Source organism: Zalophus californianus, chromosome 7 (genome assembly GCF_009762305.2).
Source record: "Zalophus californianus isolate mZalCal1 chromosome 7, mZalCal1.pri.v2, whole genome shotgun sequence".
Lineage (NCBI taxonomy): Eukaryota > Metazoa > Chordata > Mammalia > Carnivora > Otariidae > Zalophus > Zalophus californianus.
The window spans coordinates 130,025,380-130,093,062 of record NC_045601.1 but is presented as its reverse complement, the minus strand read 5'-3'; the positions used below and the strand labels follow the sequence as shown (position 1 = coordinate 130,093,062).

The 67,683-nt window shown below is 47.2% G+C and overlaps 1 protein-coding gene across 2 annotated transcripts; it reads left to right on the top strand.

The window, feature by feature from the left end:
- The first annotated feature begins 25,247 nt into the window (after positions 1-25,247).
- TFAP2A (transcription factor AP-2 alpha) lies at positions 25,248-43,977 on the top strand. 2 transcript variants are annotated; one of them, XM_027602681.2, is made up of 7 exons: positions 25,248-25,335; positions 30,034-30,468; positions 33,578-33,629; positions 35,711-35,942; positions 37,849-37,967; positions 39,934-40,075; positions 42,117-43,977. In XM_027602681.2, exons 1-7 carry the CDS (start codon positions 25,285-25,287, stop codon positions 42,403-42,405), a joined length of 1,320 nt encoding a protein of 439 aa, XP_027458482.1. In that variant the 5' UTR covers positions 25,248-25,284; the 3' UTR covers positions 42,406-43,977. The 2 variants fall into 2 exon arrangements, with proteins under 2 accessions (XP_027458482.1, XP_027458483.1); XM_027602682.2 differs by lacking the exon at positions 25,248-25,335 and adding an exon at positions 27,960-28,784.
- Positions 43,978-67,683: the final 23,706 nt, after the last annotated feature.

Below are 67,683 nucleotides of genomic sequence, written 5' to 3'. Positions count from 1 at the left end.
GGTAAAGGGCCAGTCCAGGCAGTGAGCTGCTGCATTGGGCAAACCCCTCAAGCTCCCAAAATCTTCCACTTTGAGCAAAGAAAATGTCAGCATTCTAATGCATTCAACGGATCGGGGCATTCCATGCAGGTTATCTGATTCCAAAGTTTGAACATGTATTTTTCACTTGTAAATGTATTGGCATATGTGTCAGAGTGCAGGTACATCATAAAGGAAAAGATAGTAGTGCTAAAGAACAATGATTTCATTTTCCCCCATGGGGTGGGTATTTCTCTTCATTCTTGAAAATTCTTATCAAACCTCATCTTGGCTGAGAAACACGTGTGCTAGCCAGATAGTCATATGAAGGGGGATGTGAGTCAACTGAAACCAGACTCCAACTCTTTTCTTCCCAGTGGGCATAATGAAAACACAATCATATTTCTCTGTCTTTTCTTCCACTAAAGAGATTTCATCTCTCCTTTCCACTTTATTCCTTCTGGGAATATTCTAGATAACAAAGCAGGTTCAGTGTAAAATCTCCAAGTCAGATGTTTTTTTTTTTTTTTTAAGATTTTATTTATTTATTTGACAGAGAGAGACACAACAAGAGGGAATACAAGCAGGGGGAGTGGGAGAGGGAGTCCTGATGCGGGGCTCGATCCCAGGACCCCGGGATCATGACCTGAGCCGAAGGCAGATGCTTAACGACTGAGCCACCCAGGCGCCCCAAATGTCTCTTTTTTTACTGAGATGTAATTGACAGATAACATTGTCTAAGTTTGAGGTGTGCAATGCATTGGTTTGATATATTTGTGTACTGCAATATGAATCCTACATAGCATTAACGGACACCTTTTTGCATTCAAATTTTTCTTATAGGAGAAACAAACATCCTATAAAATTCAAAAGATACAAAACGGGCAGTTGCAAGAATGTTCTCTGTTCCTGGCTTTTCTCTCAGTCGGTTCAGGTCTTTGCAAAGACAATATTGTTGCTAGGTACTTGTGTATTTCTAGATATTCTAACCTTTTCCAAGCAAATACATATACATGTTATTTATGCCCTTTCCCACACATAAATGTTAACACACCAAGGAAGAGACTGCAAGTGCCTGTCCCAGCAGCCATTCTCCTGCTCTTCTTACAACAGCACCCCAAATTTATTCGGGGCTGCTCATCGCTGTGCAGCTGAAAAACTATATTTAACAGCCTTTTTTTAAGCCAGTTAATGTTGGCCATGTAACTCAGTTCTAGATACTGGAATGGAAGCCCAAGTGTATGTTAGACTTCTCGAAAGCTTTCTTTCTGCAGGCTGGACGGTGTACTTGATGACTAGAGCTTGAAACAGCCCACTCAGGATGGCAGGTCAATGCAATAAAGAAAGCTCATCCTCGGCGCCTGGGTGGTTCAGTCGGTTAAGCAATTGCCTTCGGCTCAGGTCACGATCTCCAGGTCCTGAGATCGAGCCCCGTATCGGGCTCCCTGCTCATCGGGGAGTCTGCTTTTCCCTCTCCCTCTGCCTCTCCTCCTGCTTGTGCTCTCTCTCTCTCTCTCAAACGAATAAATAAAATCTTAAAAAAAAAAAGTCATCCTGAGGTTCACCAAATCTTATAAGCCATGACCTGCTTATGTCTGGATTTTCTCTTTTCGACAAGAGAAGCCACTTAAACCTCTGTTATGAGGTTATGATTATTTGCAGCAAAATACAATTCTTAACAGATGTGAATACCCTGCACAACGCTCTGTACTTGACTGTCTTCCTTAACAGTATGATCTTGGAGATTCATCCATTTCAGCTCAGAGAACTGCCTCCCCCTGGTAACATAATGGTATTCCTTTATATGACTATACCATAATTTACTTAAAACATCTTACCAATAGCATTTAGATTGTTTCCAATCTTTGCTATAAGAAAAAATAATACACCATTATCTACCCATCATTTCACATACTTGGAACTACATCTGTAGGATAAATTCCTAAAAGTGGAATCACTGAGTTACTGGGTTACAAATATGCACATATTTGTTTGGATACATTTCACACGGAAGCCATACCATCTTACTTTCTTCCCGGAAAAGGCAGAGATTGCTGATTTTCGCTCACCCTCGACAACAGTACGACCAAGATACTGCATTATGATGCCAGTTGCATTTCTCTCAAGAGGCTGCTCACCTTTTCCCCAGCCATACAGCCTTTCTGAACAAACTCTGCAATATTAGAACTGGGTCCTCAGAATCAGTAGGTGCGTTGATTTGTTAGCTCAAAATCTGAAACCCCAGGGGCACCTGGGTGGCTCAGCCAGTTAAGCGTCTGCCTTCAGGTCAGGTCATGATCTCAGGGTTCTGGGATTGAGCCCCACGTTGGGCTCCCTGATCAGTGGGGAGTCTGCTTCTCCCTCCCCCTCTTCCTCCCCCCCACCCTGCTTGTGCACGCGCTCTCTCTCCCTCTCTGTCAGATAAATAAATAAAATCTTTAAAAATAAATAAATAAATAAATAAATAAATAAATAAATAAAATCTGAAACCCCATTGTCCACTACCAGGCTCCTGAGAATAACCAGCCTTCTTTGTTCATGGATTAAGTGAGCCAGAACATCAAACATGTTATAATTTACAGATAAAACTAAAACTAATGTGAGTGAGATTTTTAATTGTCTCCAAAAGCAAACACTTTCCATCTATACCTTCCTGTCCACAGCTTACCTTTGTCATGTCCAGAATGGATCCTGAAAGTAGGAAAAAACCAAATTTATCATGTTAGAATCTTTACGTATTTCTTCTAGTGGGATTAAAGTGAGAACAAAATCATCCAATTTTACACTCATTAGAAAGAGCAAAATGAGCGAGGCACCATATATAAAGTATGAATAAATTAAGTCCAACAAATGAGCTTTGAACAAAATTCCAGTAGATGGCAGTATTGGCCAACTTTTTTCTTACAGTTCATTTTCAAGATGCTAATTAAACTTTGGGCAAGTTAGATTATTTTTTAAATTTTTAAATAAGAACTGAATTAAATATGAAACTAAAAATAAGAAAAACTTTTAAGCATTAATAACATAAACAACAATACTAGAGTAAGTGAGATATAAATTAACTTTTTTTTAAGTTTATTTATTTTTAAGTGATCTCTACAGTCAATGTGGGGCTTGAACTCACGACCCCAAGATCAAGAGTTGCATTCTCTTCTAACTAAGCCAGCCAGGCACCCCAGGAATTAACATTTTTGAGTACTAACAAGTGTTAAGGGCTTTGTAATGGACTGAAAGGTGCCTGCCCCTCCCCCAATTCATATTTTGAAGTTCTTACCCCAATATGACTGCATTGGGAGGTAGGGCCTGTAGGGAGATAATTAAGGGTAAATGAGGCCATAAGGATGGGCCCTAATCCAATAGGACTGCTGTCCCTAGAAGAGGAAGAGACACCAGGGATCTCTTTGCAGGAGCAAAGGAAAAGCCATTCGAGGCTGTGTCCGGAAGGCAGCAGTATACAAGTTCTCCAGAAATCAACCTTGACAGCACCTTGATCTTGGACTTCCAGCCTCCAGAATTATGAGAAAATAAATTTTTGCTATTTAAGCCACACTGACTGGTATTTTTTTTCCTCCAGACTCTGTCCTGCCCCCTTGTCTCTGGAATTTTTTATGACAGCCAGAGGACTCGAATACATGCTTCCTTAACATTATCTTTTTATTTTTTTATTACTTGTATCCATTTTATTTATTTTTATTTTTTATTTATTTAAATTCATTAGCCAACATACATCATTGGGTTTTTTTTGTGTTTTTTTTTTAAGATTTACTTATGTATTTGTCAGAGAGAGAGCACGCAGGCCAGGGGAGTGGCAGGCAATGGGAGAAGCAGGCTTCCTGATGAGCAAGGAGCCGGACACAGGACTCGATCCCAGGACCCTGGCATCAGGACCCGAGCCCAAGGCAGACGCTTAACCGACTGAGCCACCCAGGCATCCCAGTACATCATTAGTTTTTGGTGTAGTGTTCAATGATTCATTAGTTGCATATAACACCCAGTCATTATCTTTTCAGGTTCTTAGCACTTTGAGGTAGGAATTATTATACCTCTTTACCACTGAGAGCACTGAGGGATTAATAAATAGCTTAACAGTATCCAGATATTATGTAGTGAATCTGGCTAAAACTGGGGGCCTTTCTGATTGGGGTGTCTGTGTGTGTTCTACCACAGACGGTGACCTCTCTGTGACTACGGCCCAGGGTCTACTTTCTGTCTACATCATGCTGAAACTAGCAGCAGCATCTGAACAGGAGTTCACTCCCTCTTCTGAAAATTTGGCTTCCAAGGTCCATGCTCGATGGATGTTCCTCCTCCTTCTTTGGTGGTTCCTTTCTCAGGTGTGCTTTATTGGTATTCCTGCATCTCCTTGACACTACATGTTGGAGAACCCCAGGGCTCAGTCTTGGGCCTCTTCTTGTTTATCTGAAAGCACTGCCCAGGTGACCTCAAGCAGGCTCCTGGTACTTGCTACAGGCTCCAAACTGGTTTTCCTGCTTCCACACTTGTCTCCCTAGGGTGACACAGCAGCCAAGGCATCCCTGTCAAAATAAGAGTCAGATCGTGTCGTTCTTTGGCACAAACCCCTTCAAAGACTCTCCTCTACCTCAAAGGAAAAGCTCAGGTTATTAGAGTGGCTCAGAAGGGCTTTTGCCATGAGCACCTCTAGCTCCCAGGCCTCCACCGTTTCGCAATTTCTCTTTGACCTGATCAGTTGCTACTCTTTCCTTTGCCTACTCACTCCAACCACAGAAGCCAGTCACGTTTCTGCCCCAGGGTCTTTGCACTTGCTGATTTCCCTGGTGATGCAGATGTTACCTTATCCTTGGGGGCATCCCTATCTAAACTGCATATCAGGCACTCTCCCAGTACTTCCTAACTCCGTTCCTTCTTTTAGATTTCCTTTAGCCCATACCGTTGCCTAATATACTATATATTTTACTTATTTATCTGGTTTATTTATTTACTTATTTATCTGGTTTATTTATCCCTTTAGAATGTAAACTCCATATGGGCAAGGATTTCTGTCCTTATTTTCACTGTTCTACTCCCAAAATCTAGAATAGGGCATGGCACACGGAAGATACTCAATGAGTATATGCCGAATAATTGAAAGAACCAGACCATGTTGCCTCACCCAGAGATAATTGCTAAGAATGAGAAAGGTTATTGTACAAAGAATCCCAACAGCTGTCTACATCTCACAGAGACAACAAAAAAATTTGATGTAAACCACTAACATAAAGGATTATACAGAATTTAAAAAAAAAAACCACCAGATAGTGATGATTCTTAAGTATTGCAATAAGCTCTAAAGAAAAACAACCAAATCTGAAGACATTGGAAAATAGAACAATTTCTAAATTTGCTGATATTTCCCATTGCTGTGTATAAAGGCAAGAAGAAGAATCGGCTGGCTTCTCCTGGTCTTCTAGGCCCACGTACCCACAAGTGAGATACATGTATTCTTTTTCTTTTTTTTTTTTTAAGATTTTATTTATTTATTCATGAGAGACAGAGAGAAGCAGGCAGAGGGAGAAGCAGGTTCCCCGCGGAGCAGGGAGCCCGATGCAGGACTCGATCCCAGGACCCTGAGATCATGACCTGAGCTGAAGGCAGATGCCTAACCAACTGAGCTGCCCAGGTGTCCCATGAGATGTATTCTTTATTTGTCCTTTATGCATTTAAATATTCAAATGCAGCATTCTTACATGCGTAGAGGATTTTATAGACAACAAATAGCTTTGTAAGACTAACTCTGTTTTTATTTTTTTATTAAAGTTTTTTTAAAATTTATTTAAGCCATCTCTACACGCAGCATGGGGCTTGAACTCACGACCCTGAGATCAAGAGCCACATGCTCTACAACTGAGCCACCCAGGTGCCCCAACTATTTCTGGGGTTTGTGGGGGTTTTTTAATGGTAGTTCTCAAGATTTTTTTTTTAAGATTTTATTTATTTATTTATTTGACAGAGGGAGACACAGCGAGAGAGGGAACACAAGCAGGGGGAGTGGGAGAGGGAGAAGCAGGCTTCCCACTGAGCAGGGAGCCTGATGTGGGGCTCGATCCCAGGACCCCAGGATCATGACCTGAGCCGACGGCAGACGCCTAACAACTTAGCCACCCAGGTGCCCCCTATTTCTGTTTTTATAAAAAATACAATAGCAGAGTTGCCTGTAAAGATTATTATACATAATATATTCATAGGCTGGCGTGAATCAGCTCCCTTGAGGAAATGTCATAATTTTTATTATGTCCCTGAATATTCTTGGCATGTGTTTATACAGCTTTCTTCAGTGGAGCTAATAATGGGATGAAGTGGCAGAACTTACCTGGATTTTGTAAGTTAGGGTATAGAATGAGATACCATAGGCAAAAACGTCTTGCCTAGTAACAGATGAATCTAAAATAGGATTGACTCATGGGGCGCCTGGGTGGCTCAGTCGGTTAAGCATCTGACTCTTGATCTCAGCTCAGTTCTTTTTTTCTTTTCTTCTTTTTTTTTAAAGATTTTACTTATTATTTTACAGAGAAAGCAAGAGAACACCAGCAGGGGGAGCAGCAGAGGGAAAGGGAGAAGCAGTCTCCCTGATAAGCGAACACCAGCAGGGGGAGCAGCAGAGGGAAAGGGAGAAGCAGTCTCCCTGATAAGCAGGGACCCGGATGTGGGGCTGGATCCCAGGACCCTGGGATCAGGACCCCAGCCAAAAGCAGATGCTTAACCGACTGAGCCACCCAGGCGCCCCTCAGTTCTGTTCTTGATCTCAGGGTCGTGGGGTTGAGCCCTGCGTTGGGCTCCGTGCTGGGCGCAGAGCCTCCTTAAAAAAAATTAAAAAATAAAAAATAGGATTGACTCTCGTGTGTCCTGAACTGTTTACTTCACTTTCCTCTGAAGGGGCCTGAATGCAATAGAGGATTCTAGTTGTTTCTTAGTTGTACGTTTCACTTCCGGAACCATGATCTGTAGGCTGCTGTTTGGGAACTCACCTGACAGACACGTGAATCTGACTCAAGGGGCTTTTAGACCAGGAAGGGGCCTCAGAGATCATCTTGCTTTCCAAGTCAGGAGATGTGACCTTAAGACATGGAGCAACTTGCCCAGTGACATACAGGTAGCTTGTGACAAGGCTGACATTAGCATCCCGTTCTTTCCATGCCAGGCTGAGTCTCTTTCCCTCATCCCATGCTGCTCAGAAAACCCTTCCGAGTTCCAACCCACTGCCAGTTGAATGTGGCCTTACCTGTGACAGTAGCCCTTTGTAGAAGGCTAGGTACTGTATTTAAACAGATCCTACGGCTTTGGCAAACAATGGGCACAGCACAGGAATGTACGGCTTTGGCAAACAATGGGCACAGCACAGGAATGGGGACTGGCGTTACAGAAATGACAAAACCCTTGTAATAAAGAGCGGGCTGCAATCAGACCCAGCACTTTGTTCCTCCACCAAACAGAACTTTGGCTCTGAAGGTCGTTACCTCCTGCCCGTCACTCTGCTCTGAGGACACATAGTACTTCTGTGGCTCTCAGAAGATACTTCCGGTTATAATTGGTAACAATGTCTATAAATTTCATTGGTTTCTTGGTACAGAGGAAGAAGTGCAATAACAGAATCATTATTTAGATAAGAACACATGAATATTTCCTACCCCCATTTCTGTTTTCTATTCAGTTATATATTAAGCCATCTGGTAATGGAGAGAATGTTTGAAAACCTGTGTAAGTTTAACCTGAAATGTTACATTTAATGTCTTTGGGGCTTTGGACTTTTTTAATTTCACATTGTAATAGATGGCGATCAGGTTAAAAGTAATACCTCTCTTATACATAGGCACATGTTGAAGTCAGGGTACACGTGCATATAATTCACATAGCAAGACACATGCTTTACTAATACGCCGATACTGCTCAGGAAACACAAGAATGCGAGACCAGAATCAAGTTCCTCCAGGCAACTGAGGGTACAATCACTTACTGTATTGTTTTGTTAGGCATAGCATGCTAGCACATGAATATTCTAGCACTAATATATGTTATTCAAAGGAGGGCTCATAAATCTGAATATGACTTAGAATCCTGTGCACTAGATGCATAGCTATTGCATTAATGTTTCATGTGTGCAAAGAAGAAGACACACAAAAAAGTTAAAGGGCTTTACAGTACATCAAGTGGTGATGTGTACATTAAAGATGAACATGAAAACAAAAGCTGAAAGTAAAAAAAAAAGCGGCCAGATTCTTTAAAAGAAAAACAGATTCGAGTAGTTTTCAAACACTTCAGTCACTAAAGCTAAGCAATTGTTCAGAAACAATCGGCAAACCCTGGGGCGCCTGGGTGGCTCAGGCAGTTGAGCATCTGACTCTTGATTTCAGCTCACGTCATGATCTTGGGTCTTGAGGTCAAGCCCTGGATCCGGACTCAGTGGGGAGTCTCCTTGAGATTCTCTCTCTCCCTCTTTCTCTGCCCCTCCCCCTCCTCATGCTTGCTTGCTTTCTCCAAAATAAGTAAATAAATCTTTATTTATTTTTTTAAAGATTTTATTTATTTATTTGACAAAGAGAGACACACAGCGAGAGAGGGAACACAAACAGGGGGAGTGGGAGAGGGAGAAGCAGGCTTCCCGCTGAGCAGAGAGCCCGATGCGGGGCTCGATCCCAGGACCCTGGGATCATGACCTAAGCCAAAGGCAGACGCTTAACGACTGAGCCACCCAGGTGCCCCTAAATAAATAAATCTTTAAAAAGAAATAAAAGGAAACAACTGGCAAACCTTGATATAAGGTAACATGTTAATGACTTACAGATTCAAGGTAAGTGATAATGAAGTTTATACCACTAATAATTACTCAGAAGATAATAGTAGTAAATTACAATTGTACACATTATGACGGTTTAGGGATTTTGTATGAATTTAAGAAAAATATCTTTATCTTTAGGTTTAAAATCATCCAGGTAAATAAGAAATTTTCTACTTGTAGGTTATCTCTGCCCCAATCTTTGTTTTATATTTGCAAAAGAAGACTGCTTTAGTTTGAAGACAGAAGTCAAAGGAATACATTCTAACATTATATCTTCACACATTTTACTATGTAATGACGTACATACCCATTACAGAATCCTACTTTCAAAACATCCCTATAGAATACTAGCAGAATTCCATGGGATCCCAGGATTTCCATGTACATGGTTCAAGGAACCTCATATAAAATAAGTGTGCCTGCTTTTTTTTAGAACCATCAGTGTATCAGGATGATTACAGTTCCAATTAAATTAAATGTCTTCTACTCACATACATATTAAGTCCTAAAGTAGGACAACTACAGGGTCAGTTAATTCAGCAGCTTAACAAGATCATCAAAGACTGGAGATATTTCCGTCTTTCCACTCAGCTGTTCCTTGCATGTGGGAGCTTCCTTCATGGTCACAAGTTGGCTGCAGCAGCTCCAGACATCACATTCCTTCTATCCTCAAACAGTACCAAACAAAACCTAGAAGAGAAAATAAAGACATAACCTCATCTTCTGTTCCTTTCTAAGAGTGAGGAAAACTATCCCAGATGCATATTTGAAAATTGCTAACAGAACTTAAAAGTTGTCATCACAAGAAAAACATTTGTAATTATGCATGGTGATGAATATTAGCTAGACTCATAGTGGTCATCACTTCACAATACGTACAAATAGCAAATCACTATGTTGTATACCTGAAACTAATGTACGTCGATTACACCTCAATAATAATAATAAAACAAAAACTTCTGAATAAAAAAAGAAGGCAGTGAGAATCAGTGAGTAGTCTAATTCTTAAATGAACCAAGATTCATCCCCTTGGGTAAGGGAGGGACCTAGACTTTCTTGAAATACATGGTTGCCTGATCACTAAATAAAATCAGCGTTCTGTTATCAAGAAAGTAGGGAAAGAATAGTTTTTTTTTTAAGTTGACCATGGTGTTACATGGAAGATTTAAGAACTAGCTAGAGCAGTAGAAGCACCTGTTACTAATACATACTATAAACAGTGAAGATGATTTTCAGGTTTCAAGTCACAAGCAGTCTGCTGCATAATTGTTGGTCATTAAAGAAAACGAAATCTTTCTTGTCTCCTTAGGCTCAGAGCTACTCAGACATTGAGAAGCAGGTTTGTCAAGATGACAGAGGACCAAGGTAATGGATTCCAGTGATGAAACAGGAAATTCATTCATGAGTTTTGGGCACACCTCCAAGTTGACTACTTAGCCAGAAATGGAATAACTAGGTTTTCATACTTCTGTTTTATTATCCTCAATGAGAATGACCAAATATGAAGCTAGACAGGACCTTAGAGAAAATCTGGCTTGCAACATACCCCATCCCGCCAACCTGCCACCCGTATTAATATTTTAAAAAGCAGAGGCATAGAGAACTTATATAATTACTAGAGATTACATCAGGAGTCTGGGCAAAAGTAAGACCTTTTCTCCACTCTTCTCCAGCCCTGTCTTAGGTGCTTCTTCTTAAAACGATTTCAGCATTTCTCTGATTGTAGTTCTGTGTATCTAATTGAATGCTGTCTAGGTGCTAAATAAACAGGATTTCTTGTTAACACTCAGTTTTCTAAAGGAACACATGGGGGCAGCAAATGTTTAGGGAAAACTTCCAGATCTACCTGATGTAGGCTATAAAAAATATATGTATATATTTGGAAAATGTTTGGAAGAAGAGATTTTTCTGCGAAGGGGCTTGGTTTGTTTATTTGATGGGATTGAGATAGCTTCTGATCCACATGCTTCAACGTGGTACTGGGGATTTCAGAGAAAGGGGTAGTCACCATGATTCAATTTTGCTTCCAAATATGCCACTGCTGAGAGATGATCAAAAGCACTCCTTATAAATGGAATGGGTCTTCTTCAGAATGTTTGTTAATATTGAGCTGTACCTTCCTTAACGAAGTTAATGAAATTTTATGTCACATGAACTTACTGGTTGAACTTTACTGGTGAAGATTTTCCTCAGCTGTTATCATAACCCATTTTCACTGTTATGATTACTGAACGAATCAAATATTCTCTTTTGGTAGGTACTTCTGTTTTTTACTTTCCTACTCATGTAATGTTTTCTTTCTATTTTCCCAAAAGCTTGTTTCTTGTTGCTCTCCAATAATTCCCAAATAGTGACTCCAGAGGGATTAGTCCTGCTTTCTTGCCATCACTTATTACCAAAAGTGGGGTTCGAATACTAGAATTGTGCACTATAAAATATCAAGCATGTGTCTAGACAATTTTCCAGACACATTGATGAGACAGGTAACTACAGGCATAGTCAGACTAGAAGTGTTTTACATTTTCTGGTTTTCTTGTAGCTTTTGGTGGAGGTTGAGCTCATTCGTGGGAAAGAGTCACCAATGAAACATCAACATTAGAGCCAAGAGCCATCTCTCTAGCACCACCAGAATCAAAACCTTGGAGGTCATTTCTATCAACACCTGACATTCCCCATCTGCAATTAACAATGGATACATAGGTCATACTTAATCTCAACTCCTTTCAGTTTCGATACCTAGGTTTATAAATGTTTACTCAAAAAGGTATTTGAATCAGGCCTTTAATCCTGAGCACAGTCTAGGACACGGTATCATTGACTAACTCAGTGGGGCAACAGGTGTGGTGAAGGAAAGGCCACCAGCCTGGACACTTAGTCCTGACTCCCTTGGCTACCAACTAGCCGAATGGTGTTGGGCTCAGTACCTGTACCAGTACTGGGCTCAGAATACATGCACCTGTGGTGAAGGGCATTGTGATCAAATTCTGTGATTCAGATTGTTTCTCCTTTGGGATACACCTGGGGCAAGGATCTTGAATTCACTCTCTTTGGGAGGTTTGAGCCAGGCTGTTGAAAAATCACAAGTCAGATTGTTCCTATCTAGTGTTGGCATTTAGACACACCAGAGTTGCCAGGGCCAAGGAAATCCTATTGTTTAAAGAAGTGTTGCTTTATTAGCTTCTCTTTCTAGCAGGAAAAGGAAAAGAACAAAAGATGCTAAAAATCTTGTCAATTTCCTGGGGGGGGGTGTAAATATTTGAACACAATAAGAATATGTAAACTGGGTATGTATTTTTTTACATGTTTTACTTAACCTGAATTTTATATAGAGTTGCTCGAGTGCTCCAACAATGAAAGGACAGAATATGTATTTAAATAGTTTTTAGGTTTTATCCTGTATTCATACACTTGAGAGGTTCCTCTAGCTGTAGTTTTAAAATAAAAAAAAAAAATTTGAGATAGCTGGAAATTAAAATCAGTCAACTGCTATTGTCTCTTTGTTCAAAAGAGTGTCTTAGATGATTTTGCCTTTAAAAGTTCCTGAAGCAAATGAAAACAAGTTATTCGAAATGAGAAATACAATATTTAAACTGAAGACCACAGTTAACTTAGTATCCCATAACTTCGGTATTTTAAATAGTAATTCTCAGAGAGGAGGATCAAGTCAGAAAGGGAACTGTGTGTATAAATTGTCAGGTTCTGGTGTTTGTTTGCAATCACTTCCCGAGAAAAAACTTCCCCTCCATTTTTTCTCAGCACCACACTTCAAAGGAAAATTGTATAATTCTTATATCCACAACATAAGGGCTGAAATTATCCAATTAGAAAGGTTGTACCATTTACATTGTAAGATTTAGAAAAAATACATTTTGAGTTTGGAAACAGATGAAGAGATGTGTGTGCCCTGTCAATTTTCTAAAAACCTCACATACTTGTTTAATTATCAACTTAAATTTCCAATGCAACTTGCCATGTAGAAATAAATACAGAAAAACACAATGCCATTTGAACAATGCCTCCCCCCAAGTTTCCAGAGCCGTGTTAAGTATCGTTTTATTTTGAAAACAAAAAAATGACTTCCAAAAAACTTTTTTTTCTTTAGACTCAAGAAGCAAGATACACACATCTTTGATTTTGAAATATGTAATTGGAAATCCAGAGGTAGCTGGCCTGTTACTTGGAGATCCCTGATAAATAGTCCTGTACAGCCTCAAAACACGCACAGCTGAGTACCTTCACTGTGGTGCAAGCCTTCGGGCAGCACGTGAAAAGCAGTAAGACTCCATTATTAGGAAATTGCGTGAGATCCAAACATGGAAGTCTGGCAGGTTTTAATGGCAACTGAAGTTTGCTCTTTTAAAGTCTGTGGTCGCGTGGAAAAGCAGTGGAGTTTGGTGTCTCCCGGTCCCGTTGAACCCATCATCAGGAGCTTCCTCGAGGAAGGCAGAAAGGCAAAGCTCGTGAGCTCCACTTTTTTAAAATAAGGCCTCACCTCGATTTCTAAATTAAAGTGACAAATCGTTGAGAAAAGCTCAGAGCACGCAGTGCAGCCTGTTCTGCCATTAGGCAACTCAGACAAACTGAAAGTAAACGGAGCCTTGTCAGAGTCCATCCGCGACCGCGGACCCCTCCGGGCAGCGGGAAATGGGCGAACATTTAAGCGCCCCGCACAAAGGGAACCAGGACCGAGCCCTCGGACAGCCCCGGCTTTGCATGCGTAAAGTTTTGAGGCTTCCTTCCCAGACTTTCAGGAGACTTGCATCAATTTAGGAGACTCTCTGTCTCCACCAGCCTCTAAATTCTGAATGGGAGGGAGCCTGATCGGCTCCCCGCCCCCCGGCCCGCCGGGGTTTGGCGCCAGAGCGCCCTCCCGGCCGAGGCCCGCGCGCAGCGGGGACCGTCCGCCCGGCGGGGGCGCCCAACCCTGGGAATGGCGCTGTCTCGTCCCGCAGCCGCCGCCAGGTCCGGCCTCCGAGCCACCCCCCGCCCGGGCCCCCGGCACCCCAGAGCAGATCCGTTCGGTAGCCCCAAGTCGGAGGGGGGCGGGGGGAGCGGCGGGGGAGCCTGGGCTTGCGGCTCCCGCGCGACCCTCCACGCCGCCTGGGCGCGGTGCCCACCTGTTTGCCCAGATACCGCCCTTTCTAAGGAGAGACATTGGGAGCCCGGGTGGTGATCAGGCCCCAGCCGAGGCGCGGCAGGGCACCCGGGCGCGCACCCTCCTTTAGATTGCGTGGCCCGAGGGGCAGCTGCGTGGGAAGCCCCAAGGGCAGGGCGCGCTCCCCGAGGTGCCAGCCGCAACCGGGACCCAGCCGCGCCGGCCGCCCGCCGCAGGCAAGGGCGCCGAGCCGCTCCACCCGGCCAACCTAGCGCCCTTGAGGTACAGATCCGGCAAGCTTGCCCTAGGAACCCGGCCGGGGGTGTCAGAAAGGGCGCGGCGACTGGGTGCGCACCCGGTCAGCAAACAGCCCGACCGGTTTGGGGGCAAGATGGAGAAGAGGGAGATTTCATTCCCCCAATGCAGGAAGAAGTCGGAGAAATGAGAATAGTTGTGGTCGGACTTCGGATTCCCAGGACCAGTCCCAAACACGTGGCCTGAGCGAGTGAGACAGAAGTGCCTAGTAGGGTTCCAGGAGTTTGGGGGGGGGGGGGAGGGACAGGGAGAGGAAGGGAAGAGGAGGAAAGACCTGGAAAGATAAACCCAGAGCTCAGAGGTTGAGTAAAAGTTCCATCTGGCCCAAAGTCAAACCCAGGTGTGGTTCTAAACTGTAACCCGCGAAAGTGGCCGACGCCACGGAGAGAAGTGGGGAAACGCTGAGTTTGTAGGCTCTTGTTTAGCAGTGATGTCGAACTTGTTCTTAAGTTGGTTAATTCTAATGCAGGGCAAGTTGCTTGAGAGATTTACACCCCTCCTCACCTAAAGCAGAGGCACGCCCTGTGTTCGCAAAGGATGGATAGGTAAAAGCCCGCGGGGGGGGGGGGGGCGGGGGAATCGTAGTTTTTCACGAAGACAAAGATGAATAGCTGCGGATTGGAAAATTGGCCCCCAAACTCCGCCTCAGAGAGAGGCACACAATTCCCTAGGTGAGTGGTTCCCAAATTTGAGCGTGCACTAACAGAGGTGGGAGGGCTGGTTCCAATACTGATTGCTGGGCCTCACCTTCAGAGTTTTCAGCAGAGCTAAAGTGATGTCTAAGAATTTGCATTTCTATTAAGTTCCCAGATGATGTTCATCTTGCTGTTGTCTAGACCACCCTTTGAGAACCACTGCTCTAAGCCATTAGTTCTCAAATTTGGCTGCACAGTGCAATCACCTGGGATACTTTTTAAAATATTTATACTTGGGTCCTAACCTCCAAAATTCTGATTCCATTGATTTGGGGTGCCACTTGGGCATCAGGATCTTCAAACTCTTTAGGTGATCCTAATATTGAGCAAAGGTTGGACACCACTGCCCTAAGTCATTTATTGTCTCAAGACAACTTGTGTGGGGGGAGAGGGGACAAAGACCTTCTCCTATCTTGCTCTTCGCGATTCTGCCAGCACTGGATCTAGCTCCCCAGTCTTGGGAAACACATGTCCCTCGCCTTACAGATGTTTTGCACAGTGATGCAAGCACTATGTTGACTCTCTGTTTTCAACTATACAGGAATTATAAAGGATGAAACAATTCCCCTGAGATTTTAAAAATACAAATGGTAATTTCACATTGATAATTCTGCCTGCCCCAGCTCAGAATATCCCATTAGGAGCCAAAGTGATCTCTCTGGGTTAGTGATTGCAAGCGTCATGGAGCCCAAGAGTCCCAAATCTAGGCTAGATCACAGGCACTTGGATACAAATTCACCAGATGCTGTCCTGCTGCATTAATGTTGGTTGCAAGGGAAATTGCACCCTTGGCCAGGGGAGTGGGGGTAGGGGGAGTACTATTGGATTTGGAGGATCACCTATGCCAAGCCCAAACTCTGGTTATATTATGAAGTCGTGAATTACTGATAGCAAGACTAGAAAAGTCTTCACAGTGGAAGGGAAATGGGGAGGGTGGGGTGAGGATGGGAAAGCCAGCTTTCTTTGCCCTTCCAAGGGTGACACAGGGGCAGAGACACCTACAACCCCAGAGGAAGCCCCCAGAGGTACTCTGCTAGGAATAGGTTTGATCGCCTGAAGAGTTTCTCATCTCACTCGAGACAAGCCAGGGATGAAGATAACCCAAAGGGACTGGACACCCACAGGGATTGCTTATAACTTCCCAGTACTTTTGCACCCCTCCCCCAATTTCCAGACCATTTGGTCTGTATTGCCAGACGACCTTAACCATATCCTCCTCAGCAACAAGTATGGGGGGTGGGGGCACGATGGGAGTTAAAGGGAGCAAAACCCTCTCCCACTGGTTGGGAATTACTGAAGACTGTCTTGTGGGCCCTGCAGTGCCCCTATAGGGAAGGAGATCAAGAGGGACCTCGCAGTTTCCAAGAACTCACTTTTTTCCCCTCTCTGCCCATCTGTGGGGGTGGGGTGGGGGTGGAGCATCTTTGAAGACCCTAGAAAAGTAGGCATCCGGATGGAGAGCTGCAAATGAGTGGATTCCAAAAAACGAAGAGAGTGATTCGGCACTCTGCCCTACCCGGTCCAGGGCCGGACTCCCCTGTCACACTCTGGTGCCAGGGCTGGGGGCTACCCTCTGTCTTTCCCCGCCTGGAGGGACACTTGCCTGTCCAAGAGATTTACTCTGCAAGAGTTGGGAGAATTCCCCTTTCCTTTGCTGTCCCCGCATCCCCTGCCCCACGCGCGCATGCACACACACACACACACACACACACACACACCTCGCGGTTCTTCGCTAGGGTTTCCCTCCAGGGCAGATTACTTTATGACAGGGTGTGATAAGTGGTGATTTTGTTCCTCTTTTGATGGCAGGATTGCTTTGTAAACAGAAGCGCAAACTCGTTCCGATAGTGGTTCCGCACCAGTGAGCGGCGGCTGCCCTGGCACAGCGGGCGGCGGAGGCTGTGGCTGCACCTGTCGCCTGGGGCCTGGAGGAACCCGGGCCACGCGTGGAGGGGTCACGGTCCTGTGGCCTACAAGGCACCTCTAAGTTTTGGGCCTCTGGGCCTCCTGTCTTTGCACCCATTGGGCCTTCTGTACCCACTACTCCAAGAACTCCCAGTTCAAAGTGCATGCCCTGGAGGCACCTAGGGGAGCACAGCTCAGAGGCGCGGTGCCTCCCTTCTGCACATTCCCTGGGCATCTTCGGTAAGAGGTTTGGCTTCTTCTGTGGTTACTGGTAACCCTATTCCCTTGCCCTAATCCAATTGGAGAGTTGAGAGGGCTTTTGTGTGCTGAAGGAATCGCTGGAGGGTCCTGGCGTGGCAAGTCACCGCTCAACTCCCCTCGCTTTTCCCCTGAGGAGTCAAACCTTCTCCCTTCCCTGCCCTGAATCCTGGGGGCCACTCTACTGCTGAAAGGGGCCCAAGAATGACCCAGAGTTGACAGACTCTGCTGGGCCCAAGGGCCAGAAAGATGAACTTCTGCCGGAGAAGAGGAGCCAGGTGCAGTGAGCGGTCACTCCATCTGTCCCCCCAAATCCCGGACTCCTCTAAGGGAAAAGCAAGCTGGGGCCACCACAGGTATGAAATTCTGAGTTAACCCATGGCTCAGACTTAAGTTGAAATTTCCAAGTGCCTTAAGGAGCCTCCAATGGGTGGGGTGGGGGACGCTGGAGAGTGGCACATGATGGTGAGTGAAAAAACAAAAGGGTGAGGTAAGTCCTGAAAGTTCTGGGGTGGGGAGGAATGCAGTTCGAGCAGAGCTCTACCCTAAGGGAAAGATTGTTCACGCTGCAAGTTTGGGGCTCAGAGAGCTGGGAGGCGGGCGACAGGATAGGAAGAGATTCCACCTGGATACCTCCAGACACTGGGGGTCTCAGAGAGCCTGAGCTGAGCATTACCTGAAGCTGGGAGGTCGGTGCCATGCGACACCAAGTCTTCCAGACCCTTGCCGAAGCTCCAGTCGCCTGCACTGAGCAGCGCAAAGAAAAGCTGGCGGTTGGGTCGAGAAGTCCCAGGACCTGTTAGCCCCGGAACCTGCTTTTCGGAGGCAGCGTCGGGAGAGGGGAGGAGGATTCCTGCTGATCTCCCTTCCCTTGACCCAGCAAGAAAAAAAGAACGAAAAAAGTCCCACTTTTCTCTCGTTCGCAGGAGGCCTGAGGCCGCAGTTCCAGAGACTGCTAGGTGCTGAGGTGGGTCGCCAAGAGCAGTTAGTGGCCTTGGGACTGCCCTGGTACTGGGTGCATCTGAGTCACTAGGGTGGCTGACCCAAGTCTGGTTGCGGGGCGAAGTTGGGAGGTGTCACCCCTGCCTGGCCCCCAAGGCTCCCTCCTCCTGGCAGAGTCAGGCTGATGCTGAGCTCCCGGCAGAGGTCAAGTGGGGAAAGGCTGCGAGGCGAGGATCGGCTGTCTGGGGAGCAACGGGGAGGGCCCACACCTGGGGAAGAGGAGGGTTCTAAGGAGGGAGTCCCTGGAGGCACAGTTGACCACAGTGGTTGACTGCAGTTTGCCTAAGGAAGGACCAGTGGAGTTGACTGCTTCTTGAATTGAACCAGTCTCAGGGGCTCTGAGGACGGGGGATGGGCAGAGTAGACAGTCCTTGACCAGGCTCTGCTGCTTTCCTTGAGAGCGCAACGTGGGCTAGTGCTGTGCTAAGCGCTTTGCGCACATTCCTCTAGTGAATTCTCACAAATTACCCATTTTACAAATGAGTAAAATTGAGGTTCAAACAAGCTCAGTAACTTGCCCTAGGTCCCTCAGCCTGTAAATGTAAATGACTGAGCTGAGTCTGGACCCCGAGTGGTCGTACTCCAAAGCTAAATACTAGCTCCTGGCGGCTTCCGGATTCCTCCTTCTCTGCCCTCTCCCCACCCGGACCCCAGCCTCAATCATCTGAGCAGAAACCCTCATGCCCAAGGCCTGGCTGCTTCGATTCCAAACCTTCTTGTCCACTTCCATCCAACCCAGCGCAGCCGCGTGGTTTCGCGCTTAACCGCGCCGGCGGCTTTGCCTTCTCTTTCCCGCCCACGCCCTGCCAGCCACCCCCCCCCCCCGCCCCCAAAAGGTATCAAAATTGGAGACGGCACTCTTCACGCCCCACCTCAGCCCTAGCACACGCCCGCCGGTCCTTCCTGAGCTCGGCGTGGCCCAGCCAGCCGGGTCCCTGGTCCCTCCAGCTCTTGTGCCACGGTGCGCGCGAGTAGCGAGGCTGCACGGGCCTGAAATGGTGTTCATTTTTAAGAGAGCACAGCGCCCCCCGCCGGAATCTCCAAGACGCGTCTTCCGCGTCTGTCTTGGGACTTCAAAGAATTCGAAGTTCACCAACCTACTTTGACAGGGTGGAGAAAGCCGGGAAAGTGAAGTGGGGATACTACGGGTTAAAAACGCCGTGTTTTTTAATTTAAAATTCTCACAAGGAAGAAAAAAAAAAGGGACCCACAAACAAACACCATACTTGCTGAGCAAGGATCTAAGGCAGGTCCAAGAAAGTTTCAAATCCACAAGAGAATCGGCACAGGGATGAAAGTCCCGCAGCCCAGGGAAGACTCAAATTCCTAGGCGACACGGGAACTCCTTGAGAGTCACCAGCCACACCATCTCCGCGCATGCCAGGAGAGTGCAAGGCCAGTGGGGCAGGTATGGAGGCTGGGGCACAGGGCTAGAAAGAGGCAGTTTGGGTATGGGGACAAGTGTCACTCCTCAGCTTCTGAGCTGACCTTTTACACATTTTGCCTGACGTGTCGTAGTGGATTTGAAGCCCGTTCTTTGTTCATTCTAGTCCCCCAGACTGCAGCCAGCCAGGGAGGGTAACTGGCCCTGTCCCAGGGCCTGTCCCAGGAGTTATAGGCCCAAGCCCTGGATTCTCGGATCTCGTGGCTGCCGGAATGGGGCTGGCAGGGTCTCGGAGGAGCGCGGCCCGAGGCTAAGCTCCTCACCCGGACCTCCCTCCCGACCAGGTGTGGTTCCTGACGGGGAGATGAGCTCCTCGGGAGCCCCAAATCCTGTGGCTTCCTTTAAATCTCCCTTCTAATTAGAAGCAGCGGTGAAATCACTTGAGTGATTTTATCTGTCATGGGAAAGCAAACCCCAGCCCAAACCTCAGTTGCCTATCCCAGAACCACCAACGCCCCCATTCTCCTTTAAAGAGTTGTTATTGGAAAAGATAAAGAGTAGGGAAGTCATAGAGGAGTGGGGGAGGGGCTCACCTTAAATAGAAGTGTGAGTGTATGAGTGTGCAAGAGAGAGAGAGAGAGAGCGTGTGTATCTGCGGTGGGAGGAGACTAAACTAGAAGCCAGAAATGAAACAGAATCGCGAACGTTTTCACCTACTGAGGAACACTTTGATCTGGGATCGGACGCTGAACCCCCTGGGGGTTGCAGACTCGGATCCGGGAGGGCCCGGACTGTCCTGAACCTCGAGGACTAGTGGGGAGGCCCGCCCCAGGATCTGGCCCTACCGCATGCATCCAGGTGTGAGGGACCTATCGGGTCGGGCCCAATCTCCAGGCCTTGGCTCTCTTCTCCCCCGCCCCCCATCCTCCCCACCTCGGGGTGGAGACTCTCCCAGCCCCAAAGTTCCGAGGGGGGAGGAGAGTCTGGGGAAGAGCGCGGAGATGCCCCCATTGCTTGAGTGCGAAAACACACCCACTCACACTCGCATCGCGCCCTGCACACCCCAGCAGGCAGTCTGCCTCTGTTCCCCGGTCAGGGACTGACCGGGAAAGCGGGTTGGGGCTGTTGGGAAAAGCTGGAGCTGATGGCGAGATTGCCGCGGCTATAAATCCATCACTTCCCAGGTCAGCTCTGCGAGGCGCTGGGACTAGAGCTGGAGGAGTGAATTCCTGGGCCAGCGCGCATGCGTCGGCAGGTAGCAACCCAGCTCTTTATGACCAGGTGAGATGTTGGTGAGCAGGTAAAAAAGGAGGATTTGCCTAAGCGATTCCAGGGAGCGGGCCCGGCCGAGCCCTACAGCCCATGCCCGGCGGGGACCCGTCGCCAGGAGCGCCGAGCCGCGATGTCCATACTTGCCAAAATGGGGGACTGGCAGGTACGGGGGTTTGCCTTGGCTGGGGCTGAAGTGGGCGGGGGTGGAGCGGGGGAGGGGGCCGGGGGGGGTAGGCGGAGAGGAAGAGCCTTGGCCCAGGGCAGGAGAGCCGTAAGTGAGGCGCGCCTGGCAGCGCCCAGGAGTGTTCCCAGGAGAGAAAGGGCAGAAAAAACACGCGCTGCCGGCGGGCCCGGAGCTGAGGAAAGTCCGGCGCACGCTCCACAGGTGGCCCCGGGGGTCACTTGCGGTTTGCGCTGCGGCCTTTCACGCCCCCCTCCCCCGTAGAAACAAGGGTGGATGACTAATTCGGGAGGGGGAAGGGCGCGGGGCGGGGGTTGCAGCGCGTGGTAAGGAAGGTTCACTACTCCGTACGCCTCCGTTCTTGCCCTAGAGACCCCAGGACTACGCATGAGGTGGGGTTCTGGTGCACCTGTCTCTCTTTCTGTCTCCAAGTTTGGGGGACCTAGTGGGTGTGGAGAATGGAAAGGGGTCCGGATGGACGGGTCGCGCCCGCGAGAATGTTCTTTGGGGAAATACTTAAAAGAGTTTGCACAGAGTTTAGCCTCTCTCTCGGTCCGAGTCGTGAAGCCAGTTTTCGCCGCTTGGGCTATAGATTGGGGTGACTGGATGAGGGGTGAATGGTGGGTGATAAGGCAGGTCCAAGATTTGCCGAAACCGACGTCTGCCGAACTCGGCCCGGCTAGGCCTCGGGTACCACAAGGCCAACCGGGCCCTTGATCCTGACTCCCTTGAGTCCTGACCCCACCCCGGCCACAGGAGCATTCTTCCGGCTCTCTCCTAACTTCCAGAGATTTCCCCTATGGAAACCAGGGCAGCTCCCGCCAGGCTGGTGAGGGTAGAACCTCTCCTCTGTCGCCGACTTCCTAATGGGAACCGCGGGACCCTCTTCCCCCCACCCCCCACCCCCTGGCATAGGGAGGCCTGGTTAGGGCGAGATTCTGTGTGCCTAAAAGCCTTCGGGGCAATTTGAACCGAACGCAGGGAACTTCCCACAGAGAAGTCAAGGCTCTGCCGTTTCTGGGACGAGTTCTTTTTCGTGTTTCAGATTTGTGCCATTAGGAATAAAGTTCAGAGAAGTCCTGTCTTTACTACATTCTTGGAGTTGGGGAAAGGAAACTGTCTTGCAATTTTTATTTCTCTCCTTGTATTTATTATTTTTGTTAACCCTGAACTCTTTTATACCTCTCCTCCCAATTAAACCTCCCTAAAATGCAATTTCATTCCCAAAGTTAGACTAACTTTGTTGTTTAAGGATGCAAATCCCACACCAAACATAAATGTTGGGAATCCCCACTTTCCCCCCCTTGCCCCAGTGCGCCTCAGGGCCCTTCTTCCTTCTCTTCTCCGGAGGGTGTAGACTGGGGGAGGTCTTTAGCTGAGGTCTTTGCAGTTTTCTCCACAAGCCGAGTGGACCTCTCAGCCGAGCTCCTCGGGTCTGAGAAGGTACCAGTAGTGCAGGGTCAGCCTGCGTCTGAGCTTCTAAAGGGCCTACGGTTGGGTCGCAGTGAGAATATGGCCCAAAGGGGAAAGGAGTGAACCCTGGGCCTGGCTCCTGCGGGCTCACAGTTTGGCAAGTGGTGGGAAGCCTGCCTCTCGGGTGCGGCACGTAGATTTGGGGCCTGGAGGGGCTGGATCCTTCAGGCTTGGCCTGTTGGGCCCTCGGGTCCCACTGAGTGGTGACAACCAGAGAAAATAGTCATTCAGGCCCCTTGCTGTCTCTTTGTTTCTCTCGGTGTCTCTGTCTCACACTGATACTCATTTTTCCCTCCAATGGCCTCTCCACACCCCCACTTCAGGCCTGGACCCCCGACCTGTAGCCCCAGGCCTGGCGCTACTGTCCCGGGGTGCTGGTGGGGATGGAGCATTGACATGCAATGAAGAGACTTGTCGTGGTAATGACGTTCCCACAAACGCCGCTCGGCTGGCTCCAGGGTCTACTGGGGCGCTCGCCTGGGCCTTTCTTCATCACCCAGAACTCCGACGGTGGCGCAGAGTTCGCAGGCGGCAATCTGCACCTCAAAGGCACCCTCGGCGGGAATACAACAACAGTTTAGCAGCCCTGGCGGGTGTGGAGCCACAAATCTGCAGGGCATGGGTCAGCAAGGGGGTGGGTGGGGGGGTGGAGAAGATGAAGGGCCTTGAATGCCTTCCCCAGCCCACAAACTGAAAGAAAGCGAAACTTGAAGTTCCCTTAAGCACAGTGTGGCGACGTCTGAGGGTGTAAAAATCCCATGCTCCCAGGCCTAGGATTTGGCCTACAGATCAGGCTCTGCAGCTGTGGCCACTTGCTGGGAAGGTGTAAATGCTCGAGGCGGCCCATCTCCCGACTTGAAGACACTGCGTTGGGCAGCGGGCCCAGGGGCAGCCCCTCAGGTGCTTGGTGCGAGTGCTGGAAGTTGACCATTTTCTGGGTGGAGCGTGGCTCCTAACCGCGGGCTGTGTTTAGCCAGAGAACTGTGCTAGTGTTCAGGTGGGGAAAAGGAGTGTAAGGCAGTGCCCAGGGGAGGGTGTCCCTCATGCTCTGAATCCCCCTTCCATCTCGAGTCTTTTTCCTAAGTTTTGGGAGGGCCTCTGGACTACTCTGCCTGGCTTGGGGCATTTGCTGCAGTCATCCGGAAGGAGAATTGCTCTTCTGCAGTTGGGGGAGGGGGAGGAGGTGGTCCTCCCTCCTCTTGCCTTCCTTCCACCTGTTAAGAAATGCTCGGATTTGCAAGTGCCTTTACCCCTCTGCAAGGACACACCATGGAGACCTGGGAGGCCTGGAGATTTGCAAGAAACAGGCCTAGATGGAACCAGAAGTCGTTCCTAGAGCAACTCTGAGGCCGACCTACTGTTGGTGAGTTTGCAGTATTCAAGAGGGAGAAAGACACACAAAAACTTTTTTATGGAGGACAAATGAGAAGCTCAGCCAGAGAAATTAATTACTCTGTATTTTGAAGGATTACGTCAGGTCTTTCTTTTTAATTTCTTCTTCAAAACAATTCACTAAAACAGAAGAAAAAAATATTTAACGTCCCGGTGAGGTGAGCAGGTCCCTGTATCGAGCGGGAAAGCCTGGACTGGCCAACCTGGACTAGGGGGTGGCCCCCAGGCCTCCGGGTTCTGCGGCAGCCGGGCCCTGCGCCGCCAGCGCGCCCGCTTTAGTAACATCACCAAATCATGAAGGAACTCTCCCTGCTTTAATTAAAAAGGGGGATCTTGGGAAAACTGGAGCAGATTAGCACAGCGAAGAGTTGGTTCCCAGCGATTTATTTTGATGCATGCATGACACGGAGCACACATGTCGGTGTTTCCGCACAACTCCAGGAGCGACTGTGAGTCTCCGTAAGGAGTTCTGTTATTTTGTCCACATCGCACCTAGGAAACCCTTAGCCCCAACACCACGTTGAATTATCAGTCAGCCCTAGCTTCATACAAATGAGAGGAAAATCATTTAACCCCTGGAGCTGTCAACTAACCTCTTCAGGGTACAATTTTTATTTTACACGCGGCAATTAAAGGATCGCAAACCCCAGCCGAGCGACTGGAGCCGTTTGGCAAAATCTTCAACCTGGGGGTGGGGGGGGGCGGTAGGGGGGTGGGAAGCGCAAAGCCAATAAAACTCCCAAGGCGCTGCGGCCCGAGGTGGTGGCTGCCGCGAGCGGAGGCGATCTCTTGTTGGGCAAAAATCCTGGAGTGACTTTGCCGGTCTTGGTTTGATGATTATATTTAATTGCGAAGGGGATAATAATTTCTAATAAAATTGGACGGGGCCGCAAGGACAGCGCGGTTAGCGTTGGCAGGGGTGAGGGAGAGGTGCTGAAAGCCGGGCCCCAGGCGCAGCCGCTTGGACCCTGCACGGTGCCGGGTTTTTGCGGAGGGCATCTCCCTCGAGGAGGAGACGGAGGGGAACAGGAGAGGGGTGGAATGGCGCGGCGGGGGGCCTGGGGGTGGCTGGGGCCGGGGCGCGCAGCTGGTCTCAGGGGAGATTTGGTCGGCTCACGGGCAGGCATGCTCTCTAGGAGCAAGTTCGCGGCTCGGAGAGGCCTTTATACCTGGGTCGGAGCGGCCGGCCGCGGATTGCGGTGCTGGCGAGCAATTGGACTATTGTTGATATGCTAATGAGGCGATTAGGCTGTTGGTAAAGAGCTGGAAAAGGGAAAAGTTTCTACCATTAGAGGGAGATCTCCGAGCGCACACGGGAGCTCGTTCGCTTCTCGCCTCCTCCTCCTCACCCTCCTCCTCCTCCTCGCCCTCCTCCTCCTCCTCCTCCTCCTCCTCCTCCTCCTCCTGCGCTCACCGCCGGCAGCCGACACTTTGCGCTTACCCAGAGAGTAGCTCCACTTGGGTGCGAGGCGGAGAAGGGGGCAAATCCGTTCACGCCGATCCATGAAAATGCTTTGGAAACTGACGGATAATATCAAGTACGAGGACTGCGAGGTAAGCGCGGCGCTGGTTATCCTTGCGGCCGCCGGCTCCGAGCTCTACCTCCCCGCGCCGCCTCCTCTGCTCGCAGCCAGCTGCGAAATGCGGGTGGGACAAACTTTCCCCGGCTCAGCGCCCGCCTCTCCAATTCTCCCGGAGAACGCAGGGGAGAAGCTGGAGAGGAAGGATGTGGACGCCGTCTTCTTTCATTTCCCTCCTTCGAAGCTGGTGTCCCACTCCCCCCCACCTTTTTTTTTTTTTTTTTTTCTGGCCAGTTTTGGGCTTGCCCAAGAGTGGAGCGAAGAGACGAGCATGGGTCTTTGAAGCAGTTCCTGGCAATTGGGCACGCGTCTGTGCACCCTGCGTGTGTCTCCAGCGAGCTTCTGGGGGCTGAGTCACCAGGAAGAGAAAGGAAAGAGCCCATTTCCCTCCTTATACTTCCTCTCCGATCTTTAAAATTCCTTATTTTATTTATTCATTTTTTTCCTTCCTTCCTATCTTCCCTCTCCCCCTTTCTAAAAAGGAAGGGTCTTTTCTGTTTGGAGAAGGAGCCTGCACACTTCGCTCTGAGCTGTGTTGCACCTCCCAGTTATTGGGTTCAGTCTGGAAGCACCCCTCTCCCAAATTGCTGCGGGGCTCGCTCCAGGTATCTATGTTTTTGAGAAAGTTCTAAGCAGCTTCTCCCTCTGAAGGATACTCTGAGAGCATCCCCGGGGTGGAGGTGGGAGGGCTGCCACCGCGTGGAGCCGCCTAGTCGCCGGGTCCTCAAGGTTCGGCCCCTGCAGCGGCCCGGCAGTCGGCTGCGTGACCGTGGGAATCCTGGCGGGGCTGCACACGACCTCGGGTGCGCGGAGCCCGCGGCGCTGGAGGAGCGCGCCTCTTTGGAGCCCATTTTAAAAACCCAGGGTCTCCGGAGCTCGGCTTCTCGGGGCAGCCGGCGAAGCTCCGGCACCACTGACCCGCCCGCGGGAGGCGCTGGGAGCCGGCCTGGCTGCCGCGGCCCCGAACTCCTTCACAACCCCGGCTGAAATAAGCGGAGGAGTCACAGGAGGGGGAGGGGGCCCGCGGCCGATTACCTAAATAGGTGGTAATCCCGGCTTTTGCTATTTTTTCTTTTCTGTCCTTTTCTTTCTCTTTGGCATTTGGAGCTGGAAATGTTTGGAGCAGAGGTCTGCGCGGGCGCAGCTGCGTGGGTCTTGTCTTCACTTGAAATCAGAACCCGGGTTTGTGTGAACGATGTGTCACCGGTTCCCTTCCCCCCTCTCCTCTCCGTCGACTATTTTAAATCTTTCTCTTTTCCCGGGCTCTTTCTTTTCGCCCTCCCCTCACCCCATGGGGCACGGGTGACATCCCACGGGGACGGCGCTTCTCTCGGGGCTCCTGCTGTGAACGGTGCGGGGCGCAGAGACCCCAGGGCACACCAGCCGCTTTGTTTTCAGGCCCGTGGCGGGGGGCGGGGGGGGGGTTTGCTCTGCTAACTGGTCCGAGTGAGCTCCTCAGTCTCCGAGAGTGAATTATCCCCGCCAAGGCTGTGGCCCGAGGCTCGGGCATTTCACTTTCGCGGAGGCGGAAACCCAGCTCCCGGCGCCAGGCCCTCGGCGGGCGGGGTCCGAACCTCTGTGCGGCGCTGGGCGCCGATGAGACCTGGGTGGGAGGCGAAGAACTTGAGGGACCCTGTGGGGGCGCGTGCGAATGTGTGTGTAAGTGAGGCAAAGAGAGAGAGCGAGCGAGAACAGAGTGCGGGCTGTTTCAACAACTTTGCGGTGGGCGAGCGCCGGAGCAGGGATTTCGGGTTTGCGAGCCGGCCCAGGGCTGTCTAATTATGTCGGGGCTCTGCAGGGACACGCAGGAGGCGAGGTGCCGCTTGTTCTGACAACCCAGCGGGCGGACTGGCAGCGGCGGCAGCCTTGCCGCGCTGGGAGAGAGCGAGCCGTGTCATCCGGGGGGGGGGGCGGGGGGGCGTCGGGCGGGAGTGGCCCAGCCAGTCGGACGGGTTTGCGCCGGGAACCGGGAGCTCGTGCCAGCGGCGCCCGAGCTGGGCCGCCTAGCGTCTCTGCGCGCCCCGGACCGCGTCCCGGCTCCCTCTTCCCGAGCCTCTGCCCCGGAGAGCTGAGGGCGGGGCGGCAGCTGCGGCAGAGCGATCGGCCCGGGCTGTCCGAGGGAAGCTCGAGCGGCCGCCGAGGCGAGGGCCGGTGGAGCGGGCGGGCGGGCCGGTCCCGGGCGGGGCGCCGGGCCATGGAGGAGCGGCGCGGCAGCGGGCAGCCGAATCCCGAGTCCCAGGCCCGGCTGCGGAGCGGAGTAGCCCGCGGCCCGAGAGGGCCGGGCAGCACCTCCCGCGCCGAGGGCCCGATGAATGCCCGGACGCGGTCCCCGGCAGCTCCTGCCCGCGACGCGCGGCCCCCACGGTATCCCGAGGTCTGCCCCAGCCTTTTAGGTCTGATTGTCCTCGCTCGCTTCCTCTCCCCCTCCCCCTCCCCCGCGGTCTCCCCCTCCGTGCGCTCCAGCTCGGCCCCCTCCCCCTCCTTCCCTCCCTCCCTCCCTCTCTCACTCCCTCCCTTTTTCCCTCCCTTCCTCCTCTCGGGCTCTCCCTCCTTCCCTCCCTCCCTCCCCTCTCCCCACTCTGGGCTCCTCTCTCTCACCCACACTTTCTTTCTCACACACGCACGCAGACACATTCTCCCTCTCTGCGCTCTCTCCCTCGGTTTCCCTCTCTCCCTCTTTCTCTTTCACTTTTGCATGCCCTGCAACCTTTTAAAATGTTGCCCCTTCCCTGTGATTCGCCAGACGCCGCGCCGCGGCCCCCCGCGCGCTCGCCCGCTCCCTCTCTCGCCCGCTTTTTGTCTCTCGCGCTCCCTCTCCCCACCTCCGATTTGCTACACTGAGGCTCCCGTCAATGGACTGCATTGAGAGCCGGCTCCGGCGCGAGTTGCCTCTCCGCTTCACGCTCGATTTCCAGGCATTCTTCCCTTATTAAGTATTCGTGTAATATTAATAGTCATGAATATCTGCTATTAGGAGGCTCCAGGAACGCTGCCCAGCGCGGTTATTAGAAGCTCAAGCGAAGCCGCCGCTAAGAAAAGAGGGGAGACACGGATTAAGGAACACGCACATACACACAGACACACACACACTTTTTTCTTTTTCCCTTTTTGGGGTTTTTCATTTTTTAAGGAACTTTGAATCATAACCGATCACGGCAGGATAGAGACCGTGGGTTCGACCAGCTGAAGGCGCCGCTCGAATCGGTGGTTCAAGTTCGGATGGACCAGAGCGGGGCTCCAGCGCTCGGGGGAGCGTCTGCGCCGTGACTGGAGTCCTGGGTGGCGCGGGGCTCTCGGCGCCTTTTGTGTGGGGCGCGCTCGGGCGGCGGGGCAGCCGGGCTCTCCAGGCTTGCTTGTTTTTTTCCACCCTGACTCGTTACCCCAGACTCTTCGCAGATGTTAGTTCACAGTTTTTCAGCTATGGTGAGTCCCATCCCCACCCCCATCCCTGTTTCCTTAGGAATTCTCTTCTGGAAACCTGGTGCTGCGGAGCTGCCCGCAACCTCGGGTTTCGCGCCCAGGTTTCCTTCAGGGCACCCCTTTTCCATTTGCATTTCTCTCTTTGCCCCTTTCTCTCGCTTTTTTCATTCTTAAGTCGAACGCATTATCCCCCGCCCCCGCTCGACCTCTCCCGGCGCGCAGACCCACCTCGCCACTACTTCCCCAGGCGTGTTTCTCGCCGCGTTCATCCTTATTTCCTTGCGTCTGCACTTGTTCCCGAGATGTTCTCAACGTTTGATACTTAATCCATCTATAGGAAAAACGCGGCCGGTGTGTCCCCTACCCTCGGGGCCCGGGGCCGAACCTCCGAGGGTTCGCACTCCCTGGAATCAACTCTGTTCGCTTGTTTTGCAAGCGAATTGCAATAGAGGAACATAAAGTCAGGCGTTTCTTCTGCCCTTTGGGGCTGGGGTGCAAGGGGCGGGAGCCTCCGCCCCGGGTACACCTCTCTCTTTTAAACCCAATAAGGCTGAATTTTCCTATTTTAAACCTTGACTTGACGTCCCCCGTCTCCCCATCCGTACCATAAATCGACCCTGTCGAGAAAAGGGCTCCTAACTGAGGAAGCGGAAAAGACAGAACCCCATCCTGCAGTTAAAACCTTCTTTAAGCTGGTAATTTAAAGGTGTGCTTTCCTTACAGCCCCTCTACGAAATGTTTCTATTTAAATAGTCATGAAATGGTAATAGTCTTTGAACGTGTATGATTTTTTTTCCCCTCCAAATAAATGGAACAGGGTAAACAATAACGCAGTGGCAGGCAGGTTCAAATCCCGGGGAAAAAGAAAAGGCCGCTTCTACTGTTTAATATTTAGCAGGAATTTTAATTTTGCTTAAGGGAGGTTTCACGCTGCAGTTTAACGGGCTGTATTCTGGGAGGCCTTTTTCTATCTCCTCCCCCCCCCCCCACACACACTTTGAAAGAAAAGCCTAAACAGAGCCTCTTATGCCCCCACATTTGCACGATCTAATTCCCTGCGTTTTTGGAAGAGCCCGTTTCACTACTGGGTATTTTCCGAAATGAACAACTTAGAGCTCATTTCTTTCGGCGGCCTGCCGACCGGAATGAGCGGTTTCCCACGCAGTCTTGCCGAGTGGATTTAGAGTGGACAGCTGTAACTCGACGCCTGATTTCTTGTTCTTTCCCCCCTTCTTCTCTCTGTCTCTCTTAGGACCGCCACGACGGCACCAGCAACGGGACGGCGCGGTTGCCCCAGCTGGGCACTGTAGGTCAATCTCCCTACACGAGCGCCCCGCCGCTGTCCCACACCCCTAATGCCGACTTCCAGCCCCCCTACTTCCCCCCGCCCTACCAGCCTATCTACCCCCAGTCGCAAGATCCTTACTCCCACGTCAACGACCCCTACAGCCTGAACCCCCTGCACGCTCAGCCGCAGCCGCAGCACCCGGGCTGGCCGGGCCAGAGGCAGAGCCAGGAGTCTGGGCTCCTGCACACGCACCGGGGGCTGCCCCACCAGCTTTCGGGCCTGGATCCTCGCAGGGACTACCGGCGGCACGAAGACCTCCTGCACGGCCCACACGGGCTTAGCTCAGGACTCGGAGACCTCCCGATCCACTCCTTACCTCACGCCATCGAGGACGTCCCGGTAAGAGGACGCGCGGGCGGCGCGAGGGAGAACGCAGCCCCGGCTCACCCACCCCCAGAGAAGATAATCGGGACACACAGCCTGTGGGCCCGGGGTTTCCCTCAATGGCATTTACTTTTTCAAAATTTCATTTTATTTTTTGGGCGGACACTTGGAGAACCCACATAAACGACCGAATTAAAAAATTAAAAAGTAGTTGAGAGTTATAGCCCTAGAACAATGGTTCCTGGAGCTCCTTCAAACAATGCCTGCATTACCATTTCCACCGACACAGAAATAAATCAGACGAATGTCACCATTAACAATATCTGCCCCTCTCCACGACAGTAAACTGTTTCGATTGGGAGAAGATCTAATTCCACCGCTGAGTCTGGCGTGGGGGATTGCTCCCTGTCCTGAAAAAGATGTTAAATTCAACCAAAAGAGCTCATTAAATACCCTAGCAGTTTAAAATAAAGCGTGAACGACATACTAAAAAAAATTTTTTTACCGGATTTCATAAGCACTAGTGATATCTAAAAGTTATGTGTGTAGCCTACCCTGATTAAAGAATAGTAAGTAGCAAATCGGAGCAGAGGGACATTAAAATGCAGCCTCCTTCTCCTCCTAGGGGTGCTAAGTGCTGACCTCATAAATCATTAGCTGGGTTCCCAACTCCTATCAGAACCTGCTACACCCCATATTAAATTAAATGTTTTGAGACTATTGGGCAATACATTATTTGAGTTCTAATCCAGTTATCAATAAATGCAGTTTAAAACGATTTCTGAATAAGCATGGTATTAGCACATTTACTGTTTACAGTGTAAACCAGGCTATTGATAATTTGAAAATACTTTCTGAAATTAAATTTAAACCAGCATCTCTGTTTCAATTCTACGTATTTATGGTTTCCTCACAACCCTCCTGAAATGGAATTAGAATGAGCCAATAATTTTATTAAAGCTGTAAAGGCTCTGTTAATGCTGCTTTTCTTTAGAGAGGAAATGTATCTGGATGTGATTTTTACTAAAATGCTATTTCAAATTAGTGCATCAAATATTGCAGCAATATGTCCGTTGACAGTTTAATGATTACTGCATTAGATTGCAAAGAAAATGGTCAGATGAACTTACCTGCTTGCTTGGTGAATTTAAAACATTATTTAAGTTACATAGGAAAATAGAAAACTTATTACAGCTCTCATTTGGCCCAGTTAATCACTGAAATTTGTTGGTTATGTTTAGCAGCCTTGCATGGAAAGCAGGAAAAGTAGGCACTTAATCCATTGTGGGGTTTAGTAAGCATTGTGTGTGTGTCTGTGTTCATAAATGTTTTTGGAAACATACTAAACAGTGCATTTCTTGGGAAGTAAAGTAAGGGGAGCAATAGTTGAGAAAATGCAAATTAAAAAACAAACCTGGAAGTTGTGATCATTTCAGTTCCCCTTCCCAAAGAGTCTCTGAATCCTTTTTCTAGCCCGCTCTTTGGACATATTTGAATTGCAAAATGCACTGCAGCCTTTTGGAATTACCATGAATTAGAATTGCTCTACTTTGCAAAAATTCCAAAGTGGCTGGTGTGAATTCTTAACACCTGTATAGTGACTTTTTGTGGTGAAATTAGTAGGAGAAATTAACCAAAAGATCAAATAAAAACAAGGAAACCCAGTTGCTGCTCTTCCCCACCTTCCCCCACCTATTAAGAAAAAAATTCTTTCAAAGGAATTTGGGTCAGGAAAAGGGTTGTTTTCAATTTTCCCATTGCTGCAACAGTTAACCTTTAATAAGAATGACTGCTAAATATTTAAGAAAATCAAATTGATGGTGAAAATTATTTAATCATTAATATCTCAGTGGGGTTTTAAACTTAACAGTCTTCCCTGTATGGACAAGGTCTAGAAATAACACAAATAAAAGTATTATGCCACACTACATTTACTTTATGGGTTTAGGGTGCATGCATAAAGGGATCATATTTCCCCATATAGTTAAAACACAAGAACTGCAGCAGTAGTCATTTCTGAACATTTCTCAATTTAATTATACTTAAATCCAGAAGCACTTTAGGCAAGTTACAAATGAGAGCATTGAGTATAATAAAACCTGTAATAAAGCAACTTAGTACCATCCACCCGGAATCATTGCGATCAGGCACAATTAACAGGAGCATAAATCCAAGACAGAATGGAAAATGTTCGAATCAGTATTATTGTTGGACAAAGACTAGAGAAGGAAGTAATAGTTTTTTAAATGGTAATGCCTGTGTTTGGTAACGATTGCGAAATCTTCTATCTCAGCAGCCCTGGTGCTAATTTGTAAACACAGCCAGACATTATATTGCCTGTCAGTTTCTGCATTAGAAAACATGATTTCATTTTACTTTCTAATCACGTTTTGACTCTAGCACACACGTATACCCATCCATCTGTAAAAAAAAGAGAGAGAGAGAGAGAGAGAGGAGAAAAACAAAAACCCACACCAACAAATCCACTGCTGGACAACAGGAAAAAAAAATACCCTCAGAGGTTGTTTTTTTTTTTTTTTTAATCGTTTTCATATTCCTTTCTGATACCCAGTTTAGGCAGTAATCATCTTTAAAAATGATTTTTAGTTTTCCCTAAGTGAAGGTGTGTATACGCCTTTGCTTTTTATCACATTACCTAAAACGTTTACAACACTCCCCTCTTACTCCCGCCTCTTGTCATTTCTATTGTGTTTCCCTGGCTTTTGCTGCCTGAACACTGGAAACGCTGAAGTCCGAAGCCGCTGAGGCGCCAAACTAAAGCTAGGTGCATTTTTAAAGGTTGAACTGACTTTGTGAGAAAGATTAGGTGCTCCAAAACTTGGTTTAATTTGCAAAGAAAGTTTTATTCCCCACCCCCACCTCCTTCAAACATGGATTATTTGCTGGGGGAGGAGAAATTGGCCGTGGGTGTGCAGTGAAACCTCTTGAGTTCCAAAGCCTCAAATTCCAATAAGCCAAGATGAGATGTTTATATATAAATGTCACTATATGGGAGGAGGAAATTTTGATTCTATACCTTCCCCCTCCCCCCATCTTGCACAGAATATTCATTTCCTTTTGTTTTGATTATACACTTACATCCATGTGTATCCTTTTGTTGCAGCATGTAGAAGACCCGGGTATTAACATCCCAGATCAAACTGTAATTAAGAAAGGTAAGCCATTTCCTTCTACATTCCAGGCATGTCCTTACAGGCATAGTGCTATTTAAAAGAACTCGCAGAGCTGTATTTATTTTTTTCAAATAGGATTTCCTAAAGGCTCAGAATTAGCAAATAGATGGCATAGAACAGCAATGCTTAAATGATCGGCTTTCAGTATGTTAGTAATGGCAACAGGCTAGCTTTGGTCATGATTTGACCATTTAATTTAGTTTAATGATATCTAGACAAACACATGAAATGTGTAATAGTTGAACTGATTTGGAAGTGGCATTTCAATTTTGAAATGGTTTAATAGTTTAGTTAATCCATTGTGTGAGTGGCCATGAGTGTTAAGAAGTGTATAATGCTAAAATAGTGCAAACAATTCAACATTAATATAAAAGCAATTGTGTCTTTTGTTAACACTCCTTAGCAGAGGAAGAAAAAAACTTTCATGTTCTTCAGTTTAATTTCTCATTAGCTGTTTAAGGGTTTTTAAACTTTGTGAATTAGGTTAACAAAAATTTGGCTTTTGGTTAAAATTAGCATCTTGAAGATGTCAGGATTATTAGCATAATTGTTCAGAGCAGAAATTGTTTTTGAAAAGTGTCAAGTGATTTGGATGGATTTGTAATTTGTATTGTGTTTAGTGAGTAGAAATAAAGTTCACTGGATTAAATGCTATTCACAGCAGCTTTTTTTGTTGTTGTTATGGTAGCAATGTTACATTACAGGAATCTAGGCACCACCAGAGGACGATGCTATATAAAACTGTTCTCATTTCTAACCCCAATCAGTATATTGTTAGCTAGTTTAAAGTTTCATTTTTGCATCTGTGAAGTCTTTGTCACGTCAAATTAGATGTGCAAGGGATAAATCTTAAGAGATGCTCTTTCCAAGTCGACATGATAATTGGCTCTTTTATTAGTAATCTCTCAAGAGTTCGTTTAACTCCTATTGTCTCTATTAGCCTCCCCAGAGCTATTAATGTCACAAGTGATCTATCCAAAACCTAGAGCCCCCCACCTCCCCATACGTCTAGAATATCCCCATTAAGGAGGGAGGAGTACTGAGTAGAATGTATGCATATTATTATATATGTCTCCTTGTGGAATTTTAAAATACAAATGCATACAGTACTTAAATGGTTGTGAATGCATCTGAATTATATTGATGTTGAGAAATGTAACATGGTAGTACACTTTTTCCTGGCCCTGAATTTTTTTCTAACTATGGTGGGGCCGACAATGAAGAGCTTATGATTTTAACTAGTAAGACTATATCCTCTCCCCTTGCCAATGAAGACACTTAAGCAGACAAGGATATTAACTATTTGCTCAACAAAAGGGCATATTGCTAGTGTATATGGTAGGCCTGTTTATCCTCTTTTTTCTCCCTGTTCAAAATGGGGCCGTGGAATGGATTTCCAAAACTCGGGTCCTTTTCAAAACTAAACGTAGGAAAGGGCCTATTTATCAAAAGGATGGGGCACGTGTGGTATGTGACAAGAGAATCCACCACCTCCCAGGTTGGTGCCTTAACTGAAATGTTCACTTACAGGCCACTTCAGCCATCTAAACTCTCTGCTGATCTTTATTACAGGTCTTGGGGACAATTTCTCCCCAACACTGAACCCCCCACCCCACAGAACCTCCGAGGCACACATAGCTTGCTCTCGGTGTGCAAACGTAATCCCCTCCCCTGCACCCTATACCGGTACTCCAGCATCTCTCCTCGGATGAGAGCCCAGAGCGTCACAATTTCACCACCATCTCTAGACAGCACCCTGAGGGCTAAAAGGGAAGGGTCCAGGCAGAAGCACAGGCCTGGCTGGTGGGGCGAGGTGGGGGCGCCTCCCGCCCGCCGGGAGGTGCGCCGAGGGGCTGAGGCTCGATCCCCAGGACGGCTCGATCCCCAGGACGGGAATACTGCAGGGAGTAGGGCAGAAGGTGGGGTAAAGGAGCCACAGGATTTTTCATGGCTGGAAGGAAAGTGGAGGTTGCGGCGCAAGCCGGGGCGAGGGCCGGGGTCCGGCAGGACGTGGGAGGCACCACCCCGACACCCACACGCAGCTTCTCCGTCTGTCTCCGCAGGCCCCGTGTCCCTGTCCAAGTCCAACAGCAACGCCGTCTCCGCCATCCCCATAAACAAGGACAACCTCTTCGGCGGCGTCGTGAACCCCAACGAAGTCTTCTGTTCAGTTCCGGGTCGTCTCTCGCTTCTCAGCTCCACCTCGAAGTACAAGGTCACGGTGGCGGAAGTACAGAGGCGCCTCTCACCGCCCGAGTGTCTCAACGCTTCGCTGCTGGGCGGAGTGCTGCGGAGGTGAGGCCCGGCGCCGCCCTGCCCGCCCCGCCCCGCGGCCCGGGGAAACACTGCGCCTGCGCCTGGGCGGCGACGCAAACGGGCCTCGCGCCACGGCCCTCCCTTCGCGGGAAAAGAAAGGGGCGGGGAGAAGGTCGTAAAACCGGGTGGGTGGGAGCTGGGGGCGGGATGAGGCGGCGCGCGCCTGCGCTCTCCGTAGCTTTCCCGCGCGCTCGCCGTTCTGGCGCGCGCTCGGGTCCGCGGCCGCAGCGCGCTCCCCGGGCCCTCCGCCCCCAACCCAACTCCCCGCGCGCACGCGCAGCTCACTGCACCGCCGGTTCAGTGCCGGCCACTGCAGCGGCGGGGCGCCGTGCAGCCGCCTTTTCCCTCCTCGCGTACACCTTGCAAGCCCTGGAAAACTTCTCTCAGGCGCCTTACTTTGCCTTACCTCCGTGTAGGGTCTCCGACGGTAACCCACCGTCCCTTGAATAGGGTTTTAAGTAGAAGACGTTGGCTTTCTCTTGAGTCTGCAGCCCTCCCCCCACCTCCTCGTCCCCGTCACCTCTGGCCAGACGGCGACTCCCTGTGCCTAAGGCGCTCGCATTAGTGGTCCCTAGGTACTGCTGCCGTGATGTGCTCCAGGCAGCACGCAAGACACGTGTACGTGCATTATGTGTAGTCGTTACCCAGGGGTGCATGTTACATACGTGGCCAGGGATACACGTCTCAGCCCTGTGAGGTCGGAAGGTTTCATTTCGTAGATAAGATTTGATAAGGGCCTGCAAGGTGAAGCACCTTCCCTCAGGGCAGGTTTCTCCCTCCCTTGGGCTTCGTCCTCCTAGGGTTCCACCCAACTTTGTGAGTGGTGGGTGTTGGGTTGAACTTTCCCAGATGATCTTTTCTTTTTCCTTCTTTTTTTTTTTAAATAAGAAAGACCAAGAACTTCACTGTTTCGACGTTTATTCATTTATGCATCTATGGAGCCATAGTCCCGCTCTGATGGGCATATCCCACACAAAGCGTATAAAACCATTTTTGGAAGGTTTTAAACATCAGCTTTTCCAATCTTTTCTTCCTCCTTCACAGTCATTTTGCTTCCCTTTGTAATCTTTCTCTGACACAGATCTGAATCCACCCTCTGCTTTTTCCTCCCCTTCCCCCATCCCCAATATTGGATACTGTTTACCTAGGGGAGTATAATCTAATCCACACAATTAAAGAGCACTTGAGTAGGGAATAAAATCTGAAATTAATTAATTTGCTGTTTTATTTAAACAATTTATCTTAACCACTTTCTGATTATGGGAGTCTATTTAGACATCTATTTAGAACCACATCCACTGTCTCTGAAATCAGTGAAATTTTTAAAGGCTGATATCCGCTTTTGACATTTCTAGTTAGGCTAGTGACATGGCATGTAAACAGTTGGTAAAATGAATTTCCCATTGGGGCTAAAGCCAGAGCAAGAAACGTGAGAGTGATGATAACTTTGGTTACTCTGAACAACCTAACAGCGGTTCTTGCAAAGACAATTTAAAGACCCCATTGGGATTTGTGTGATTGTAACAACAGGGAAAATACACAGTAATCAGTTGAACTCAAAAATACCTCAAACCCTAGAGATGAGAACTGTGTTTGTTTGTTTGTTTGTGGTTCTTCTTTAGAGAGTTGGGCAATCAAAACCTTCCAACCTGCCACCTTGGCTGCAAGAATAACTGAACACAGGGGGTGCTTTACAGTTTAGCATTTGTCTCCTATGATCTTTCTGTACCATTCCTTCCTAGGTTTCCCTCCCTTAAGTATCTCGGGGCCATGATCCTTACTTTTTTTAAAAGCACACGTTAGGAAGTTGTCAGAGTGACTGTAACGTGACTCAGAGCAACCCAGTGTTTTCTAAATCCCTTTCTTGCATCTATTTGTGAAACAGGGCGAAGTCTAAAAATGGAGGAAGATCTTTAAGAGAAAAACTGGACAAAATAGGATTAAATCTGCCAGCAGGGAGACGTAAAGCTGCCAACGTCACCCTCCTCACGTCACTAGTGGAGGGTAAGCGAGTCCACTTGCTAACAAGAAGGGAACTGTCTTCTGGGAAAATGGATAATACTCAGTGGCCAGATGTTTGGTTGTATTTTGTGTCAATTGGGCAGTTTCGGGTTTTGTTTTGTTTTGTTTTTTTCCCAGAGAATATAGCTGGAAGGGAACAGAATCCTGGCATGTCAAAAAACTATTTGTACTTTTTCCTGTCCTCCTTTCTTCTTCCCCTTTGCCACAAAATTCCACTTCCCTAAGCCCAATTCAGTCCAAAACAGAGTGAAAATTTAAGAACTGCATATTCTCCAAGTTCCTGTCTCCTCCACAGAGCTCAGCAGTAAATTACGTAAGCTATTCTGACATCTGCGTTTGAGAAATGCGTGACCATTACTTCCTGAATTAATTTGGGAATCTTTGACCTGCATCCTGATTTAAGACCGTCGTGAAAGCTCAGGGTTATATGCCCTTTTAGGTTTTTTTTTTTTTTTTTCCAAACATATGCTCCCTTATCTCTTATTTAATTGTGCTTCTGTAGTGGAGGGGAAGAAAAGTGAACAATTTTAGATTTTGAATTGTTGGGCTAGGAAAGAGAAAAGACATATAAGCATTGCAGAAAGTTTCTCATGGCAGTTTTTAACACACACACACACACACACACACACACACACACACACACACACACACACAAAGCTTCCAACCCCTTCAAAACAAAAGCTACCCCTGTTCTCACTCCATGCTCTAGATACACTGTCATCAGAATCCACTCACATTCCTGCTTCCTCTGGATTCCTGTTAAGTTTTTCTGATACTAAATTGGCTTAAGTTTAGATGTGTTGGAATGAATGTATAAGCTGTCTTTGTGTTTTCCTTTGTGTTGTGTTGGAAATGTCTCATGCCAATAGGAAAAAACAACAACAACACTTGAATGATCAGGTAGATATTAAAACTACCATTTATATTTAAAGAAGGCATTTTGTCTTCTTTACACGTTACGTTTGAGGAGATACATCACAATGGGATTTGAGTTCCAGCTTTATAAAGAACTAAAAATAAAGTTTAAAACCGTAAACTTGAGGAGGAATCCTAGGAGGCATTTGTGAATGGTGTTAAAGATGATAATATAACTATTAAACAATAAGCAGTTGTTCAGGGCCAGAAACTCTAGTACAGTAGCTTTGCATTAAAAATAACATGAGTACATAGAGAACCCACTATCCATACCCCGAAAGAATTACGCGCCAAGGAAACGGTCGTGGTGGCTTTGGGTGTAGTGTGAGAGTGTGCATGGGCTTGGGGGTTGAGTCCTGTAGCAGGGAGGCAGTTTCTGGAGAACTGTTATTGTTTGTGATCCGCTCCATTTTATGGAAACAAGCTCTGCAGAGAGGGCTTTGATGCTCTAATTGGCGCATGCGTTCTTCCGGAGCTGGAGCTAATGGCAGGAAGCCCTGCAGTAAAAACCAACTGGTTCAGGAAATTAAAACCAAAGATTCGAAAATCAACAACACAGACAGACTCAGTGGAGTGACCCTCAAATCCTCTTGGTTAATCGGTTTGGATGAACAGATAATTATATGCGATCAAGTTAAAATGTAAACCTTTAGTTGTTCCCTTCGCAGAAAAGCTCAACGAGTAATTATGAATATCATTTATGAATGTGTTGATAGGTGTGAGGTTGGAATACAAGGAACATTTTAAAAGAGAAGTTGGGAAAATGTCATCAGGGTGGGGGATGGGACTGGAGGGTGGTGGATGGGATTTACATTTTCAAATCCTCTTGGCCTTCTAGGACAAGTGGCCATTTTTCCTGATAAATTCATCTGCCAGATCCTACAGAGAAGGAAATAAAATGCCTGAAACGAGAAAACAAGTAGTTTGTGTTTTCTTCAACATCTGGGTTAAGAAAATAAGAGTGTTGGGAGGAAAATCTGACCTCAGCTCTTTTCATTCTCTTGCGCTCACCTCCTCTCTCGCGTCCTGCCAGGAGAAGCGGTCCACCTAGCCAGGGACTTTGGGTACGTGTGCGAAACCGAATTTCCTGCCAAAGCAGTAGCTGAATTTCTCAACCGACAACATTCCGATCCCAATGAGCAAGTGACAAGAAAAAACATGCTCCTGGCTACAAAGTAAGGCATTTCCCTACCTCTCCGGGGTCTCGGTGTCTTATTGTCAAGAGAAACAAAAATCAAAATCGTTTCTGGTCGCACTTCTCTCCTGTCTTCGTTTGGTGGTAATCAGCTTTGTTGTTGTAAATAATTGACGTTAACAACATAGTCTTAGAATCCATACTCTACCTTAAAGGGGAAGTGCAGGTGGGATTCTTGGTGCGGCTCCGTTCTTTATCCTCTCTTTTGCTCCCCCTTCTCAGTTTGGAAAAAAAAAAGAAAGAAATTAGTGTGTATGGGGGTGGAGTATCCTTGGGATTTGATGGAAGCTGAGTGTGGATTGGTGACTATGTTGTTTTAGAAAGACCAGCATCGAGTCTGTAAATGGGTAACAGGCTTGCCTGTATCAGTTTTTGTCTCCTATCAGTATGTTCTCTGAGGGCAAGGATTAAGCAGTGGCCTGCAAAATGTGCAAGTCAGAAGTTTTCCTAGTTTCAGCCTTAATCCTTTATCCCATTTCTTGCCTTCCTTTTGCCTCCCTCCTGCAAAGTCTCACTCTGTCTCTCTGTCTCTGTCTCTGTCTCTCTCTCTCTCTCTCACACACACACACACACACACACACACACAGAGCCCACAAGTTTTAGCCTACAGGCGAGATGTCACATAGGTTTCAAAATGGCCCAAGTTATATTCCCATCAGTGCTTGGGCTGAATAGGCTTCTCCAGGTGGTGTGTGAAAAGAAAATGACTGTTTTGATATGTTTTCTGGAAATTAAAAGGCTTGTTTGGAAGCCCTTAATTATCAAAGTCGATGTCACAGGAGGGCTTGGAACCAGAGGGCAGAGGCTGAGGCCTCAGGCAGGACAGTTTCTGGCCTGGGGACATCAGCTGGCCTTGGAGAGGGCAGCCTGCCAATACTCCCCCATTCTCCCTCCTCCCTACCTGCCTCATACCAACACCCCACCCCCTCCAGGCTACTGCTGCCCCAGGAAGGCCCCAGCTAGGCCTTGCTTCCCAGATTCAGAGACAGCTTCCAGTGTATAGGCCTCCCCTGTCTGTATTTCCAACTTTTCAAGACCCTTTCAGAGATTTCAACTTTTTCTCTTCCCTTAGCTACCTAAGCACACCCATATTCACAATTTCCCTAGAGATTCCCCTCCCCCCCACCTTGGAATGGGAAATTGACAGGGAAGTGTTTATTTCTTCTCAAAAATCAGCCTGAGGGGCGCCTGGGTGGCTGAGGTGGTTAAGCATCCCACTCGGGATTTCAGCTCAGGTCATGATCTCGGGATCTTGAGATCGAGCCCTGCCTCAGGCTGGGGCACGGAGCCTGCTTGAGATTCTCTCTCTCTCTCTCCCTCTGCTCCTCCCCCCAGCACTCTCTCTCACTCTCTCTCTCTGAACTCTCTCTCAATCTCAGTCTGAATTGTCCCCAAGTAACAGATTTTTTGTGCCTTTATTTAAAGGCAAAATAATCCCAGGAAAAGTTTGCCTTTCTATCTGCCTCCAGCCTGATTTGAAGTGAATGGGCAGAGATTTCATCCCACCAACCTTGGTCTCTCTCGAACAGAGCAGGAAGTGGGGCTCTGATATTTTGAACAGGACAACTGGGGTGGCTGCATGCTCTTGGCAGCTCTTGGGGAGATGCTTATGTTTCTGACTCCTCTGTGCCTCTCCTCCTTTGTTTCTCTTCTAAATGTGTGGAATGTTTTTCTGTGTCTGGGGTGTTTGGTGTGAGTGAGAAAGGAGGGGGCTAGCAGTTAGGTGTAGCTGAGGGGTGGGAGGGAGAGAGACATTTGTGAAGGTAGGGAGGGCCATGTTTCAGTGGACATGGAGGGGTGACTGGGTCTTCCAACATGTGGCCACCCCCCAAGTCTGTCTCTGGGGCCTTGGGGCAGGTCAGGGTTCTCTGGATTCCGGTGGAGGTAACTGCAGGGAGAAAGGTTTTCTCTTTGCTGCTGGCGCTGCCCACAGGGGAGCCTCAACTCTCTCTCTCTCTCTCTCTCTCTCTCTCCCCGCCTCACCCCTCCCTCTCTCTCTCTCTGCTTCACTTGTGCTGCAGACAGATATGCAAAGAGTTCACTGACCTGCTGGCTCAGGACCGATCTCCCCTGGGGAACTCGCGGCCCAACCCCATCCTGGAGCCTGGCATCCAGAGCTGCTTGACCCACTTCAACCTCATCTCCCACGGCTTCGGCAGCCCAGCGGTGTGCGCCGCCGTCACGGCCCTGCAGAACTATCTCACCGAGGCCCTCAAGGCCATGGACAAAATGTACCTCAGCAACAACCCCAACAGCCACACGGACAACAGCGCCAAAAGCAGTGACAAAGAGGAGAAGCACAGAAAGTGAGGCTGTCCTCCGGCCCTGCCTCTCTGGCCTCACCAGCCTCGGGGGCCCACCTACCCAGTCTCCACCCCACCTACCCCCCCCCCCCCCCCGCGGGCAGGGGACAGCCCTGGGACAGCCCCGGGACCAGCACACCCCCTCTGCTGCTACTGCCGCTTGCTGCTTCCGCCGCCGCCACCTTCGGTCCCCCAGCGTCTGGGGGACTCTCTGCCATCAGCGGGGACAGCCCCCCCACCCCCGCCCCTGCTGACCTGGCCCCCTGCCTCGACGTCCCCCTTCGTCGTCGGCGCCAACTCCCTTTGCCCTCCTGTGGAGCCTAAGAGAACAGAACAGGCCGTGAAGCCAGCAAAGAAAAGTTCTGTCCAAGTTTGTGAACCATTTTTTAAAAAAACAAAAACAAAAAACAAAAAAAACCAACAACAACTCAACAACGACCACCACCACAAAAAAGTTAAAAACGGTTTTTTTCTAAAAAAAAAAAAAAAACCATAAAAAATTTAAAAAAATTATATGAGCTTCATGGGACTGAATCACCACCTTCCCTTACATACTTCAGTTCAGAGTGTAGCCATACTAGAAAAAAAAAAAAAGAAAAGGAAAATGACGTTTTTATCAGTATTGTGAATAAACTTGAACACAAATACACGAAGTTCCATGTCATGTCTTCAGTTGTAGAAGTTTTTCCTCTTCAAGGTAAAGCGACCAACTTGAACTTTATCTGGCAACACGATTCACAGTTATATAAGGGAATCAGTGTTCACGTCTCTGTATATATTTATTTATGTGTAATTTAATGGGAATTGTAAATATGGTGAGTCTGTTTTAAGCCTCTTTTTTTTTTATTTATCTGGTGATCTCGTTTACCTCTTGTTTAGTGGGTTTTGAATCTTCCCTATTAGTTCTTCATGTGGTTCATGGTACTTTTTAGAAATTCAAGGTTTGGGGGATTTTTTTTTCCCCCTCTGGGATTCATGAATTTAGCCCTGTTGTAGCATGTTAAAGATGACAATGAAACAGCTGAACGAATAAAAAAAAAGTAAAATAAAATTTTATATATAATTAGTATTACATTTAGCTTTTCATTGAACTGAAAGAAAAAACTGATATTGGACCCTGGAAAGATTTTTAAACGAGTGGTTTGATAACCCTTCTATGTATTGTGGGGAGAAAAAAAAAAAAAGTTTATTTTATTCCACTGTCCTCCCTTGAAAGCATCTTTTGAGCAATAAATGAGTATTGTCTTTAAACCAAGGGTAAGGGATTCCCCCCCCACACACACTCTGTCTCTCTCCTTGCTCTCTCTTTTTGTTCAGAGAAGTTCAAATATTTGGGACCACCTGGTATTCTGTATTTTCACTGGCCATTTTGGAAGCAGTTCTAGTTGTATTGTATTGAGTTGTGCTGGCGTAGTCTCCATGCCTGTCAATGTATCATAGTCCTTTGTTGCCCAGATAAATAAATATTTGATACGCTTTATGTCGATTTTTTTTTTATTCAGTGGCTGTCTTTACCCAGGCGTATTTTTGTTCTTGGCAGTATTTTTTATTCAGTATGGTTACAGTAATTGAGTTTAACTCTCCCTTGGCAATTGCTCCTTGCAATAAGCAGCTGAACCCATTGTTTCCCTCAAGTATAATAAAAACTTACTTTCAACTTGGAGTTCAGAGCAGGGTATCATTTAGATATTCCACTGAGTCTGTATTCAGACAAATGACACAATAAAACCCAATGTATTCTTTTGGATAAAAGATTGTTTGTACTGCTAAAGGAATGACATACTATCTTTTCCTTACTAGAAACATTAATTTTATTATTAAAAATAAAGTTTTATTTTATTTATGTTGATCCTTTAGGTTTTCGTTTGTGTTTTGGAAACCACAATATAAAACCTTCAGAACCAAACGTTAAGGATGACAAGGAAGATGGGGAACAGAACAGAAGACCCTCCCCCTCCCCCTTGCCCCCCCCCCCCCCCCCCCCCGCCCCCATAACTACTTTGGAACCTGTCTCAGAGGATAACTGAAATTTGAATTGTTAGTTCATTAGCACAAAGGAAATACCCACTTAAACCTTCACTTGCTAGCTCGGGTTCTCAGTGGCTAAGACTTGTAAATGAGAAAATCTAGCTCTAGTTTTCTGGGAAGAGAAAAGGAATGGTGGCAGAAATGCATGAAGAGGAGAGAAAGAGAGGGTACCTTGTCTCCCATTTATTTTAGTATTTTATTTAGGGATGAGTTCACTACTATGCTGTTCTTAGGATCTCCTGAGGTAGCAGAGGTAAGTGGGAAATTATGTCGATTCCCAGAATCTTTTCTGCTTGCCCTCCCTAAATGTCGACCCATCCTTTTCTATCAGCAAGGGGCTCTTCCTAGGACCTTTCAGAAATCTAAAATGTGCTCTGAGGTGGGGTGGACAGGATGGGGGAGGGCTGAGACTCCTGCTTCTCCAGACCTTTCTTATCTGTCTGCTACAGTAACAGGGCTGTATGCTTAGCTCTTACAGCAGGAAGGACTTCCTGTACATAAAAATGGCGAATTCAGAGCTTTTCTAAAGTCTGATTTGGAAGGACTTTGCTTTGGAAGTGAGGGGGATTTTTAATGGTTTTTAAGAAGAAAATGGGGAGGTAGTTAACTGGAAGGTTTATAGGAAAGGTCATAGAAAAAGTGTCTAGGTATACATACTGGAGGAGATTTAACATTTGTTCATCTGGTTTGACATTCCGAAGGACTAAGGAAGCAAAGCATTAGTGTCCATTTTGCAGCCTTTTGCTTTCTAATCTCCTTATGGAAGGCTGTGTAAAATCAATCTCGACAGACGAACGAGAGTTGGTGGAGTCTAAATTCTATTTTCCAAAGCCAGAGAATTCATAACAATGGAGGGTTTTAAAAAAAATTTTTTTTTTCAAATGGAATGTGTATCCTCAGAAAGCCACGCGGCAATTGTTTTTTAAAGCGGTTATTTATTATTTCCTAGAGAGACTGGTTAACTGTAACGTAGATGTAACAAAATAATGAGGCGAATGAACCCTAACTGTACATACTCTTGACAGAAATGAAATGCACACAGCATCGTAGCAGGTGAAGTGAAGCATTGTCTATCAGGGCTGTTTTTCTTGGCTGCATCTCAGATTGTGTGGGGGATCCTAACCTCAGGCACAATAACATTCATAAACAGCCATACATTGCTGCTCTTTCTCCATCGGCACATAAATACTCATTTTAAAACGAAAACAATCTTATTAAATACCATTCATTCATATCTGGATTTACAGATGCTTGTTATGTTGGAAAACCTGAACCCAATATAATCCTTGCATCCTGAGAAAGATAGAAAGGAAATAGTGGGTTAGAGCATTACAAGGTCATAATAAACAATGGTTTCCAAATGCACAGATTTAGTTATTTTTATTCTATAGTTGGACATTTTGAGAAGTAGGATACTGTGACTTTCTTTTTTTTAAACAAAAATTTAAATGAAGTTATATATATATTTTAAGGCATGGAAGGAGCAGAGGGGTTATTATTAAAAATTTTTATGGGACTAATTGAAGACTATATAGATTTTTTACTTTATCTGTTGTGACCGATGTGTATTTTTTAAAGCACATGGTGATTACTTGACAAGTCACATGTGTATGTACTAACAACCGTGATTCTCTTTGGACTAACTCAAATTAGGATACATACCTGAATTATAAGGATGCTTGCTATAGGCTATGCTAATTACCACACCCAGTTTTTATAAAAACACAATGCTCCTTTATTACCCCTTCTATTCTCCATCACCCTTTAAAAATCACAATCCAATCCATTCCTCCCCAAAATCGAATATTAATATAATTTGAGTTCTTGATGGAACTACCATCAGGACTGCAATGCCCCGCAGCTGAAATAATATTTAAAATAGAAGGGATTTGACATTTGAGAAGTCAGTGGCTTGAAATACCCAGTTGTACTTAGCTAATTCAGTCCTTAACCTCTGGTTTCAAATAAATCAATTACAGTCGATTCCACTTCAGTTCAGAAGTGCACAGGGTTTTAGTTAATTGAATACATTTTATTCACTTGCTAGGAATATTCATTTATCAAAATTCCAAATTTAATGTACATTTCTTTACAACTCAGGTTATGTTAGACTGCACAATCAGATCAAATTTGTCCTGGTTTCCCCAAATCCTGCTAAAAATCTGAATTTCACCAGTCTTTATGAAACAGGTTCTCCCCAATTCTTTCTCAATCAAAAGTAAATTCATAATAATTTCATGTCAGGTAGGAGAGCTGCTTTCCCCCACAAAGAAAAAATCCTATGTGGTCATCAACCTCGTGTTAAGTTTAAATAGGTTAAGAACAGAGCTGGATTAATTAAGTTTTAAAAAAGTATTGACCTGAAATTAAAAAAAAAAAATTACGCATGGTTTTCATTAGAGCTTAACTTTGTTGCAACTGACAGGTATGACAGCATTTTGTGGTCTTAAAGTCGCAGTCTCCTTTTCTTAACCCTCTCTCTTCCTCTGCCTCCTCCCTCCGGCTTTTGGAGAAGTGCTTGGATAAATAGCAAAATTGTTAACTGAAAGCAGTATGGTTAAATGTGCCCAAATGAAGTTGTGCTTTAAACAGATATTGATGTATGCAGTGTTTTATATTTATTGTTTGCAGCATCTTGCTGGCAGCAGTTTACTGTTTGGAAAGGAAAGGGGTTAATTAGCGTCATTATCAATCACTAATGCTTGCCTAACGTGTCCAAAGAATAATCAAGTTAGAGGACGGCATGAAGCCAACAGCTGCTTCATCCCAGTTACAGATCTCCTCCTAAGCCACTCAGTTATAGGGTTGGGGGGGGGGAGGGAGGTGAAGTGAGGGGTAGAATCCTCATTACTTGGGTAAAAGGGCTATAAAAACCAGGTCAACTCGCTAGAGATCCAAGAGGCGGGAAAGTACAACATAAATAACCAGCATTTTCATTCTTTGAGTTACAGGTGCAGAGATGGCTGTGGTCCTGAGGCCAGAGTACTGAAATTTGTTCTTTAATTTGCTTGATTATCCAAGTTGGGCATTTGAAGAAACATCCATATTTCCCCATCGTTTATGCCATGTGGTAAAAAGAAATCTAAAATGCAAGGAGAGAAGAAGAAAGTACCCCACATACCACAGACAAATCCAAGTCAACTCCTCGCATAACCCAACCACCCATCCCAGAAGAATGAAACCACACAACACACCAGGTAATAGCAGTTCTCACACCTCTGCATCACCTCTTAGGATGCTCAGGGATATTTTTCCTTGTGAATTCCAATGAACAATTCTTTTCTATATTAACCTTGATTGCTGCTCAGATATGCCATCTCAGTTTCCAACTGTTACTCCTACTCTTAACGATACTGTCCTCCTTGTGAACACACCGTGGGACATTAACTGAAAAAGTTTGACCCTGTTATGGGTTCCTCTTAGAAGCTTGTCTGTAGAAACATTATTTGCCAAGTTAACCTTGAGTTAGAACTGAAAATCCCATTAATGATCAGAGTTTACTCAACTGTTTCTGAAGGCAGGGATGAATTAGTCCAAGGTGGAGTACTTATAAACAGAGAGCAGTTGTATGATTGAACATGACATTGATTTCTTTCTACAAAAGCAGTAGCCCAAACTCATCTTTGCCCATGTGGACATAGATGAGAAACATGCTCAATCAAATCACCAACACAGTTGAAGTCTCCCTCCAAAGAAGTAACTGGTGTTTCCCATGGAGGGCAGCAGGGTGGTTATCGAGAGTGGGAAGAGATAAGGATATTGGGATGGAAACATATGTAATTCACGTATATGACAGGTGCCTGTGTTTGAAAAATAATATTCTGCCCCTTAGGATCATGACTGCAAAAGGAAAGGCGGGAATGAAAGAGATTTTAGGCTGAACCTGGGGCCCCTATAACTAACTTTAAATGTTATTCATGTGCAAAACTGTGTTGTTTCTTTTTCATCTTTGATGCCCGAAAAGGACAGCACAGAGCCAATTTTGCTTTCACAGAGAGATATATTTCTCAACAAAAAAAGCAACACTTAGGATATTGCTGGAGAAATCTATGTTAGAGGAGGGGCAAGTGCAGGTGAGATGAACTTTCCATAGCGGATGTACTTAAGGATATTTATAACATGGATTTCCTTTCTTCCTTCTTTCTTTCCTTCCTTCCTCCTTTTTCCTTCCTTCCTTCCTTCCTTCCTTCCTTCCTTCCTTCCTTCCTTCCTTCCTTCCTTCCTTCCTTCCTCCCTCCCTCCCTCCCTCCCTCCCTCCCTCCTTCTCTCTTCCCTCCCCTCCTTCCTCCCTTTTCTCTCTGTCTCTCAGTTTTTAATGTGAAAACAAATCTGACCATCTTTGGGGAAATTTCATAGAATTGTTTTTGTTGTTGTTGTTGTTGTTGTTTTTTTTTTTTGGTGGCCCAATTCCATGCTATGCTTTCACTGCTGGTGATTTTTCTATGGAAATTAAGATTATATCCGCTAAATTCCAGTAACAATCCTGAACCCAAGCCTTCAAACTGGAGTCTCGTGGTCCAGCCTCTCTCTGTGTGACCATGCCCCGCTGTTCGTTTACCCACCCCAAATCTGAACTTTTGCAAGTCAAGAAGCCTGGGCCCCTGTTTCTGCCCCTGAGCTCTCTCTTGAATTGTTCTCGCTCATCACCCTTTTAGAATCCAGCCTGTCCTGGGGAAATATACTCATCTATGTATACAGATTTATTTATATTTTTATTTGAACTGTTTGGTCAAACTAAATTTAGCTAATATAGCTTAAAAGATTTTTTTTTTTCCCTTAAGGCGCTGAGTTAATGCTAGGATCAAATTTCCGTCTGCTTTGTCCGCTACCAAATCCTATTTCAGGATCCCCCCTGTCTTTTTTGGAGCCCCCAAGTCTGGGCTGTGTCTTTGTCCACAGCATGAAGTCGGTCCCCAGAGCCGTATCTCAGCTCCGGGCGCCAGGATCCCCGCCCAGGAAGAAGCGGCACGGTCCTCACCCCCTCCATGAACCCTGCGGGGTCCACCGCAGACCCCGCCCGCCGGCCCGGGCGCCGCCCTGGCTAAATTCGCCCCCAAATCTCGTCGTGCGCCTCTTTGGATCAGAAGCAATGCGCAACTTGATTTTGAAAGTCTGGCGTTGGAGGAGGGAGGCGGGGGCGGTGATGGTGGAATGGGGGACAGGAGGTTCGAGCCCAGCCCGGGGTTGGATGGAGGCGGGGGTGGAGACTGTAGGGGGCCAGGAGTGCAGCCCGGCGATAGGGTGTGGGCGGCGGCCGCCGGCGCTAGCGACCGGGTTAGACCCAATTAAGCTGCTCTAAAACCCTGAGAAAGAGGTTTGGGACCTGCCTGAGCTTCCCGCCTCCCTGCGCGCGCTCGCCGGTGCAGTGAGCGAGAGCCGGGAGGCTCCGGGTCAGAGTTTTAAGGGCCTTTTTCACAGGAGCGGTGCTTTAATTAATGATTGGAGGCAGGATCTGGGAAACTTTCTGCCTCCACGACTCCCAAGGCGGCGCGCAGTTTTAGCATCCCTGGCCTGGGTGTCTAAGCAACTAGAGCTGCGTGGGACTTCGACCCCGGGCACCCTCACCCTTTCTTTCTGACCAGGCCTCCCCGAGCTTTTCTTCACACCCAACCCATTTCACCAAATACCTCACTGTCCGACACCTCTCCCGTGGCCTTCCCTTCACCTAGACCCACCTGGCGCGGAGAACCTGCGTCGCCCACTCAGCACCTCCTGCCCTACCGCGACATTGACCATTAGCCCCTTGAACCTTTAAAGAGTCTTTAAGACCTTGTTTTATTGCAACAGTTTGGTTGACCTTCCAATACCCGTTTGAGCGAACATCCCGGACCGGACCGAACTACTTAGCAGTGGGAAATTTCATGGGGGAGCATTTAGGTGACCTCCTCTGGGTCTCAACACCCAAGCCTGGATGTCCCATTAGGATGACCCGAGATAAAAGCCTTGGATGGCGCTTCTCACCAATCCCAGGCCCATTTGCACTTCTGGGATTCTCTCCCCCCTACCCCTTTTTTCCTCCTGCCAGCCCTCTCCTCCTCCTCCGCCTCCTGTTCTCCAGTTCCTGCTCTCTTTGTAAAAATGCGCTCCGACTTTTCTGGGCGGGGGCGGGGAGACGGCTGGCCTGGGCTGGGCTGGGCTGGGGAGGGGGGCTTCGCAGATAGTTGATATTCCGGGTCCAGCCGCTCTCCGCGCTCCCATTCTCTAAGCTCAGCCGGGGGGAAGTGTCGCCCCGGGCCAAACATATGCTTCTTTCCAGCGCGCTAATCCACCTTCAGCGTGGAGGCATAATTGCTCGAGTGTCCATGGATTCTCGGCGCTTTGTCCCTCGCTGGCTCCCATCAGCCCTGGCACACGCCATTTCAATCAAATCTTTTCAGAAAACTGTCTCCTTTTATCAAGTCCCAGCCCCTGCGAAGGACGGGAGCATTTAACAAAACACCCCGCGTTCCGCCCGTCTCCCTCGGCCCTGGCGGAGCAGGGAACTGCGATTATTCCAACAACTTTTCATTGAGTTCGGCCTCGGAGAAGGCAGAGAGAGGAAGAGGGAGGAAAGGAGGGAGGGAAGGAGGGACCGAAGGGGGTGGGGAGGGGGAGAGAGAGAGAGAGAGAGGGACCAAAAAAAAAAAAAAAAAAAAAAAAAAATCAACATCAGCCTCCCAGACCTAAACAGGTCTTTTTCTAAAGCCCTGGTGTCAGGTGTATTGGAAAGGAAAGGTCAGAGGTCACCCTCAAAGAGAAAACATGTTTCATCTCAGATATTTTTTTTCTTTGAAATTACAGAAATTGACTGCCACTGTGGAGTGTTTGGGCAGTGTAGTGTGAGAAAAAGAGGCAAAAACAAGCTCAACAAAAATGGGCAGAGAACAGGGAGGGACCCTATCTAAAGGATATTAGTGGTAGTCTCTTTATCAGAAAGCTCTGACAAAAAAGATCCCAGCACTGTTTCCCATGTACACATCCAACCTCTCTTTTGTTGCCAGTGACAAGCACAAATAAAAGTTGAATCTGAAGATCTCTGCCATATGGTAATAGCCTCTTGGTAAATATGGAAGTCTTACAGGCTCCTGATTTAATAGTTGGACTGGATTTCTGGCTTCAGGAGCAAGAGCTTTCATTGATTAGGAGAAAAAGAAAGAGGGAATGACAGAGCGAAAAGATGAACTCTGGAAAAGACCTTAGAAGCAGATAGACAAAATATCTTTGATGCTGTAGAAAAAATAATGAAGCCAAATGCAAAAGACGAAGATTGAGGTTTGATTTTGTGTAGCAATTATTATGCAAATATACACAAACAGAAGACATTGTAGTTCTATTATAGGAACACAGCTTTGCTGCTTGTTTATAAAATGAGAACGTCAGAGTAATGAACAGTTTTCTTCAAATCTCAAATCACCCTATATTGAGACTAATTTCAGGGACTTAGGTAGTTTTCCTTTTGCAACAATTTATTTCATGATGATCCAGGAGGAGAGAGGCAATGTAAATGGACATGCCACGTGTTCTATGGTCTTAGAACACAGTGGGCTTTATGGCATGAAACACCATGGGGCTTTCTGGTGATCCACCTTACTCAGCACAAGCCCAGGCTAAGGAAGCACTTCATAAAGTGCTTGAAAACATTATCTTCTCCCCACGCATATCAATGCCAACTCCACTAGCCTCGATCTATATCTGGAGTCAAATGAAATCCTTGAGGTCTCCTGGATTAACCATGTGGATGAGCCAAATTTGCTGTTGATGTCAAGGTCCAGGTGTTTATTTTGTCGGACCTCCATGACCCCAGTTTTAATAGGAAATGTGCTGCCTTACGTCCTCTAAAATGTTCAGGCTGTGGGATGGGAAGTGATAGGACTTTGGGGAGAAGGCTGTCCTGACTCATCCTGGAAACTGGAAAACGAGACACATCTCTCAGCTAAGTAGCTTTATATCTTGAGAGCCAGAAATTACTTTCTTATGGTTATGTGAAACACTAAAGTATGGTGAAAATCCTTCAAAACCTAAATGATAAGGACTGTCAGTGGGAAAGAGACAAAAAGGGATTTTTAAGTTCTTGTTCATGTGCTTGTATTACGATCTTCTTGTAATTACACAACCAAAGAAGACAGTAACACCAAGACCTCCTCTGTCCCTCTTGTCATCCCTGCAGTAAGATTGGGGGTTGGGAAGGGAATTCAGAAGGAATCTTGGGGAGGAGAAAGAAGCTAAACACAACAGATCAGGATGGCAAGGAGTGGGAGAACCCTCTAATGGTGCTCCGCGGAGAGCATCATTGTTGCATGTTCTATTTCTCACAAGCGTTTTCTCAATAGCCGGTTGAATGGAAGGACCCAAGATAATGGGTTTCCAGGTAGGAAACTGTTTTCTGGACTACTGGGGAACATGGGAGTGATGAGTCCTAACTTTGAGGATATTTCCCCAAGCCAAAATGGTCTTGGAGATCCCCATGAAGTTCTCGGAGGCTGGGAGTTAAGCGGGTTTCTCCTCTTTCATCTTAAGACATAAGCTGGTGGCTCCAGCTTCCAGGATCGCCTGAATCACGGTGGTGTGGGGGGAGACCCAATCTGATGATGAATTCCGGGGGGCTTCTAACCATCCCTGGGACTGTGCCTATAAAAGCTTCAGGAACAACAGAACAAAGTTCGGAGGAGGAAAATCTAAAATTCAATCAGCCTGTTGATAATGAGACCAGTCTTGAGGGGGGTTTCTTTTTCAAACACTCAAAGAGACACTGCTCTCTCCAAACCCCACCTACACCACTGCCATCTAACTCTGTTTCAAGGCCGAGAAGCATCTTGCTGGTAAGCTGGTGAGAGGGCTGGCAGCAAAGTGTGGACTGGCATGGCCCCTACAGCAACATGGCTTAGAAGCGGGGGTGTGGGGTGGGGGGGCTGTTGCGGAATCCACCTGCACGTGTCTGTAGGGGCCTTTTGCTAGTAATCAGTCATGAGGTCTGAGAGAAAGGCTGGAGCTGACTGAGGAGGGGGTGCCTCAGATAATCTTGGGGCTGGAAAGTCTTGCTATACTCTCCAGGAGAACTCCAGGCCACATCAAGAGAAGCAAGTCACTGGTCTGTGACCATGCAATGCTAGAACTACTTAGGAAAACTATCTCAATGGGTATTAGTAAGTTTGGAGAAAGCTCTTCTAAGGAGAGGAATCTAGAAAGAGACACAAGTTCAGGGAATCCTCTTGAATTTCCCTCCCACCCCATCTTCTTTCCCGTCTCTCCCCACTGAGCATTTTGGCTGAACTTAGTGTTTCTTTGTATTTCCCTCTTTTGCTGAGAAAACCTTAAGAACCTTCTACAAGGCTTAGATTTAACCACAACCCTTACAGAATCTGGTTTATGAAAACCAGACTTCTCTAAGAGACGGGTCTTCTGGCAGCAATTAGTCTGACTTTTCTTTAACAAAATTCTTTGTAATGCCATTCAGAAAACGGGTGGGTAGGAGTTTGTGGCAGGGAGTGTGTATGTGTGTGGGTGGGGTTGGGAGGGGATCTTTGGGAGTGGGGGATGGGGTTACAGAAGGCCAATTTGTATGACTTGGTGGGGAAAAAAGAAATCCCCATGTTAGCACATTAACTCTGGGACCTGTGAAATATTTAATTAGTGCACTGGTTGGGATCCTATTAAAATTGGCTCTATTTCTGAAGACTGTCCTGAAAATCTGCTTGTTCCTTTCCTATGTGCAGAGTATAAAACAGCATTGCTATCTCTGTCTCTTTGCCACTGAATTATTTCAAATAGTTTACCAAAGTGATTTCTCTTTAAAAGCAGGACTGCCTGGAACAAACGAAAGAAAGATCCAGTTGGTGAATATTCGAAAGTAGAGAATTCTAGGGGTGGGTATGAGGGAAGCGTGAAGACATCTGGAGGGGCAGGGAACAATAGTCTGTTACCATCCCAGCAGTGACTTCTCGGTTTCTGACTCGTGGGGCAGAGACACAGTCCTAGAGGTGGCCTCCCATTGCCCTCCTCCCCTACCTGTATTTTAAAGTCCAACCCCACAACACACACAACAAACAAGAGGCCTATTCATCGAGTCTGCAAAGGCACCTTCTTCTCCTGGTTATGCAAATACTAAATTGAATCAAGTGGCTAGAGCTGAAATACCTATTGCTGAAATACGATAGAAAAAAAAAAAAGTGGAGTATTCCAAGGAAATTGATTCCAACAGTTCATTTTCAGTGGGGTGGATGTCTGTGTGTCTGAAGGTGGAGACACAAATACATCTTGTTAAAATTGTGGCTGCCATTCTGAGAAGCAGCCTAGGATTTTAGGCCCCCCCCTCCCCCTTCCACCTCTCCTAGGGAGGTAAGAATTGGAGCCATTTAACATGCAATGCCCCAAACTCGGGGAGAGAGGACTCCTCTCTGAACTCCATCTGGTCCCGGTTTCCCCCACCGTTGACAGAACTCGAGGTCCGAAGGGCCAATTAAATTGAGAGTCCATCCCAGACGGGAAAGAGGTCAGCTCCTGCCTCCGGTCCTGGCCCAGAGGTAGGAAGGACGTGGAGACCGCCCGAGAACGTGCTGGGAGCAAACGCAGGCTCCCCTTCCCCTTCAGACTTGGGGCGCAAGGACCTTCTTGAGACTATCAGAAGAATTGAGGCTTGTTCTCAGAAAACCAAGGGACACCCTAAGACGTTCTTCTCTAGGCCCCCCGGGGTCGCTAACTTGTCAAACTTATGGACATCCATGTCTGCGGTACCTCAGTTTCCCTAATGCGGCGACAAAGGCAGGAAGTTTGAGGGGACTGGGGGCACGTGTTCTGCGGGATATCAGAGTGGGGGCAGGCGGAAGGAAGGGCATCAGCCTCTCTCCGTAGTTCAAGGCAGTGTTCCCCGGGCGCGAGACCTTGGGCAGAGCCCCCGGATCCCAACCCCTGCCCAGAACAATAAGGGCAAGACACAGCGCTCGCTCTAAGCCACCAACTCCACCTTAAGCACTGTAAAAAAAAAAAAAAAAAAAAAAAAAAAAAAAAGTCCAATCTTTTTGAACACCCAATACATCATTTCAATAAGAATGACTTCACTTTAATAAAGATTTAATACGTTAAATCTGTCTTTGTCGCTGATTGATGCCTCTTTGTCTTGAAAACGATTTGGGTTTTACTGATCAAGAATTCTGGAGGAAATGCTGTAATTCCAAGTCGGGGGTTATTATTATTGTTTGCGAACACTTCCCGAGGAGGAAAAAATCCCGCGTGCGCACTGACGCACACGCGCGCTCTCACACTCAGGCCCGCTTGCTTTTTCTCCCCGGGCTCTCCAGCTTGGAAACCTAGAAAGCTCTCGCGAACTGCCCGGGACGTGGGGGGGAAAGGGTGCGCCGGCAGGGGAGGGGTCGCGGGCCGGGAGGGGTCGGGTGCGGAGCGCAGCGGCTGTCGGAGAATCATTTGCCTTGAATCACAAATTTTCACGGCTTAAAAAGAAAAGGTAAAGCTAATGTCTGGCTCAATTAATAAACATGGTAATTTCACACCCGGAGAAGGACATAATTTCATCCGAGCGCTATCTGCGCCATCACAAAGGGTCAGGGCGCAGCTGCGGCGAACCCGGGTCATTACGGAGTCGGCGAGCGGCTCCCGCGCCCCGGCCCAGCGCGCGCCTCGAGGCGAAGGATGGCTGCGGGCGAGGCCGGGGCTTCCCCCGATAAAGGACTTACCCACCGTGCGGGAAATGGAGCCGCTTTCAGACCGGGAGTAATCAGCTCGCAGACGTAGCGCCCGCCACGGTCCCCCCGCCCCCCCCCCCAGCCATTTACTTTTTTAAAAATGAGAGATAAAACAAGCAAACCCCCTCTCCCTAACCTCTCAGTTTTTTTTTTCTCCCTCCGGACGCCCGTTTACAATAACACCGCGGCCAATAGGATATGGTTGCACGCATCCATATTTTTATTTTTCTTAGAGGGTGTTTTTGACTCGCTGTCCATAGACACCTATTGTATCTGTAAATTTCAGGACAGTTGTAGTTGATAAATTTCTGGTGTCAAGATTTGGGGCCAGGAGCTGGGAGACAAGATATTAGCTTCAATCTCATAATCTCTTAATCACATTACACTTTAAGTGAGCATGTGTAATTTCACCCATCAATGATTTATTTAAGCATTTGGAGCACAATTACTTGTCTCATACACAAATACTGACTGGAGCATTGTTTGCTAGAAAGAAACCCTGAGATTTAGGGGAAAAGGACATATCTTTTCCGTTCCATTACGCGTCCCACCTCGGAATCAAAATTCATCTGTAATCGAGACCCGCAGGGCCCGTCTCCTGAAAGGAAGGGGCTCCAGGGGCAAATTCACCCGAACCACAAGGGGGGGGGGTCCGGGGGGCCCACCCCTCCCTTTTCTGGGTTTAGATTTTTAAGCAGATCTTCAAAGCTAACATAAATGCCCATTAAGTAGCCGCATGCAAATAGGATGGAGCCGGGCAGCTAAACACACAAAGCCCATCTCACATAAAACAAAAGCATGATTGATGACAACCCGGATGCTCCTGTGTTTAGAAAAAAAATTATACTTGTCCAGTCTCCCAGGTGTCTAAATTATTGAAGAGCGATGTGCATATTTCAACGGGAGAAGGTGGCCGAGGTTAGGCACCCGCGGTCCGCGCCGCGAATGCCACAGTGTGGTATCTCTGGGTCCGGGGAGACTCCCGTGCAAAGAATTTTTAACACATTCTTCGCTGGGTGGCCGAGAAGGCAGCGCTAACCTGACAGCTCTCGGGGCAAATGGTTAGAGAAAATGGATCGCTTTCCTGGGCCGGGGACCTCACTTCCCGGGCTGGGAAAGGCTCCGCAGGGCTGACCGCTCTGCTCCGCCAGCCCAGCAGGCCGCACCGGGCGGCGGGCAGGGCCCGGGCGGCGCCGCAGTTGGGCGGTCCCGCGGGTGCCCAGCCCAGCCGTGAACTTCCGCCCACGAAGTGGTTGGGGGCCTTTTGAGGCCCAGCTCTGCGCAGAGGTCCGACTCTGAGGGCGGGGCCCACCGAGCTGGAACAGAGCTGGAGGCGCTCTGGGCGTCATTTCTTTGTTCTGGCACTTTCAAGGACCTCCGGAAAGTCGCCCCGTCTGGTGGGGGGACCGGACCCTGCTGGCCTGGCTCAGAGCGGGAGGCACGCTTGGGGGTGCCCTAGTGTTGGGACCCAGCGGCCACTTGGTGTGGGTGGTGCGGGTGTGTGGGGGGGGGGTTTAGTGATGCAGGGCGTGGTAAAACAAGTGGGAAATGGTGGGAACTTACCAGGATCTCATTTTAAATTTAGGAAAGAAACATTTGAAAGTAAGCAAGCTTCTCTGCTGCTCTCCTTCTCTCATCTCCCTTTCTCTGTTCTCTTCCTTCTTTGTCTCTTAACTCTCTAAATCAATCTCTCTGTCTCTGTCTTCCTCCCACCCAGTTCTCAAGTCTCTAGCCCGTCCCTCTCTCCATCTTCCTTTTCTCCCTCTCTCCATCTTCCTCCCTCCCTCCCTCTCCCTCCCTCTTTATAAATATGCAGTAGAGGAAAAAGAAAAAAGAGTCTCAGCAATTCCTGCTCACAGAGAGTGGATCCACAGCCGTGTGGGGTTCAGGCTCAACGGCCTCTTGCCAGACAGGGAACCCCGGAGGGCGCGCCCTTTCTTGCTGGGCTGGAGGGGGCGACGGAGAGATGCGTGGGCCCAGGGCCCTCTGCGTGGGGAGAAGTCAGTATTTCCCACGCATCGAGTCCCAACCCCAGACTTGAATCCATCTTGCTGCTCAAGTCAGGCTCGGCGGATTCATAATAGCGACGACAAAGAGTAATTACATATTAGAAAACAAAACAATAATTACACTACCAAGTCGACACACCAGTCAGCGAAGCACAGTCGCCTGGGCTGGAAACAGCAAAGCCCGCGGCGCCGGCGGCTGACTCAGCAAATCGGAAAAGCCCGGGGACCGCGTCCACACCACACCCGCTGATGCGAAGAACCTGTCCCGAGGCTGAAGAGCAGACGCGCTCCTGCCCCTGCCCCAGTCACCTGCTGAAAGGTCTTAGAGGTCATAAGATCTGGGTTGGGAGCTGTCTGGCAGAAAACTATGTCACAAGCGCCGAATACAGAGGTTTCTTGGAAAGCTGAGTTTGGTTTTTTAATCTAGGTGACCACACAGATTGTTGAGTTTGAACTATTGTTTTATGTTTTCACATTTAGAAGAGAGAAAGGAGGTTCTTACATGTTAATTTCCCCCCAGCACCTGTCACCTGGTTCCTTGGTTACTTTACAGCGCACTCGGACCGCGGCGTTTTCGGGTTTCCGCTTTATTCCCCCAAGTGTTAGGGCCACCCTGCCCTTTTCACTTCTCCCCCAGCACCCAGAGGCAGGTTATAGAGCCCAGCTTGGGACAGAGTGCGTCCCTAACCAAAGCCCATCGCAATCGCTGCCATATTCCCCAGTTCCCTTGGATCAGCCGTTGGGGAGGTTCTTCTTTAGGGCATTGCTCTCCCTTGCCCTCTTCAGTGGCTCCAGCACGTCCTCTGGTTGGTCCCGGGTCCCAGGCCCGGGATGCGGGATGTGGGGGGATGGAGGAGGCCGGGGAGTGCAGGCGTCGCCCGCGTCCGGACCGAGATCTGCCCGACTCCGGGCAGCCCCCTGCCCACTGAGGCCGGCTCCGCTTGCAGTCCGGGTGTGAAAAGAAACACAGTCTGTCTGGGCCAGGAGACGGTGGCTAGACGATGCAACTAAGCTTGAAACGTCGCGAAGGGCTTTTAAAAGACCCTCTTCGGGTCTCTCCTCCCACTTCCCCGGGGCCTTTCTTCCGGGGTTGGAGCCTGCCTCAAAGGCAAGGGGGCTTGGGTGGAGGGCGCCAGTGCGCCTTTGCCAAGGGTGGTGTCGTGGGGCGAGAGACGAGCTGGGGACCGTCCTCGCCAGGCGTGCACACTCGACCGGGGGGACAAAGCCCCGCAGCACCCTCTTACGCCCCAGGTGTGAGCTGTATTCAGGACCGGGGACCACCCCCCTTAGACAGGCGACATCATCCGCAGGCGGGAAAGGAGTCAGACGTGGCCCAGGAGGGAGAAGGGCCGTAGCGACCCAGAGTGGGCACCTGGGACTCTGGGCGTCTGCAAAGCCGGCGGGTAAAGCCAGGCAGAAGCGAGCGAGAAGCCCGCCCTCGGTCTAGCGCCCTCTATAGGGCTCCCGAGCCCCCGCCGGCTGTGGACGGCTCTCCTTTCATCCCCCAGGGCTCAGGGAAGGACAAAGGACCCATAAAAAAATCCAACAACAAAAAAAAATATCAGCTTGACCCCCAAAAGAACACTGTTTAATGAGGTGGAAAATTCTTCCACACAAATTGCTTTTTCTACTACTTTATGAGAGTTCATAAATGTTAATGAAATCCAGTTACCAAAAAGTAACATACATCATTGCAGCTGAAGGAAGGCAGAGGAAGGAAGGTGGTAGTTAACGTACAATCATAATTAAAATAACAGCAGCGGCAGCAACAATGCGGCCTATGGCTAATGTGGTTGGAGCCCTGGTCCCCCGTTGCACCATTACATCCGATCTGGGTTGGCCGCTGGTGTTTCCCTGGACAGGAACCAGTGCGATGTAACCGCTGCAGCACCACAAGCCAAAACGTAGAGATGCAAGGGCTGGTGGGTCAGAGTGGAAATAAAAACGAAATGCTCTTCTGTTTCTCTTCTTTTGCAACAGAATGCTTGTTATTGACTCAAACGTCCTCAAAATGCAGGCAGGAAAAGCAGCCCCATGGAAATGGGCCTGGGAGAAGAAGGGAGCCAGCCAGGCAAGTTCATTGTCTTCTACAACCTGCAGGACTTCAGTCATTACTCCTGCCTTCCTCTCTGCTGGCTGACTGTAAGCTCTCAGGGCAGGAGATCTCACTCTGGTACTTCTATCCTCAGCATCCAGCCCGGTGTTTGGCACGTAGTAGGTGATTAATCGGCGTGTGTTGGATAAGTAAATGATTAAATGGACCAATAACAGAAAGTCAAGTGGACGATCTACTTGATAGCATCTGAAGACAGACCAAGACGCGTGACCAATCTATATTTTCAACATTCAACAAATATTTTTTTCACAACTTAGTATGTACAGGAACAGTTCTCGGCCCTGGGGATACAGCAAACAACAAAATAGGCAAAAATCCCTTCCCTCATGAAGTTTACATTTTGATTTGGGATGTTTTGATAGAGGTATTGTTTTACATGGCTGGGCAAATGGCTTCTTATCTAACTTTGGGGAAATGCTTTAATTTTTACCTTCCAGATCCCTCTTTACTAAACGGAGTTTAGCAGAAGACTTTTAAGGTCTGTTGGTGAAAGTCATGATATAAAGCATATGCTTTTGTGTTTTTCCAGCTTTACTGATAAAGAATTGACAAATAGGAATACAACTTGGTGTTTTGATATACATATAAATTGTGAAATGAAATGATCACCACACTCACGCTAACATATCCATCACCTCATTTTTTTGTGTGACAATTCTTAAGATTTCATGAATTTCAAGTATTTAATACAATAATGTTATAATTCTAGTCACCATGCTGTACATTAGATTCATTCATCTTGTGTAACTGAAACTTTGTACCCTGTCACTAAGATCTCATCATTTCCCTCTACCTCCAGCCCCTTGGCAACCACCATTCTAGGCTGCTTCCATGAGTTGGACTATTTTAGATTCCACATATAAGTGAGCTCATGCAATATTTGTCTTTTTGTGTCTGGCTTATTTCACTTAGCATAATGTCCTCCAGGTTCACTTACACTGTCACAAACGGCAAGCTTTCCTTGTTTTTTAAGGCCGAACAATATTCTATTATGCGTGTGTTTGTATGTGTGTGTATCACATTTTTAAAGAATATGTTTTGAAGGAAGATGTTATATTCCTTTAATGGGGTCATTTTGTCTTAAGGCCCTATTTCTTCTGAAGGAGAAAAAACAGATTTATTTTTTGTAAATATCTAGGACAATTTGAATATTTTCCTGTTTCCTTTGAGAGCTGATGAAATCAAGTCATTTTAGCTTTGCATACATTGCTTAATATTTCATGTCCTCTAAATACGAATACTAATACTAATAACTATCATTTTTTTAGCCTGTGTCTTTGGCCAGTTACTGTGCTCAGTGCCTTATAGGCTTTACCTCACTTAAACTCTCAACAACCCTTTCAGAGAGATGTTATTGCTGGTATCTTTATTTTTTAAAGGAGGGAACCAAGGCTGAAGGGAAGGAGGTAAGTAACATATCTTAGGTCACCAGTGAGTAATTGGCAATTCGCGATCTGGAAACCAGGACACTAGAAGGGAGAGTGCACCTGTCACAGGACTTTCAGCCACTGTGGTCAAGGGCAAGCCATTTGCCCTCCTCTTTTTTATCTATAAAATGTGGCGAATATTGGTCTAGTCTATATTGTACACAGTGTGGTACATAAAATTTGATCCATTTATGAAAACACTTTGTAAATGCTGACATGTTACATGAATATATGGTGCTTTTGTTATTATCACTTTATTTTAAAGAGCTTATTTTTAAGTAATCTCTACATCCGTCATGGCGTTCGAACTTACAATCCTGAGATCAAGAAGAGCCTTCATGCTCTGCTGACTGAGCCAGCCAGGCGCCCTGGTACTTTTGTTGTTGTTGTTGCTATTATTATCTTTTGAGAGACAGAGACAGAGAGAGGGTGGGGGGTGGGCTAAAGGGAGAGGGAGAGGGAGAGAGAGAATCTTAAGTAGTCTCCACGTCCAGCATGGAGCCGGACCCAGGGCTCGATCTCACAACGCTGAGATCATGACCTGAGCTGAAATCAAGAGTTGGAAGCCTAACAGACTGAGCTGCTCAGGCGCCCCACTGTTATTATTGTTATTTGATGCTGTTTCTTATCCCTAATCGCTAGTACCTCCAAAACAATTGCTGAAATTGATTGAGGTTTGGTTGAGCAGTTGTCTGGGGATATGGGTGGTGATGGAGCCGGTGGGAACTGACGTAGACAGCCAGTGCTGGTTGAATGGAAGAAACGCTACTGGCAGCGATTTGGCTCTCCCTGAGCAGTCTCCCTACATCCTGTGGCATCTCCGGGTCTGGCGGGAGTGGGTGTCTGAGGCCTGCTGTCTGCCCTGCAACAGTATCCTTAGGGATCTCCTCCCTCCTAATTGCAGGGTGCTCTGTTCCCCTTTGCGCAGACCATCAGCCCTGCCGGTGGCCATCACTCTTGGTAGCTAGGCCAGGCACAACAGTGAGAAAGGTTAAGTTTTCATTTTGGTGAGTACATTCGCAATGTTGCTTTGAGACAACATAATTACTACTTCCCACACCTTATTGTGTCTGGTAGAGAAATGGTCACAAAGACATCAAACAAGCATCAAGTCTCTGTCACCGCCTACTGCACCTGTCATCCTCCAAAAAGTGGGCCAGACCTTGTGGGTGTTTGAAAAAAAACCTTGAGTGCTTTTTCACACTCGGTGCTTGTCTGGGGCAACACCTTTAATGTTTGAGACTTGGGTCAGCTAGTCAAGGAATAAAGATGCAGAGCTATTAAGGACATACTGGCCTCTTAGTTGTTGTAGTTTTCAGTTGTTTATATTTCATTTATTCATTTGTTCATTCACTTATTCATCACTTCTGAGCTGTTTTCTTAGATTTCAAAAATTCCACTGAGATCCTTCCAGGCTGGTGGGGAGGCAGATGAGTAAAAATATAATTACAGACAGCGGAGTAAGTTCTAACAGGGATTTACCACGTAGAATTGTAAAGTATTTTGACGTATGGAATTACATAAAAACATGCATTCTTGCTTGGGGTGATATTGCCCTCAAAGGGGCAAAAATTGGTTCTTGGGGACAAAAAATCTTAGACACTACAATGGTTTGTGGCCCTCCACGTTCAACCTGACTTGACAACATCTTATTCCTCTCTATTTAATTTTTTTTTGTCAGGTAGACTTTAAATTATTTTTTTTCCCCCTTGGAGGTTGAGATAAAAAAAAAAAAAGCTGATGATAACCATGGGGCTAGATCGACGAATTTGCCTCAGTAACTCAGGCTGTCTGTGTAAAACGACCAGGTTGGCTTTTGTGGCTGTCTTGCTCACGTAGTTGAAAAGCAGGGATCAATTTGGCTGATTTGTCCAAAAATTTGTCATTATTTTACCAAGTAAAATTCTTCTGATTTGTGGTTTGATACAGAGAGACCCCCCCTTCTCCAGTCTCACAACATAGGAAAGTGAATTCTCAAATATTCCTCTAGCTCCCTCAGAAATTAGTTACCTCTGGAGGAACATGGAAAACCAACCTTAAAAAAAAAAAAGATTTATTTATTTATTTTAGAGAGAGGGAGTGTACACAAACAGGGAGAGGGGCAGAGGGAAAGGGAGAGAATCTCAAGCAGACTCCCTGCTGAGTGTGGAGCCTGATGTGTGGCTTACTTAGTCTCACGACCCTGAGATCATGACCTGAGCCAAAATCAAGAGTCAGATGCTTACGGGGCGCCTGGGTGGCTCAGTTGGTTAAGTGACTGCCTTTGGCTCGGGTCATGATCTCGGGGTCCTGGGTTTGAGTCCCACATTGGGCTTCTTCCTCAGTGGGGAGTCTGCTTCTCCCTCTCCCTCTGCCTCTCGCCCCTGCTTGTGCTCTCCTGCTCTCTCTCTGTCAAATAAATAAATAAAATCTTAAAAAAAAAAGAACTTCCTCCCTTTAAAAAAAAAGTCAGACGCCCCTGCTTGTGCTCTCCTGCTCTCTCTCTGTCAAATAAATAAATAAAATCTTAAAAAAAAAAAGAACTTCCTCCCTTTAAAAAAAAAGTCAGACTCTTAACCAACTGAGTCACCCAGGCGCCCCAGAAAACCAACTTTTAACCTCAGTTTCCCTGCTGCAAAACAAAGCTCCTAGATCAAATGTTGACACCTGTAGAAGGGAGAGGTTTTGGACAGATGATAATCCATATTATTAATCACAAATAGATGATGGTTGAATTTGCAAATATGTTTCCTTCCACTCATGTGGAGGTTAAGATATCAAATTTTAATACACAGAGAAAGCCATAAAATCCCTTCACAAGGTTGTAAGTATTTTATTCTTTTGGTTTGCACTTTTTATCCTTTGGGCTAACTGTAATTACCACTTCTCTACCTTGCCCAAAGCTTAACTTAAGAAATCGCTGAACCCAATATCTGAGATTTTTGGAGACAGCTTTGAAAGGACTTTTTTCACCACACAAAGACATTTAAGTAGTAGAACATAAGTTGGAAAATGTACTAATAGTTGGACTCTAACAACCAAGAAAGCAGAAATGATAATTACTGAGCAGCTTGAGTGAAGGAGAAGAAAAAAAATGTGGCCTCAGGGGGGAAAGAGGGATGAAAATGGTCACAAAAATCACTTTACCTGAAATGAGTTCATTGAAAAAGGATAATAGAACTTCCTGTTCTCCATTCCACCAAAGTTTAAAAAATAAAAAGCCCTGCCACCCACAGAGATGTCCTGGGTAGTCACAAGGAGTCACTGAATACATTAGGGGGCATGAGCAGAAAACCTGGCTTAGGACTCATTGCCAACAAAGGACAGAGCAGGGCTTCCCAAAACAGAGCTGAGTGGGGAGGGGGTGGGACCACACAGTGCTTCTTGAATAGCATTTCAATCCATCTGGGTCAGAAGGGGCTCCAGTAGATATAAACCTTTACATATAAGCCCTACTTGTGTGAACTAGCTTGTCCAGTCTCATACCATAGTCACACAGACAGGGACACAAAAGCCATTTGTTAATGCTGTAGACAAGGCTGAAGGGGAGTCATGAGAAGGTTGACCCACATTCCTAGGGAATGTAGCACACAATTCTTCTCATTCACACCATATTAGTATTGACTGTTTTATTGTAGCCTGTTATTGTGGCTGTTATTCCTTTAATGACACCATTTTCAAAAATTTAAAAGTTGACTGCTAACATTTGCTTCACTTTAAATCTTGGTGTTAAAGTTTTGTGTGTGTTTGTGTGTGTGGGTGGGTGGGTGGGTGGGTGGGTGGGTGTTCACACATGAGGATGACCAAAGAGGCAATTTTGTTTAAAGGAAACTGTTTTTCAAATTCCCAAATATTTCCGTCTTCTTGTCTATCACACTAGGTATGTTTGAGTCAATAACCCTTGCTGTCAAATAAAGATGGGCATCTTTGGAGTTTGGCGGTGGTTTAGTGGAAAGGGGAGTGGATTCAGAGGCAGAGGACTGACGGTTTTTAGCTGTGGGCAAACCAGTTACTCTGGGTTAGCTTTCATTTCCTCATCTGTAAAATGGACGTAATAATGTATATTTTGTAGGAATTAGGTAGAATAATGGGTATGGCAAACCTGCAGAGTGCTCTAGAAAGGTAAGGTGGCTTCATAATAAGGCTGAAATGAGCCAACACCCAGATTTCCCCTTCGAGATCTTCATAGACAGCTATTCTTCACCCCAGTTCATCTGCCACATCGGATGAACGTTGAGCATTTTGTGTAGCTTGAGTTATATTCCACAGTGTAGTTCTAATTCCAACAATCTCCTCTCCACAAAATGATGAGTTTCCATTTCGTAATGATTAACTTCTCAGACTCCTAGCCTGGTAGGTAAGGTCTTCCTTGACCCAAACCCAAACTGTTTTTCCAGACTTTTCTTTGTGAAATGCTTCCCCAACACCCCAGCGCTTTGGCTGCTCCACCCTTTTGCCTTGCCTGGAATATGCCAGGATCTTACAGGACTCCTCCTTGCCTTTGCTCAGCCTAGAATGCCATTCCTCCCACTTGTAAAACAAACAAACAAAAAACAAAAAACAACAACAAAAAACTTATCCTTTAAATCCCAGCTTACAAATTCGTCCTATAAGGCATCTCTAATCCCCTTAGTTAGAAGCAATTGTCTCTTCCCCTGGCTTCTTAGAGCATAATTTCTGTAACTTTCTTTAACCCTGTTTTAATTCTATTTAAACCCATTTGCTGCGAACCTATGATTATCATCATTATTTGCTGAACATCCTATATCTTTGTAATAGAGTTAATAAATGTAACTCGGCATGCTTCAGGTACAATGAGGACCTGTTTAATAAAGCATGAGGAATACTCGCATTCTACTTGGTGTTTGGCTAGCTGTTTATTTCCTCACCAGATGACAAGTATATCAGGGGCAGGGCCTATGATTTATTTAGGTCCTGTTCTCTCTAGTGATTGGCAAAGAGCCTTGCACGCATTAGTCACAACAGCAACCGCAGAACATTAGGTTAATAAGATACATATTATGAAGGTTTAGATCTTTGGGTGTGAAAAATGTTAAACAAAGGGCAATAATCCAATGTGATTTGGAAATGGGTCTATTTTGAGGGAAGATGAGTTCCTGAAAATATATGACTATGTTGGATTTTTTTTTGCCTGTTAAAATTGGCTCTGATATTTCAATTTAAAGGAAGATCTTTTTATTTTTTTATTATTTTTTTAAAAGATTTTATTTATTTATTTGACAGAGAGAGACACAGCGAGAGAGGGAACACAAGCAGGCGGAGTGGGAGAGGGAGAAGCAGGCTTCCCGCTGAGCAGGGAGCCCGGCGCGGGGCTTGATCCCAGGACCCTGGGATCATGACCTGAGCGGAAGGCAGACCCTTAACGACTGAGCCACCCAGGTGCCCCTAAAAGAAGATCTTTTTAAAGAACCCCCACCCCATGTTGACTTCCTTTGTAAGTGAAGACTGTGCTAGGCTTCCATGTTGGGTTTTCTGTGAGCAGGGAGTACTCCTAGTTAGCCTTTTCATCTCCCTAAAACCCCCTACAACTCTGAGTTGTTGCCAGCAAACAAGTTAACTGCTTTTTCATTTTGACAAATGAAATCCTCCAGGATATTACAGTTGAAACATCAGCTGCTGAGTGGCCCATGGCCTTTTTGCTGCTGAAATTTCCTATAGCTTTCTAGGGTGGATGGGTGTCATCTGAATTAATGATAAAGCCATTCAATTTTATTGGGTAATTAATAAATGCTGGGGAAGGGAGACCTTAGGTGATACATATTTGCCTCTTCCTGTATTTACAGGAGAGAAACATAAACCAAAAATGAAGGATACTTTGGTCCACTTAACTAAAGTGACTCTGGGCTGGTTGTGTCCCACTATGACCACGCCAAGCTAATGAAAAGATCAGAGCTTCTGATGGCTTTTGTAAACACGAATACACTTTCCTCGCGTGTAGGTTTTACTTTTCTTTTGGCATCCTGGGGGGGAAAGCCCCCTAAAATCACCTCTGTCCCCAGCAAGCACAAGGGTAGGCAGAACTCACATACA

Bases quoted from the DNA above. Each gene is read 5' to 3' on its own strand.
- TFAP2A (XM_027602681.2), top strand. From the start codon at position 25,285: ATGAAAATGCTTTGGAAACTGACGGATAATATCAAGTACGAGGACTGC. The intron at 30,469-33,577 runs GTAAGAGGACGC...CTTTTGTTGCAG, and splicing joins ACGCCATCGAGGACGTCCCG to CATGTAGAAGACCCGGGTAT. The intron at 37,968-39,933 runs GTAAGCGAGTCC...GCGTCCTGCCAG, and splicing joins CCTCACGTCACTAGTGGAGG to GAGAAGCGGTCCACCTAGCC.